Below are 72,089 nucleotides of genomic sequence, written 5' to 3'. Positions count from 1 at the left end.
TCTGCCTGGCACATACCCTATCGTGGTGGTGGGTCAGACAGCGGGGGCGGCGAGCTGTGGGATAATAGCATGGCGATGGCTCCTGTGTGTCTTCCAACTCCTCTGTGCATGTTGTCCTCCTGTATTCCTTGGCGCCAATGGGAGCGTCTGTGCCTTTAGCCTGACTGGCTGAGAGGTGGTTCTGTGTTAGCAAAGCAAATATTCATTTGCTTTTCTAACACATCTGGGTGCACTGCAAACGCAATGGATTGCGCTGGCAGGTCACCTTTTTTTACGCCTATTAAAGCCTATGTCTCTAATCGGGTGCTTCAAAAACAACCTCCGCCGCTATAATTCAGATGCCTGGCGCTCAAAAAGGGGCCAAACACCTGAATAGGGGTTGTTTACAGTGGCCGTGGATGGATTCATGCAATGCATGAATCTATTCATAGTACACAGAGGGGGTGGCTGGAGAGAGGAGGCGGCACCCGAGCGCCCCTAATGGATGCACCGCCACTGATTTAGTGGCTGGTTTACTTTTTAAATTAGTGTTCAGAAATTTGTGTGCTCATTATATGCAGAATAAGATAAAGGAACCTTAAAAAACCATAGTAACCTCCCTCACTCTGGTTGCTGGGTTAAAAAATCTAAATCATTGTTTTCACTTATAGTATAACTAAAGGCTTTTTATTTTATTTTATTTTTTATTTTTTTTTAAATTTTGGATAGAGTGGGGAGGGATTAGAATATCTGTCAGTTTTTATTGCTGTGCCCTCGTTAGGGAGATCCACCCTTTTTATTTTTTCTGTTTACTGTCCTATCCTGTGAAAGTAAAAGAAAATTCCAAATTTTGGGTTAACATCAGAACACGAATAGCGGTGAAATCTTCCAATGGGGATAATTCTGATGACCCTGGTGGCACATTGTGATTCCCTAATTTTAGAGGTATTTCTTCTCACTTCCTGTTTGGCTATGGGGAGGAGTTGAAGAGAAATCTCTCCAATGGAACATAGATAACCCAAAAAAAAAAAAAAAAAAACTGACATGGGTTATAACCCTCTCTTCATCCATAATGAAAAAAATGAAAAGAAAATTGTATCAAATACTTACTGTAATTTTTCTTTTCTGATGCCAAATCATGACAGCATACTAGTGATAGAGCTCTGCCTCTTGACCACTCCCTCAAGACCAGTGAATAGCATAAAAAAGGAGTAGTTAGCCTCCCCCCATTCTTTGTAACAAGATACCACATACCAAAACATACAGGGTGGGCCCGTATGCTGCCATGGTTTGGTGTCAGGAAAGGAAAATTACGGTAAGTACTTGATACAATTTTCTGTTTTCCTGACGCCAACATGTCAGCATACTAGTGATAAATAACTAGCTGCTAGGGTGATTTCTGCTTGCAAAATCATTTTTTTAATTAGGATGTGAAAGAGTGTCCTTCCTTCAAAGACCACTGTTGACAAGGCACCTGGGTCTACTCTGTAATGTTTGAAAAGGTATACTGGGACGACCATAATACCTCTCTACAGATTTATTCCATAGATGCTCTTGAATGGGCTGTCCATGAGGCTGCAACCGCTCTGGTAGAGTGCGCAGCCACTGCTAACGGAGGCTCATGACCCCTCAGATGCACAACCAAGCCTGCTCCAGGCAGTAGCCTCTTATCCTTAATGATTTCTAGCTGGAACAATGAAAGGCTTATTAGATGGTCTGAAAGCAGCAGTTTGTGGACAGATACTTTAAAGTTCTGAAGACATTCAATTATTTTAGCTTTCCTGTGTGATCTTCTAGAAAGTTAGGTAATTCCCAGATGTCTATTAACCACTTTCCGCCTGCCCACCGTCAAATGACAGAGGAGCTTTGCGGCTCTCGATCTGGGTGGACGTCATATGATGTCGCCCCAGAACGGCTTCTCTTGCGGGCCGTTCCTAGGACATGGTGCGACCCCAATCTATGTAAAGAGCCAATGATGCGTCTCTTTAACCATGTGATCGGCTGTGTCCAATCACAGCCAGTCACATATAAATGCAGAAGTGCCTGTAATCGGCTCTCATTGCCTCACACTGACAGAGTGTGTGGTGAGGAGAGCCGATCAGTGGCATCTCCTCGCTGGGGGCACCCGGACAGGTAATGGGTCTGAAGTGTCTACAGTAAAGCACCCCTGTGCCACCAATCAGTGCCCATGAGTAATGCCAGTCAGTGCTGCCTTTCTGTACCCATCAATGCCTGCTCATCAGTTCTGCCCATCAATGCCGTCTATCAATGCCCCCTATCAGTGCCGCCCATCAGTGGCGCATATCAGTGCCACCTATTAGTGCCTCCTGATCAGTGCCACCTAATCAGTGCCCATCAGTGCCGCCTATCAGTGCCGCCTCATCAGCACACATCAGTGAAGGAGAAAAATTACCTATGTACAACATTTACTGACAGAAACTAAGAAGAACTTTTTTTTATTTTGTTTTGTAAAAAATTAAAAACCCAACAGTGATTAAATACCACCAAAAGAAAGTGCTATTTGTGTGAAGAAATGTATTAAAAATTTATTTGGGTGCAGTGTTGCATGACTGCGCAATTGTCATTCAAAATGCGACAGCGTTGAAAGCTGAAAAATGGCCTGGGCAGGAAGGGGGTGAAAGTGTTCTGTATTGAGGAGGGTAAATGAAGGGCTGTCGCTACCTTTCGTACAAGATGATCTACAGGACGCAACTCTACTCTTTCTGGAAAGAAAGCAATTTATTGGTCTGAAGCTCCAAGAGCTTGAATCTTGGACATCCTTCTGCCTGAAGATATTGCGATAAATACTGCTTTGTAGGTAATGTCCCAACTTGAATGCTGCTCTGTTGGAGCAAACGGTTAAACTGACAGGAAATCCAGCAACACCGATAGATCCTACTTGGGAAAGCCTCTTTTTTTTGGTGGTTTAATCCTCATGGCTGCCATCAAATATTGTGCAAACTAAAGGATCCTTGGCAATTTAAACTTTGTTATTGCCAATATAACCAACACTTGCAACCTCAATGAGTATAGGTTAAGGCCCATGTCCAATCCGGCCTAGAGGAATATCAGAACAGCTGCCACCAGAGGCACAATAGAATCAAAGGCTCACCCCACTGAGGAAAAACGCAAACTTGTTTCAGATTTTGGCATAGATGCTGTTAGCAGAGTGTCTTCTAGCACTCAACAAAGTAGAGATCACTCTGGAGCAACCTAGGTTCTCCAGTCTCTCCTTTCAGCCACCATGCTTGCAGCCCCAGTCTGTGTATGTTTGGAGAGGGGAATTGGCTTCTGTATCCTGAAGTGAATGTCCAGGGAAAACCAAGGCCTTCGTGGCCAAAATGGAGGAAGCGATATGACTGCCATGTTCTCTTTCGACAGCCTCAAGAGGAATCTCATTATGGGAGGTCTTGGAGGAAACACATAGGCTAGTATTGCAGTTCCAGGGAGAGACCAGAGCATCTGTCTCCTCTGCCTTGGGCTGCGGAAATCAGGTTAGATATTTCCCAAGTTTGTGATTGCTGTGGGAAGTGAAGAGGTCTGTCTGTGAAAGGCCCCACATGTGGACCATCACAGATAAAATTTGGGGTGTAAAGAAAACTCATGATCTGGGAAGCTTGCATGATAGTCGGTATGCTTGTGTGTTCCAATTCTCTGGGATGTAAACTGCTCTTGGAATTTGTAGGTGACTTTCTTCCTAAGGCCGCGTACACACGGGCGGACTGTATGGCGTACTTAGTCCGTCATACAATCCGACGGACAGTCCGTCATACTTTCGACTGAACGGACTTGACCACACACGGATGCACAAACAGTCCGTCGAAAGCTTACGCAATGACGTGTACAGCACGTACGACGGGACTAGAAATAGGAAGTCCAATACACAGCAAAGCACCCTTCCGCCGTGTAAATCCTTTCTGAGCATGCGCCATTTTTAGTCCGTCGAACTAGCCTACTGACGAGCGGATTGTCCGCTGAAACCAAAGTACGACGGACAGAATTTCGAAAAATCCGAAATACTTAGTACGCCAGACTGCACGCTGAAAAAGTCTGCTGAAGCCCACACACGAGCGGACTGTCCGCTGAAATGTGTTTCGACGGACTAAGTACGCCATACAGTCCGCCCGTGTGTACGCGGCATCAGACATTATGGGTTTCACCTCTCTCAATAGCATATTGCTGCAAGTTCCTCCCTGGTGTTGAATATAGGCAACCGCTGCCCTGTTGATCAACTGCACAGAGACTGGTCTTCCCTTTATTCTGTGTAGCAAGGTCAAAAAGAGCTTAAAAGGCTGCTTGAACTTCCAGCACTTTTGAGACCACCCCCCTTGGTTGGGAATCTCCACTTGCCTTGAACCAACAGTCGCTCGCAATGCGCCTTTCAGGCTGTCTTACCGACATGATTCATAACAGTGAACCAGTCTAACGGAACGTGACTTCCTCAAGGTCTGTCTGTTTGGCCACCACCATAGACTCATACTAACTGATACTGTTATTATCTTTGCTAGATTCTGTTTCCTCCACCGTCCTAAGAATCCCCCCTGAAACTGACACGGGTGTCAGTGCGCCCAAGGGATGACGACATTGTGCCCAAAAAGATTGAGGCACTGAGAAGCTGTGACCACTGTCTTTAGAATTCTCTTCCTGTCTGTCCCCGCTTCCTCTGGCGGAAGCAAAACAGAGGGATTTGGCAAAGCTGGTACAGCAGCTGTTGGGTCGGAGAAAGTTATCTTTTTTTATTTGGAGTTAATGATCCGGCCATATCTCTGCAGGATGTGTATGAGGCTCTCTTGGTGCGTCAGCAATTGTTGTAGACATCTGGTTAGAGGAAGAATGTTGTCCAGGTAGTGACAAACCCAGACACCCTGTTCTCTGAGTGGAGCTAACACAGCACTGAGAACTTTTTTGGACATTTCTTAGAGACATGCATGGACCAAAAGGTAGGCTGTTAAACTGAAGATGCATCTGACTGATCACAACACATATTTTGGAAAGAAGGAAAAAACTTGAGATGTGAAGATAGGAGATGTAATAGCATCTAGCCTTCTGGCTGCACTGTTTGAATGAACTCCGTCTCGAAAGTTCCTTAAGAGGATAAAACAGTTCAACCTCTTCAGATCTGCAACTGGACACCAGCCACCATCCTTTGCGAACCACAAATGTTCGAAAAGAAAGCTATATATTTCTCTGTGAAAGGAACTGGGACGATGCCATCCTGGGTCTGAAGTGTCTGTATGTATTGTAGCTGCCCATCTGGCTTTGTAGTGAATCTGGCAGCTTGGTGGGAGAGAACTAGTCTGGAGAAGGAGCAGTGAGGAATCTCCCGAAATGACCATGAATCACTGATACCTTCACCCAAGAATCTGCACAACTTGCTGTCTGGATACCCATGAAGCGTGCCAATCTGGCTCCTACCACAAGAGACTGGGTGTGCACTCATCAAAAGGGCTTAGTGGGTTCTTGCAGCATATTCAAGGTTTTTGACTGAGAAAGTTTGTCTGTGTTCCCTTCCATCCACTACCTGGGACCCTGGCCTGACAACAGGCTCTAGGCTCGCTAGACCTAGAGGAGCGGAACCTGCTGGGAGAAAATTTTTGATCCCTCTTGCTTCCTATCTTGAGGGAGCAGACCGGATTTGCCACCTGTCACTCCTGAGATGGCTGTCTCCAATTTACTACCAAACAGAGATTTTCTGTCATATCTAACACAAATTTTTCTTTGAAGAAGCAAACACAGTCCAAGGTTTTAACCATAGGGACCTCTTAGCCATGACCAAGTATAGCATTGCACTGGCTTTAGGGATTCCCTCTTTTTCTGCTGCCTCTAAGTCCAGAAACCTCAAGCACTAGCCACCGAGGTAAGGCCCCCCTAGCCACCTCTTTACTAGACTACTGCCGCATCTGCTGTAGGTAGGGATTCAAGTGATGCTATATCTGATTCCTGACAAGGATAAGACTTGAATAGATGATTGAAGGAAAATCTCTTTTTGGTCTTTTGCCACTTCTGCTTTATTACCTATTATAAAAAAAAAAATTCATGAACGGAAAAAGAATTGCCATTTTGAAGAAAGGGGAAATAGGACCTTGTATTTTACCCCTGTAATGGCTTGCTTGATTGCCTGGGTATAAGGTTCCCCCAAAGGAACAACTGGAACCAAGCAACTTCAGGTCTTCCTCTGATGAAGAGGAGTTACTACTGTTTGCAGGTGGCCCACTCGCCAGTGTAGCTGAACTAAGTGGTTAAGCCCTATCTGCTTAGGTACCAGGTTGGTTTTCCGGTGGCCTGACTGGCAACTAGGGGGCTGTCTGGTCGGATTATTGAGTGAGCCTGAAATAGAATCTTGTGCTGTCCTCTTTAATAATGATGATATTTGGGCATTGCATGTCTACTGTGAACTCCGGCAGGCAGCCTTTACACACCAATCTATTGGACATAGGTACTGCGCCACAGGCCCTGCAGGACTTTTGCAGGATTCAGACTCGCATTTGCTTGAAAGATGCATTTTCCCACTCAGCCATGGCCAGTGCTGCTTCTACTGGGAAGGTAAGAGGTCTTCCTGGGAATTTTTACCTTGAGTAAGAGCGGCATCTATGACTATGCTCCACTGAAGAACATCTGTCCTCTCTGGCTCTTGATCTTTTAGAGCGTAAGCATGCGGGGTTGAAATAAATCAAAGCAATTTGCATGAGGAGGCACTCTTTTTCCTGAAAACCTACCAACATGGTGGCCCCTACCTTTGAATTTGAGGGCCTTTTTGAGGTTAACTACTCCTTTTAAGTTTCAATGAGTTTTTATTACAATTTTTAGAAAGGTACAATGGACTTGGAAAATAGCAGAATATTGTAGCTTCTATTGTTTATTACAACATACATTAGAGAATTACTCATATGAATATGTTGGCAGACATAGGTCATTTTAGGACTTCAACAGTGGATGCTATGCTATCGGTGACTGTAATGTTAATGGTGGAGACCACCCTTCCCAGACACCCCATCTGTGTGCAAACTGCGTTGTGGAACGGGTGGTCAACTCCCATCCCCATATGCAATATTGCACTGTTACTATTGTTAGATGATGTTATGCAACATAAGCTTCAAATTCAGAACGTAAGGAAATAACAAAACAATTCAATTAATGTTAACAACAATACCTATACCTAGATTTACAGTCGAGTGTCATGGTTGAATAAAACGGTTATGTTAAAGATAAGGGTCGAAGAACTCTGAATATCACCTCTGCCATAGATGCCAATGCTTGACTATGATTGGGTAGGTAAAGTATGAATTAAGCTGTGGCGCTAAAACCTTTTCTAACAAATATCCTGGTGTCAAAAAGGTGTGTAGAGATCTAATCCGTGTAATAAATAGATGGCCCTGTTTATTGCCCCGGAAAATAATATAAATAAATACTGTGAATTGATGTGAAATGTGTGGTCTCCTGAGGACCACCTTATAGGTGGTACCTACCAAATATTATATATATACTTCTTATAAATGCGTGTTGTGTAGAAAAGACAATTTTTTCCTATTGGCATGCAACTCAAAAAGTACACATGTGTTATAACCAAAGAATAGTGAAAATATTTCATAAAAATGTAAATAAATAAACCATATATGCTAAGTGAGAGAGATCATATGCAAACCACAAGCCACTATATTAGTGGTCTGTAAACTGTGCTCTATATTATGAGTCCCAAGAGTGACAGTCCAAGAACAGCAAAAACAAAAAGAATTCTTTCAATGCCCAAACAAATTTTTTCAAATCGCATCACACAGTTGCTCGAAAAAACGCATAAAGTCTCTTCAAGTAAAAAGGGTAGACCAAAGTGACTAGTGCAGAAAGGTTAGGAACAATCTTCTCCGGTGCGCCACTCAGTGTCAGAGAAATAATTGCGCTCACCAGACAGAGAACCCTGAAAGGGTTAGCCGAGCAGTCACAGTATAAGCCACTGTGCAGCTTTCCTTGGGCTCTGCTCCTGCTGTGCTGGGGGAATGTTCGCCCTTTTACTTCCGCAAATAGTCCGTTTTAGCAAGTGCTATGGTGCAAGTGCTATGGTTGTACTTCTGTTTCCTCCCTCATGCACTTGCTAAACGGACTATTTGCGGAAGTAAAAGGGCGAACATTCCCCCAGCACAGCAGGAGCAGAGCCCAAGGAAAGCTGCACAGTGGCTTATACTGTGACTGCTCGGCTAACCCTTTCAGGGTTCTCTGTCTGGTGAGCGCAATTATTTCTCTGACACTGAGTGGCGCACCGGAGAAGATTGTTCCTAACCTTTCTGCACTAGTCACTTTGGTCTACCCTTTTTACTTGAAGAGACTTTATGCGTTTTTTCGAGCAACTGTGTGATGCGATTTGAAAAAATTTGTTTGGGCATTGAAAGAATTCTTTTTGTTTTTGCTGTTCTTGGACTGTCACTCTTGGGACTCATAATATAGAGCACAGTTTACAGACCACTAATATAGTGGCTTGTGGTTTGCATATGATCTCTCTCACTTAGCATATATGGTTTATTTATTTACATTTTTATGAAATATTTTCACTATTCTTTGGTTATAACACATGTGTACTTTTTGAGTTGCATGCCAATAGGAAAAAATTGTCTTTTCTACACAACACGCATTTATAAGAAGTATATATATAATATTTGGTAGGTACCACCTATAAGGTGGTCCTCAGGAGACCACACATTTCACATCAATTCACAGTATTTATTTATATTATTTTCCGGGGCAATAAACAGGGCCATCTATTTATTACACGGATTAGATCTCTACACACCTTTTTGACACCAGGATATTTGTTAGAAAAGGTTTTAGCGCCACAGCTTAATTCATACTTTATCTCTGACCTACTCCTTTATTTTAAGGGGTAGATTCTAAGCACAGGCAGCTTCAACCTCTCGAGTTTACTTTTTATCTCATTTTTATTTTCACCTGTTTTTCTTTCAGTTTTGCAGTGTATAGGCATTATATCTGTCCATAGCGCAATCTTATTTACTTATTTTCATGATTGGGTAGGTACCTGTACTATACGCAAAGAGTATATCATATGTACAGCGTAAGTTTATTGTTTGTAAGATTTTTTTCATACCTGGGGTAAAGTTTTTTTTTCCAGTGTTGGATTAAACACAGTCTAGCTGCTAGTAAGATATGGGATGCCGCTGTCCTCGCATTAGAGGGGATAGTGTCTTTTCCCAGTGACAACAATGCCATACCAGGTGATGGTGAAATATAGATTCCTAGAATCTGCCCTATCAATGTCCCTGAACCCACACACTGTCTCCAACATTCATGGGAAACTCCAGAAGCAAAATTGGATATGCGGTAAGGAGTGAGATACCAGTGTAGCATAATCTTTTGGAATAGCTCCCACAGGTTGGCACTAGTGGATGCGTATGGTGTACCTAAAGCTTTCTGCCATTGTTCCTCTGAGTATTCTTTCCCAAAGTCCCTTTCCCAGGCCTTTATGTGGGGGAATTTAAAGAACTCCTGTTTGTTGCATAGATACTTGTAAATGAGTGAAGTACCCTTGGTATTTGTGTGGTTGGTTAAGTAGTATTGAGCAATTTGCCAGGGTAGGTAAGTGCTTAAATTATCAGTGAGTTAGCAGATGGGATATCTGGATATACCTATAATACTCCACCTGAGGAATAGTATATTCTAACTGGAGTGTCCTAAATGTTTTAAGTGGTGGTCCCACATATAGATCTTCTAAGGTAAGAGCTCTGTTGGGACTCCAGTTAGTGAGGGATATTCCAGGGATTAAAAGTGAGATAGCGGAGATTGGGAACTTTAACAGGGTTGTGGTGTAATTAGAGGGCGAGTTTTATACGAAGGCCACGCCATGCTTCTATAGATGCTAATATAGTATGGGCAGTGGTAGCTTGTGAATGTGGGGTGTAAAGGGGCTGGTAATGATATAGTTATAAATGTTGCCACCCATAACCTGGGATTGTTCAAGTACGACTCAGAATGTTGTGGGCTCCAGGGCAAACCACGCCTTTAGTTGTGCTAGAATATAAGCAGTTATAGTAGTCCCGTAGATGAGTGTGTCCTATCCCCCCTGCCTTTCTGAGTTTAACAAGTCTACTGAAGGCACATCGTGCCTTCTTCCCCTGCCATAAGTATTTATTTAAAGTGGATTGCGCCTGCGAGAAGAGAGACTGAGGTACAGCAATGGGTAGTGTTCTAAATATAGCATTTGTGGGAGTATTTGCATCTTGAAGGCTGCCAATCTGCCTGACCAAGATAGTTCACACGATCATGTGCCACATACACACAATCAGAAATTTCACCAGCAAAAGTCCGATGTGAGCTTTTTGTTGGAAATTCTGACCGTGTGTATGCTCCATCTGACTTTTGCTGGCAGAATTTCTGCCAGCAAAAGATTGAGAGCAGGTTTTTATTTTTCAGACGGAAAAAGTTCCGATCAGAAATTCCAATCGTCTGTACCAATTCTGAGCCAGATATTTCAGGAGTGAGGGTAATGCCCAGGTATGAGATACCTTTTTCTTTCCATGTGTATGGAAACATATTGCTGATGTCTTGTCTAATTTTGCTGGATATTCCTAATCCCAGAAGATACAATTTAGACTCATTAACCTTGTAGTAGAATATCGTGTTAAAAAGCTGAAGGGTTTGATGTACCGAAAGCCAGGGAAGTGTTAACATCTGTGAGTATGAAGATTATATCATCTGAAAACAGCTTGATAGTGTGTAGTGCATAATTACCTCCAACATGGAATCCTTTAATATTGGAGTAGGCGCCATTAGTAGATTACAGATAAGCGGGGACAGTGGGCAGCCCTGGTGCGTCCCATTCGTAATATTGAAAGGTGTTGAGAGCATTCCGGATATATAGACTTGGGCTAAAGGGATAGTGTGTATTGCCATAATTGCCTGATAGATTTGGCCTATGAAGCCGAACTTAGTTAGAACCTGCGCCAAGTAATCCCAATGGATTCTATCAAATGCCTTCTCTGCATCCAAAGTCAGGAGCAGAAAAGGCGTTCTTGTTTTGTTAACTAGATGTATGACATTGATTAGACGTCTGAAGTTTGACATCCTTTTGTAAATCCAGATTGATCTTGGTGGATGAGGGAGGGCAATAAGTCAGCCAACCTATTTGCAAGTATTTTGATGTAAATTTTAGATCGTTGTGGAGTAAAGAGATATAGGACGAAAATTTTCTGGCAAGTTTGGGACCTTCCCCGACTTCGGTAGCGCTACTGTCAGAGCTTTGAGCATTTCCGAGGGGAAAGAAGCGGAGGAGCCGGCATGATTGTAAATCTCCACTAGATATGGAGCCAGTACATTTTTAAATGATTTGAAGTATTCCCCTTTGTAGCTGTCTGGCCTCGGGGGTTTGTTGTTGGATAGGGATTCAATGTTTTGTGTGACTTCGGTCTTAATAAAAGGGGAATTAAGTCTACTCCATTGTTCTTCCGTGAGTTGGGGAAGTTTGATTTTGTCAAGGAAGTTTGTGATCATAGTCGGTGTGGGTTGAATTGTTAAGAGTTTTAACTACTCCTTTTTTTAGGGTATTCACTGGTCCTGAGGGAGTGGTGAAGAGGCAGAGCTCTATCACTAGTATGCTGCAATGTTGGTGTCAGGAATAAAGTTTTGCCTTTAGTTACACTTTAACTCAGCCTTTCTCAACCTTTTCAACACAGAAGAACCCTTGAAATAGTTCTCAAGTCTCGGGGAACCCCTGCTAAAAATGAAAAATCTACTTATGATACTTCCTTACAGATAGCTAAAAAGGTCAGTGGTATCAGTGAGAACTTATCTGAGAGGCAGAAATGGCCCAATACTGAAGGAGCCCCTAGCAATCTCTGGAGGAACCCTAGGGTTCCACGGAACCCTGGTTGAGAATCACTGCTTTAACTTAAACCACAGTCACATGATCTGTCAGTGCTAGTTCCTTCCCCTCTGTTTACTTGCTGGGTGGGACCTTTTTCCAGGTTTCCATGTTGCTGCCTGTGTGGCATGGAAAATTCTTATTAATTGGCCAGAGGGGTCTTTCAGGATCCAGAAGAGAACAGATGTCATAGCAAGGGGAGTGACTGGTGAAGATTAACATGTGGCGCTGGTCACCACTCTCATTAGGGGTGGAAACAATGGGAAACAAAACTTTCTCAGGGACACAACAGAAAGAGAGACATAGATGGGAATTTACTAACCTGACCGGAGCAGACAGAATCTGGAGCAGCTGTCCATGGCAACCAATCCGTTTCTAGCTTTCGTTTTCAAAGGTCAAGGCAAGGTTCACACTGCTGTGATCAGATTTTGATCTGACTTTCAGTGTGATTATGTAGTGCTACTTGGATGTGGTTTGCTCATTCTATGGGGTCAAAATCTCACTGGAATTGCACCAAAGTAGTACAGTAACTTTTTACAAAATCTCACTGAGCTAAGTTGTATTTATGTGAACTAGAGCTGCATGATTCCGGCTAAAATGAGAATCACAATTTTTTCATTCTAAATCTAAATATAAGCTTTGATCAAATTATCAAGCTGTGCACAATATAACAATTTTTGTTTGTGCATTTAAGAGTGTAATGAGGCGTACACACGACCGGACTTTTCGACGGACTAGGTCTGACGGTCTTCCTGATGGATTTTCGGCAGAGGTCCAATGGACTTTCTGAACGAACGGACTTGGCCATACACTAAGTCTGTTCGAAAAGTCCGGTCGTTTTGAACGTGATGACATAAACAGGACTAAACAAGGAAGTTCAGTAGCCAATAGCTGCCCTTGCGTTTGTATTTGGTCCGTCGGACTGACACACAGACGAACGGTTTTCCCAATTTTTAGTCCGTCGGATAGATTTGAAACATGTTTTATTTCTAGGTCCATCTGACTTTTGGGGAAAAAGAATTCGCTAAAGCCCACACAGGATCGAATTGGCCAACAGATTCCGGTCCGCCGGACCAAGTCTGCCGGAAAATCTGATAGTTTGTACGCGCCGTTAGTGAGAAAATCTGTTTGTTTTGAGAAGGAAACACTGTTTAAGGTAAACAAGATTGTTTATAGAAGTTCACGAAGGCACGGGAAGCTATTCACTAAGGCCCCTTTCACACATGCGGACGATATGTCCGTATTTCATCCATCCGTTTGCGGATGAAATACGGACATACATTCATCCCTATGGGATAGCGGGTGTCTGCGGATGAGCATCCGCAGACACCCGATTTCGTCCGCCTCCGCAACAGTCCGATTCTGCAGACGGAGGAAAATCCTATTTTTCTATCCGTCTGCAGAGCGGATCGGACGAACACGGACAGACAGTCCGTGCTCGTCCGATCCCCATAGAGGAGAGTGGAGAGCTGACAGGGCGGTCCCCGCACAGTGTACGGAGACCGCCCTGTCCGCAGCCAGCTCAGCGGGGACAACGGAGCGATCCCCGCTGAGCGAGCGGATCATCACGGGGCGGATCATTACTGATCCGCCCCGTGTGAAAGAGGCCTAAGAGTTACCAAGTCTTAAATGTACAAGTATCATTCTAGTATTGAAATGTGATATTTTGTAATAAGAGCTTAACTGTGAATATTATCTGAATCATCATTTATCTTTGATATGTAGAAGTATATCCATTTATTTGTTTTATCACAAAATATACCTGATATTATTTTGCACTGTATTTTTAGTTAATATATATTTTTAAGCAACATCATTTGTACCACTTGTCTTCAAAATAGCACAGATAAAAACAAACTTGAATTTCTTGTTTGTATTGTTGGAAAATTGTAAATCTCCCAAATCAAAGATTTGCATATTTTCATAGTTACAATACTGTTTTATTATTTCAGTATAAACATTCTGACAAAAAGAATATGCAAAGTGGTTGGAGGGAAGCTTCAGAATGGCAAAGATGTTTTAATTACAATTTATGTGAGCAGACTGCAGTTCCTCTTTAAGTAGTTAAACTGACCTAATTTACAGACCAAAGTTCATCCCTTGGATCTAAAAGAATGAAATGTTACAATGGTTCTCTTTATCTCTGCCTAAGTGATGTTGTTATAAACTTGGCAGGCTGCCTGTGAGCAGAGAACGGCTCTGCACTGAATCAAGGAGATACCGTTTTAAGATTGTGAGGGGGATTGAATCGCGATCTTGATCCTTTTACGATTAATTGTGCAGCTCTAATGTGAACAGGCACCACTGAAAACAATGCGATTTCCATTGTCATGGGATTCTGTGCAGCACAAGTCACATCTGAAATTGCACTAGTGTGAATGGAGCCTAACTGAGCAAGCTGAAGCTAGAAGCTGGTTAGTGACGATGCACATCTGCTTCAGATTCTGTCTGGTCTAGTTTTAAAAATTCCCTCATAATTTCTGCAAAGCAAGACTTCTCCTCGCAGTAGTCATCAGCTCAGAGGCCCTGATTAGAAGATTTTTCCTCATTGCTCCTTCTTCAAAACGGGGAAAAAAAAAACTATTGGTGGACTTTAAAGGCACGTACAATGGTCAAATAAAGTAAGAAAATTTTCTTACTTTATTTTACCATTGTACGTGCCTTTAAAGTTCACCAATAGGGTTTTTTTTCCCTTTTTGTTGTCTATATAGGATGTGGCACAACATATTTGCACAGCAATGCCGAGCTAGACCCTTGTTTTCATTGCTCCTTCTTCTGACAAATCTAAAATGTTGGATTTTTATCACTTTCTGTCTCAGTGATAATGGTCATCTAGATAATTTAACCACTAGGGATCCGCGCTATAGCCGAATGACTGCTACACCGCGGACCTGCTTTGCCGGGACTACGTCTATTGACGTCGTCCCGTGCACGAGCGGCCTGCGTGCCCCCGGAGGGGGGCGCGCGGCGCGCACTCTGATCAGCGAGTCTATGAGACTCGACTGATCACGGATCGAAGCAAGGGGTCAATCCCGACCCCTTACCACGTGATCAGCTGTTCATGTGATCACAACAGAGCCGGTAATCGGCTATTTCGCGAGGAGAAAAAAAAAAAACCAATCACCGGCGGCCGTGAGAGGGACTTTAGTCCCAATCACGGCCAAGTCATCAGTGCAACATACATATGGTAAAAGTGCCACCCATCAGTACCACCCCTTAGTGCCCACAGTGCCACCTATCAGTGCCCACAATCTGCCTCAACAACAGTGCTGCACCTCATATGCCACATATCCGTGCCCATCAGTGTCATCTACCAGTGCCCATCAGTGCCGCCCATCAGAGCCACCTATCAGTGCCCATCAGTCCCATCTATCAGTGGTACCTATTCGTGCCCATCCATGCCACCCATCCGTGCCATCTTATCTGTGCCTATCGGTGCCACCTTAACAATGCCTACCAGTGCCCACCAGTGCAGCCTATCAGTGCCCACCAGTTCCGCCTCATCAGCGCATTTCAATGAAGGAGAAAAATTACCTGTTTGCAAAATTTTATAACAAACTATTAAACATGATTTTTTATTTTGTGTCTTTTTTTGTTTGTTTAGCAAAAAATAAAACTCCCAGCTGTAATTAAATACCACCAAAAGAAAGCTCTATTTGTGGGAAAAAAATGATAAAAATTTCATTTGGGTACAGTGTTGTATGGCCGCGCAATTGTCATTCAAAGTGCATCAGCGCTGAAAGCTAAAAATTGGTCTGGGCGGGGGGTTTAAGTGGCCAGTAAGCAAGTGGTTAAGGAGAAGTGTGGGAAATTTAAATTACAAACAAACATACTAAACTAGGTGGATGTAACATTGGACTGCTGCTGCATCTGTAACCCCCCCCCCCCCCCCTTCGCTTCTAAGACAGAGCAATGAGTGATCAAAGCCCACTAATCGCTCAGTTCTCAGTCTTGAGTGAGCACAGAGCCTGTCAGTCAGTCACCAGATTTGTGCTCTGCCCCTCGAGTGCACTGGAGTGCTGGGCTGTACAGGAGGTGGAAGCAGCCGTCTCAGCCACTCAGCAGGGCACTGAGAGGCAGAGCCAGCTGCTGCTCAGGCATCTGCATGGATCCTAACATTAATTTGGGATCCCTCCAGAGTCTGGACCAGCTGAGTGGTGTCAGCTGACAATGGACTTTAGGCCACTGAATACGGTCACAGGAGTGCAGAACCAAATGCACTCATGTGATCCCCAGGTGAAGCAGGACCAAAAGAGCTTTGGAGCTACATCGCCTTTAAATAAGGGGCTTCTCAATGGGGCCCACAGTCATACACACAAGACAGGGGTTCTATCCATTGCCTATTATATCCAAAACGAAAAAGCTTGCCAAAAAAATACACTTTAAAGGTTTGACGCTTTAATTTCGAAAGGAAACATGCAAGCTTAATAATATAAATATCATTTTAAGGTGCAATCACAAAAAAAATTTAGACGTTATAACAAGGGCATTTAAGGGAAGTCCATGAGGACACACAGTTTGCATCTGGAACAAGCTTTCCATACTGGAAAAGCTTTAACCAGTAGTGACTGGGGGATGTGTCTGTGTCCTATTGGGGAGATTTAAAGTGGTTGTAAACCCTTACAAACCACTTTGACCTACAGGTAAGTCTAGATTAAGGCTTACCTGTAGGTCCAAGAAATATCTCCTAAACCTATACGGTTTAGGAGATATTTACCTGAAGACAGCCACCGCTGTCTACGGCGCATGCGCCGTAGACAGCGGTGCGCAGGCGCACTGGGTAAGCTGCAGATCGTGGCTATATGCCGCGAGTGTCGGCTCCCGTGTGCATGCGCGGTAGTGACTTCATCGCTGCTCCGGCGAATCACAGCGCCGGAGCAGCGAGACCCACCAAGAAGATGGACGCTCGGAACTACAGGGGACAGCGGTGACTTCGCTGGCTCCTGTGTCAGGTAAGTGACACATAATGGACTACTATGCGATGCATAGTAATCCATTATGCTTTTGCAGGGAATCATCAGAGGAAGTAAACCCATCAGGGTTTACTTCCTCTTTAATTTCATGTTACAGACACAACAGGAAGTAAATGGAGAAAGGAGTTCACCTCCTGTTCCTGGGACATCGCAAATATTTTGGATTTCCCATCACTTTCTGTATCAGACACTATGCTCAACATGATCAATAGTGATGGTGAATCTCTCCAGCAGAGAAACAGACTTTAACAACATTGCAGGGGTGCTAACCCTTTCACATGCTATCTCAAAACTGCAACCAGTAACTGGCACCTTGCTTTGTGTTATGCCAGCTTATTACTTTGCATCACATATAACATTTCTGCCATTTTAAATCTTGCCTTTCTTAGAAAGCCAGATTTTGTTTTTGCAGTGCTAATCATTCATGAAGGTCCCTATCAAAGTGATTACTTGATTCTCTACAGTGACCATTGTAACCAACTATCCAATTACTAAGTATTCGGGGTGAAAATAGTATTTCCCTTTTGCTCCCAGAGGATTTCCAACATTTCCGAAAAGCCAACCTAGGCCAGGAACTGTTGGTCTGAGTGCTGTACACCAAGTAATGGATGGAAGAAAGGTTCAAACTGCTTGCTTTGCTATTGAATAACACATAGTAGAAGACCAACCTTATTGACTGAACAATGGCCTTATCTATTGACAGCATTATTAGGAGCACTAAAGTGGACCTAGCATTATACACATTTTCATTTTAAAGAGCATATATGCCAAAGAATTTGTAAGTGTAATGCACTGTACACACGATCGGAAATTTGGCCAGCAAAAGATCGATGAGAGCTTTTGGTTGGAAAATGCAACCGTGTGTATGCTCCATCATACTTTTGCTGGCCGAATTCCCGCCAGCAAAGGATTGAGAGCAGGTTCTCAATTTTTCAGTCGGAAAAAGTTCTGATCGCCTGTACAAATTACGAAGCACAAAATTCCTACGCATGCTCGGAAACAATTCGACACATGCTCGGAAGTATTGAACTTCATTCTCTTGACTCGTCGTAGTGTTGTATGTCTTCTGTTCTTGACGATTGAAAGTTCAGAGAACTTGTGTGACCGTGTGTATGCAAGCCAAGCTTGAGCGGAATTCCGTCAGAAAAACCATCCAAGTTTTTTCTGATGGAATTTCCGATCGTGTGTACGGGGCATAACACTTAAATGAGTTACAGAGATCACAGTACGTCTTCATCTGTTATCTCCAGACTGACAAAACCATTTTGGTATAGACATCATCCAGAACTAGAACTGCGTTTCACCTTGTGATTTGTTACAATGATGCAGTATAATCACTGGGGGAAAAGGAGACTGATGAGATGTTTCTTCTGCCTACAGCATGCAAATTACATGATCTCAGCCTAGACAAAGTCACTGACTGGTGCACAGAACTGCCTTTTATGATAAAAAGTAAAATTTTTCTGAAAATTTTTACCGTTGCTGTGACATTTCAGAAACGTATTTTACAGACTTGTAAATTAATTAAAGAGTATACACACAGAGGCCGTTCTTGTTTTACATAACCTTTATTTCTTGTACTTAAATACTTTCATTTATCTTCCTTTTCTAGTTATTATTTGACCACCATCTGCAACCAAGTGTACCAATAAATGATGGCTGGGCGTAAAACGGGAATACGAATATTAACTTTTCTATTATTCCTTGTAATAATCTTGTTGGTTTATATTGCTTCTCCCCTCCTCTCAATTCCTTTCTATTCATATTTTTTATATTACAATTTCCTAGCACTCCTATTGCCTCTTTTTCAACATACTGTATATTTCTGCCTATATTTACTATTTCCTTTAAACTGTATTTCTCTCACCAATATTCCCATATTGCAGCAACCCCCGTTCATCACTAACTAAAGTTCATTGTGCTCCACCCATAAATAGAAGTGATAAAGTGCTGCGTAAATGGTATGTTTTGGCATGTTTGTGTCTTCATCAGGAAACAAAGTGCATTGGGAAGTGTGCTTGGTGCAAAATTTAGAAGTGAAATGTCCGCACTCTATTAGGGCCTCTTCTATGTATGCAAGCTTTTAAAAGCCACACTCCAACTCTTGTATCTCCATCAACCTTTCTTATATAGTATACTGGAAGAACTAGCAAAACCAATTTTTAGGCATGGGAAGGGAGGCATTTGCACCATGTCCAACCCTAAATACAGGAGTAACATGGTGCAAAAGGTGAACGTAGCCCTTAATTTGGAACTGAAGGAGGTTGGCAATTCATGAGACATGCACTAGGACATCGCAGTGCAGATGTGGCGCCATGTAGCAGCAAGACTATAAATAGAAGGGAACAGTTGTGACATAACGTAGTCTAATGCCCCGTACACACAATAGGATTTTCCGATAGAAAATGTTTGATAGGAGCTTGTCGGAAATTCCGACCGTGTGTAGGCTTCACTGGACATTTTCCATTGAAATTTCCATCGCACAAAATTTGAGAGCTGGCTCTCAAATTTTCTGATAACAAAATCCGTTTGCGTAAATTTTGATCATGTGTACACAATTCTGATGCACAAAGTGCCTAGCATTGCTCGGAATCAAGCAGAAGAGCCTCACTGGCTATTGAACTTAAAGCGGGAGTCCGCCTTTTTTTTTTTTTTTTTTTTTAAAGCCAGCAGCTACAAATACTGCAGCTGCTGACTTTTAAAATAGTGACACTTACCCGCCCAGCGCGCCCGCGATGTCGTCACCCGAAGCCGATCTCTCGATCGTCTCTCGGGTGCTGCCGCCGCCATCTTGGGTATGGGAATCAGGAAGTGGAGCCTTTCGGCTTCATTTCCCGGTTCCCTACTGCGCACGTGCGAGTCGCGCTGCGCAATAAGGATGGTCCCCGCTGTCTCTGGGATCCGTGTGTTTCCCAGCAGGCAGCGGGGGACTTTCGGAAAGGGGCATAGATTCTGTGGAAAGGGGCGTACCTTCTGCAGAATCTACGCCGGAAGTGGGTGCAGATACCTGTACCCCCCCTCCCCCCTGAAAGGTGCCAATTGTGGCGCCGGAGGGGGGGGGAGGATTCCAATGAGCGGAAGGTCCACTTTAGGGTGGACCTCCGCTTTAAATTTTTCTTGACTCAGCGTAGGTGTTGTATATCACCACGTTCTTGACATTCGGAATTTCCAACCAACTTTGTGTGCCCGTGTGTATACAACACAAGTTTGAGCCAGGAAAAAAAGCATGGATTTTGTTGTCAGAAAATCCTATCGTGTGTACAGGGCATTAGAAAACAAAAGCACTACTTAATTATATCACAACTGTTCAAAGAGTGCATCAAATAAGCAATAGTAAGAATTTAAATGTATAGTATTGTAGGTTTGTTGTACAGTGAAAAATAGCTTTGCTAACTCTATAGGTTCTGTCTTTATAAGACCTAATGATTTTTTTTTTTACTTCTACATTGACTGTGCATAGGGATACAAAATCTTGCTGACCTATCGTGCAATGTAGGAGACTGTTGCGCAGGATTGTATATAGCTTGTCCAGGTTTATGGAATATCACTCTTTGCAGTGGCTATATATGTTAACAGAGGGGTATGTCTCATAGCTCCAAGAGGTATTACTGTCAGTTAGAATAATATTCAAATGTGTTTTAAGTTCCCATAAATAATACATTGGGGGTAGATTTGTTATGTCATGTGAAAAAGGCAACAAAAATGTGTTATTATATCAATACTCCTGTTATCCAACAAAGTGGTGGTGGGAAGGGCGCAGTCAAAGCATAGAGAAGGACTGTATGAGTGATGATGAAGCCTCTGTAACATATGTATTTACAAATTGGAACTTCACCTTTTGCCACCCCCAGCCAGTTTTCTCTTTAAACTCCCTAAATGTACCTTCATTCATGTGATTGTCAGCTGTAACACCATGCATTCTTCTTTTTCAGAATCTATCTCCTGGACTGAGTATTACTTCCATAATGAAAAGTGAGTCGCTCAGTCAAGCAGCATTGTATATAGCAGTGATGGTGAACATTTGCACCCCAGATGTTTTGGAACTACATTTCCCATGATGCTCCGCCACTCTGTAGTGAAGATGAGCATCATGGGAAATGTAGTTCCAAAACATCTGGAGTGCCAAGGTTCGCCATCACTGGTATATAGGGTGTCCAAAAATACACCTCTCTGGGGTTGCGTCATCACACAGACTGGGCTCATAGGAATTTGATTGAATGGCAATGGCCATCATTCAAAATAAAAATAAAAAAAAAAGGTTACCTCCAGTGTAACCCACTCAAACAGGTGCATATTTTCTGTATGTATGTGAATGTAATGTTATTTAAAGCATATTTTTATTGCTGAAGGAGATTGGCTTTAAATTGAAAGTGGTTGATTTGCCATGCACTGCAAGAATGGAAAAGAACTCCACAGAAGAGTTTATTAAAATGCAGTGATAGCATTAGAATACAGTAAGTTCTTGCCCATTACATTAGAGTAATGCAGGGGTAAGTGGGGGAAAAAAAAAAGAAAAAAAAAAAAAAGGAGGATACCTACTAAAGTACTAGAATGTTCTAGAAGTAGGACTCGAACAAAGACAACACTAAGTGATAGTAGAACTAGTATTTTTCTTAAAGCGGAGTTCCACCCAAAAGTGGAACTTCCCCTTGTTGTACTCCCCCCCCCTCAGGTGCCACGTTTGGCACCTTTCACCGCCTGGGCCTCCTCCTCCTTCCCCAGCCGCTGGGCCAGTAGGACAGCGGAGCGGAGCCTCGAGCATGCGCAGTAGGGTTCCCGGCGTGAAGCGGTAAGGCTTCACTGCTGGGTTTCCTTACTCGCAATGGAGGCGGCATGCACCCGACAGCTGATGGAAACATCAGCTGCAGTGCCGACATCCCTGGAGACTCCAGGACAGGTAAGTGTCCAATTACGAAAAGTCAGCAGCTGCAGTATGTACAGCTGCTGGCTTTTAATTTTTGTAGCAGTGGGCAGACCTCGACTTTAAATAGATTCTTGCACAGTATAGTTAAATGGCATTGCATTAAAAAAACATTTGGTTTATCAGTGCAAAACAGAATATATTGCAAGACCCACTCAGGTTAGGATGCCTTTTTATTAAACTCCACTTAAAGGCCTTACTTAACATAATGCTATAAAAAAGGAGGTAGACTTGAAGAATAAGCAAATTGATTTTTAAATCCGGTTTGATTCACCTAAACAAATTCATGAAACAGATCTACGTGGAAATATTAAATGGGAATCAAAAATTTGTGATTCACTAGTTGGACAAAAATCAGCATTTATATATATTTTCACTGAATTGTCATTGACATTGTCTGATCCCTAACACACTGTACTTTATTACTTTAATTTTAAAGAATGTATTTCAATCTTAATCAAATCCAGTAAACGTCTGATTTAGGTCTAACAGTCATTCAGACAGAAAATCAGCATATCAATGTAACCGTACATTTGTTCACAATCTCACCTTGCACCATATAGAAGAAAGCTCATCGGTAAAAGCTAAAACTAGTATGACATTTTAGAGCTTATCTTGCTTCCTCTAAAAACAATAACTGAAAAATCCCACAAGGCAAAGCCCACTTTTCCTACAGGTACACTTTAAACTGGGTCTTTAAGGTGAACGAAGGTTCACCAGGTTAGTGCAAAGCATTACAGTAGTCTTAGTAAATCACCCTGATTAGATTGATAAAAAGTCTGCAGTATACAGTTTTGTTTAGTGCACACAAAACTGAAGAGAAGCATCTTATACAAAAATATAAAAACGGATTACGAGAGCCTGGTATACATTCTGATAGCAGCATGTTACTTGTACAGTGTGTGTACTAAACATACAATTATATCAAATCTCTACAAAAACAAAATATTAGCATTTTATTTACATTTCCCTGCATTTGTCACAATACAGTAAACCATTTAAAAGGCTATTGCTGTTTTGTTAAGTTATTCTGGAACACTTGTTCAGTAATAAGTAAGCATTAAAGTGGAACTAATCCCATAAAAATAAGCTGGCATTGATGAAATATATTAGTAATCTATGGCAACTTTTTTTGGGTTTCAGTTTAGGGATAGAACAGCTATCTGCTCTGCTTGTAAACGTTGCTCATGGCATGCCACCATATGCAGAACATGCCCATCCTGTAGAAAGGAAATAGATAGCATATGCTAATTTAGATTTACATTGTAAGACTCTGGTTTGGACATATGATTGGTTAAAATGGCTTCCAAGACTTAGAAAAGATAAAGCTCAACATTAAAATAAATACATATTTTAAAGGAGTGCAATCTGTTAGAGTCGCATGAGAAGAGTACACACTGGCTTGTTATTGCAGTCCCTTTGGGAAGAGAGTAAAATGTTTACAAGTCAAGGGAGCTTCAATTTTCTATGGGCTGCAGAGTTCCAGCATTTGCCCTCTCACCAAGGCATACAGGGGTCTGGACAGTCCCTAAGGTAGGTCTCAAACTTGTTCTCAGAAATTGACATCATGGTTGTGTATGTGGTAAGCTGCAGGAAATAAAACAAAAAACATCAAGACACAGAATCATATAACATATATATATATATATATACATATATATATATATATATATATATATATATATATATATATATATATATATATAATCCTAAAACAGCAGCACACTTGTGGCAGCCAATCCAGCAAATTGGATGCCTGATTTTACTTTCTAACAAAGACTTCAGAAATACAATTGGTCATTGATTATTCTGGATTTCCTCTATGTTGTCAGGTTTTTATTAGCCCAGCCCATGAACCCCTGAAAAAGAAAGCTATGTGGACTGTACTACTAATATAATCACCCAGGTGCTTTATTATTTTTATCTTACAATTGTACACTGCATGCATGCTTTGGATTTAAAACCAAAGAAAATTGCCAGCCAGCCTGAAACCAACCGAATTATCCTAACAGTTTGCGTTAAAAACAGGGGTTTAGTTTGTACGGTTGTCATTTGTTTGTACGATTAGGATTTAAAACACCTGCCAGTTCACATCCCAAGAAGCCTTATATAATGCACTGCAGGTTCACCATCTACATTATTCTTAACTTCACTTTCTTATTACTCATCTTCTTGTAGATTGTAAAATGTGATGAAAATTTTAAAACAAGTATTCCAGAAACATAGATAACTGGAGCATCAGTAGAGGAATACTGAAAAAAAATGTTATCTGTTTTTTGATATTTTGTGGCATACAGTCAATAAATAAAAAAAAAGTACTCTTACATTGCTTAAAGCTGAACTTTGGGGACCAAAAAAAAAAAAATAAATAAAAAAAACTTACAGTGGTTCTCCATTTCCATTGCAAGTTAACTGCTTCTTTTGCTTAGGGGATGATGAATAAGGTTATATACTTACTTACCTTGGATGTGTGTGAACACCACTCTAGGTTAGTCTCCAATCTTCACCTCCATTAAAAACACACAGACCAGGTGCTAGCCACGTCCATCTCGGATTGCAATGAGCAAAAAAGAATTCTGGTTGGCTGCATGTCCAGTAAAAATCACCTTTATTTCAGCAAACCCATAAAAAAAAAAAAAAAGGCACAAAAACACAAATTGGAGGGGAACAGCATCGCCAGCCAACACGTTTGACGCTCCCTTAGGCCTGATTCGCACCTATGCATTTTTAGTGCTTTTTGCAGATTTGAACTATAGTCCATTTAATATGGTTTCCTATGTAACATATTCTGTAGTACAAATCTGCAAAAGGCACTAAAAATGTATAGGTGTGAATCGGGCCTTAGTACTTAGTCATAGCTCACATACAAATGCCCTCTACAGAGATATAGAACAATTACTTGTGATTGGAACAATCTGTGTGAACCAATTGGTTTGTGGCTGCCAATAATTGGCAGATAACCGCCCGTGTTTAGGGATGCAAATGCAGAAACTAACATATATAAAACATCATAAGAATCATAAAGAACAGACTGAATACGAAATAAAAAACAGAACCATTTTTTTTTTTTTTTAAAGTTAGGAAAAAATTAAAAAATTAAAAATTTCTAATTGGGGTCACCAGTAGCAAAAACCTAGGATGCACTTTATTCATTCATAAAAATAAAACACATCCCATTGATGGTTGAGGTTTCCGTGTACCCAGACGGAAGATCCAGAAAACTTCTTTTACACAGGAGTCTGAACTTCTCACCACCTCTCCTGGGGAATATGATCTTTTCTACACCTTGTATAGATACAGCTGAGGGATCATCTACATGTCAACCATTAAAGTCATTAGCTACATTATTTGAATGTGCCTTGGGTCATGTCATAAAATATGTCATAAGGATGGTCGTGCAGGCAATCCCTCAACCTGTAGGTAGTACGGCCATAGTCACATTTTTATGAATGAATAAAGTGCATCCAAGGTTTTTGCTACTGGTGACCCTGAAAGACTTTCTAAATTTTCCTAATTTTTCCTAACTTTCTCGAAAAATTTGTTCTATTTTGCATTCAGTCTGTTCTTTATAGGATTCTAATGTTTTATATCGGATATAGAGAGATATATATAGAGATCTCTCTCTGTCTCTATATATATTATATTATATATGTTCGCTTCTGCATTTACATCCCTAAACAGGGGCCATTGTCAGCCAATTACTGCCAATAAAGCTATTGTTTCACACAGATTGTTCCAATCACAAGTAATTGTTGCATATACAGTTAGGTCCATATATATTTGGAAACAGGCGCAATTTTCATACTTTTGGTTCTGTATGCCACCATAATAAAATGAAAATGAAACAATCCAAATTAATTTGTAGACTTTTAGCTTTAATTCAAGGGGTTGAACATAAATATAAAGTACACATTTTAGGAACTACAAGCATTTTTATACACAGTCACCCCATTTTCTAGGGCTCAAATGTAATTGGACAAATAATATCATAAATAAACATTAAAATGTTTTAATATTTTGTTCTTTTCCTTTACTGGCAATGACTGCCAGAAGTCTGGAACCCATGGACATTACCAAAGACTCCTTTCTAATGTTTGCCAGACTCTAACTGCAGCAGTCTTTAGCTGTTCTTTGTTTGTGGGTGTTTTTGCTTTTAGTTTTGCCTTCAGCAAGTGAAATGCATGCTCAATTGGGTTGATATCAGGTGATTGACTGTTATTGCAGAATATTCCACTTCTTTTCCTTCAAAAGCTCCTGGGTTGCTTTTGCAGTGTGTATTGGATCATTGTCCATCTGTACTATGAAGCGCTGTCCAATCAACTTTGCTGCATTTTGCTGAATATGGGCTGACAGTATATCTCTAAACACCGCAGAATTCACCCGGCTGCTTTTGTCTTCTGTCGTATCATCAACAAACAGCAATGACCCAGTGCCACTGGAAGCCATGCATGCTAATGCCATCACACTGCCTCCACCATGTTTTACAGATGACATTGGGGCTGATTTACTAAGATGAATGCGCTGCGCTGGTTCATACCTCCATTTGTGCGCTAGATAAATTATCAAGTGAGTGTATGAACCGGTGCACGCATAAGTCCATTCACACAGGGGCAACACGACTTCCAGCCCAACTTTGGGGGGCAACTTGGACGTGACTTGAGTGTGAATCACAGCGTGACTTGGGGCAACTTACAACACGACTAAGTCGCCCCCAGGCCAAGCGACTTTCATTTAAAAAACAAAACAAAAAAACAGCATGGTTTACCCTCCAAGAGCATACTAGGCCCTTCAGGTCTGGTATGGATATTAAGGGGAACCCCACGCCAAAATAAAAAAAAGTGTGGGGATCCCCCCTCAAAATCCATACCAGACCCTTATCCGAGCACGCAACCTGGCACCCCCCCTGAACCGTACCAGGCCACATGCCCTCAACATTGGGAGGAAGCTTTGGGGGGACCTCAAAGCATCCTCCCAATGTTGAGGGCATGTGGCCTGGTACAGTTCAGGGGGGGGCTCTCTCGCCCCACCTCTTTTCCTGTGGCCTGCCAGGTTACATGCTCGGATAAGGGTCTGGTATGGATTTTGAGGGGGACCCCCACGCCATTTTTTTTTTTTTTTTGGCGTGGGGTTCCCCTTAATATCCATACTAGACCCGAAGGGCCTGGTATGGAATTTCGGAGGACCCCCATGCATTTTTTTTTTCTTAATGCTAACATGACCTGTGCGCAAATAGCTTTATAAAGAAAAAAAAAAAAACATAAGTGAACCAGCGCAAAAAACAAACAAAAGTTGAGAGGTGCGCCTGTTCAACTTATGCAAATTAATCTACGTGGCTTGATGTTTACTAAGATTTTGCTGGCGCAGTGAACCAGAGCACTTGAACGGGCGCAAATGCCGCTTGCGCATGCGCAGTGCATAAGTTTACCTAGCGCAGTTCCGAGTGTATTTGCAGGCGCAGCAAGCTTGCTCAGAGAGTTACTTTTCCATTCTATTTTGGGCATATTTGTTACCTGGACAATCATATCTATAGTTCCTCACATCACCCCCATAATATTGGCACTTCCAGCTTCTTTTAATTCTGAGTTGAAGATGCTGTGCGCCAGGCCTATAGCAGTGCACAGATCGCAGCCGCCCGTGCGCCAGCATGCTCATAGTAAATGGGGAATTGCGCTGTGTTACAGGCGCAAATGCTTTGTGAATACAAAAACGGCTGTTGCGCATTGACGTGCGCCGCAACTCATGGTGCAAACCGTTCGTAAATCAGCCACATTGTGTGCTTTGGATCATGAGCTGTTCCAAGCATTCTCCCCACCATTCAGGTACAGCTTAATCTTAGTTTCATCCGTCCAAAGAATGCTTTTCCAGAACTGGTCTGGCTTTTTTTAGATGCTTTTTTGGCAAAGTCTAATCTGGCTTTTCTATTCTTCAGGCTTATGAATGCACCTTGTGGTAAACCCTCTGTATTTGCCCTTGTGAAGTCTTCTCTTGATTGTAGACTTTGACAATGATACACCCACCTCCTGTTGTCTTCAGTGGATGTCCAGCCCTTTTTATGTTGCTGAGCTCACCAGTGCGTTCTTCTTTCCTCAGAATGTACCCAACTGTTGATTTGGCCATGCCTAATGTTGCTGCCATCTCTCTGATGGATTGTTTTTTTTTTTTTGAAGCCTTACATTGGCCTGTTTCACTTGCATGGACAGCTCCTTTGAATGCATAATGTAGGTTCACAGCAATAGATTCCAAATGCAAATACCACACTTAGAATCAACTCCAGACCTTTTACCTGCTTAATTGATGAAGAAATAACAGAGAAGCCCACACCTGGACCTAAAACAGCTTTTGATTCAATTCTCCGATTACTTTTGGTCCCTTGGAAAAGGGGATGGCTATTCTTAAGGGCTGTAATTCCTAAACCCTTCCTCCGATTTTGGATGTACATACCCTCAAATTAAACCTGTGAGAGTGTGCACATTTGTATGCGAGGTATGACTAAGCGCCAAGGGAGCATAAAACGCATTCGCTGGTGATGCTGTTTCCCTCCATTTAGGTTTTTGGACATGTTTGTATGGATTTGCTGAAATAAAAGGTGATTATACTGGACGTGTGGCCAACCAGAATTCTTTTTTGCTCATTGGAATCCATGATGGATGGGGCCAGCACCTTGTTTTTTTCTTCTGGGTGGAGATGGGATACTAACCTAGAACGGTGTTCACACACACACACAGTATATGGTAAGTATGTAACCTTATTAGTCATCCCCTAGGCAAAACAAGCAGTTAACTCCTGCAATGGAGAAGGAGAGCCGCTGCAAGGGTAAACTTTTTTTTTGTCCCCAAAGTTAACATTTTTTGCTCATTATATGTTTATAAATTCTTTGTTGCTGCAGGCCTCCTGTTTGTGCTACCCATCCCCTGAAGCCTCTTCCTTTTTTTTACTGGTCTGCAGCAGTCCTGCTGGAAGACTCATCCCCTAGGTCAGTGATGGCGAACCTTGGCACCCCAGATGTTTTGGAACTACATTTCCCATGATGCTCAAGCACTCTGCAGTGTAGCTAAGCATCATGGGAAATGTAGTTCCAAAACATCTGGGGTGCCAAGGTTCGCCATCACTGCCCTAGGTCATACAAGCTGTTAATCCGTGAAGTGATGAGGAGAACCTATTGCAAGGATAAAGATTTTCCATCCCAGGAGTTTCACCTTAAACACCTATTAAATTGCTATTAGAAATAAAATGGTTTACCTCTAAATAACTTTAAATGCCCTGGGAGCTCCAAAAGATCATTTATGCAAGTTCGGTATTTAGATAAGAAAGTCACTGCTTGGCCCTCCCATCATGCTCTTTTCCATTGGTCCATCAATGAGATGGATATTCTCATGGACTAACAGAGGAAAACATGAGGGGATGAGCCAAGACTATCCATCCGAAGTCACCGTTTGCATAAAATGAGCTTCTGTGCTTCCTGGGCACATGAAAGTGGCAGCAGTGAGTTTCTAATAGTAGATACAATGTTGTGCTATATTGCACACAAGCTGCAGTGGTAGGGACCACAATATAATTCCTCCAGGTTCACTGAACATTAAAGGACGTTACAGAAAAAGCTGACTAACCCCACCGACTTTCACCCAAGATGGATTACATAGTTTAGGTGGATTTGTACGTTTTTAAGTACGTATATCCTGATAGATTGGTGTAAAGTTTACCTTGTTAAGAACAGGCTTAGTAGAAAGCACATCATAGATTGTTGAAAATGAAATGCCCTGGAAAGATCAGCAGAAAATAAGTTAGTTACAGCATTATCATAATGGAAAATTCAAATACAAATCTGCTCCATTAAAATGTTTAACCACTTCAGCCCCTTTATGACCAGGCCATTTTTTGCAATACGGCACTGCGTTGCTTTAACCGACAATTGGGCGCTCGTGTAACGATGTACCCAAACAAAACGTATGTCGTTTTTTTCTCACAAATAGAGCTTTCTTTTGTTGGTATTTGATCACTCTGTAATTTTTATTTTTTTTAAATATAAAAAAAAAAAAAAACATTTAAAATAAAAAAATATATATTTTTTACTTTCTGCTATAAAACCTATCCAAGTAAAAAAAAAAAAAAAAAAAAAAAAAAAAAAAAAAAAAAAAAAAAAAAAAAATCGCATTTCTTCATCAGTTTAGGCCAATATGTATTCTGCTACATGTGTTTTTTTTTTTTTAAATAACAAAATCCCAATAAGCGTATATTGATTGGTTTGCGTAAAAGTTATCGCGTCTACAAACTATGGGATATTTTTTGGCATTTTTATTAGTAATGGCAGCGATCAGAGATTTTTAGTGGGACTGCGACATTGCGGCGGACAAATTGGACACCAAGTGACCCTTTTTAGGGACCAGTGACCCTAATATACACTGGCAGGGAAGGGGTTAACATCAGGGGCGATCAAAGGGTTAAGTGTTCTCCTAGGTAGCAATTTCTAACAGTGTGAAGGGATAGCTTAACTGGAGGAAAACAGAGATCAGTTTTTCCGCTCAGCAGAAACACATCTCCATTTTCCTCTCCAACAGAATGGCTGTCTGCCTTTTTTTTTTTTTTTTTTTACATAGGCAGACTGCTGTTCTGCCTCGCCTGTCAACAAACGACAGGTCCCAGTGGACATTGCATCCCTTGTCCCACTGATTGGCTTCTGCACACACGCGCCCCAGACCCGGAAGAAGAGACAACGTACAGGTACCTTGTTTTGCGCAGCTGGGTCACCCTGCCGCAGTAAATGTGCGGTGGGCGGTCCGGAAGCGGTTAAATTTGTAAAAAGGTGAACTTTGTTTAAAACTAGGCCTTTTAAACAACACTAAGTTATTTCTGAATGAAGCAAGGGGGCTAGGACAGGACAATGTTTTACCCCCCCCCCCCCCCTTTAAATCGGAAAAACATTAAAATGAGTCAGTGTTAGGCTTATTTATTATTATATAAGATTTATGTAGGGCCAACAGTTTGCACAGTGCTTTACAAAGTGAGGGCAGACAGTACAGTTACAAAACAATTTAATACAATGGAAGAGGAATCATCAGAGTTTACAATCCAAGAGGAAGGGTCAAGTGATACAAGAAGGTATTAATTGTGAGGTTTGGAATATTTTATATTTGCCCCCTTTTGGGTCAAACTACCATTTAAAGCATTCTATATCTGTCCAGTAAGAGCAAAAAAAAAAAAAAAAAAAAGAGAAGAAAGAAGACACACAAAAACAACACACACACACACACACACACACACACACACACACACACACACACACACACGTGTTACATCAAGAAATATATATGACTTTTACATTGCTGCCATCTATGTCTGAAGAGCTTATCATTCTCATCCCCAAGCTAAAGACCCTCTTGATTCAACACTCAAATAGACCCCCCATCTTCACTACAAACAGATGTTAAAAATTGCGTAAAAATCCTTTCCCTCAGGCTTAATCAAGTTGTCCAAAATCATTATACACCCAGTTCAAATTTGTTTTATGTGTAGTAAAAACACTTCACTTACACAGGACATTTATTCATGAATTTACAAGCCTCCTGTGACCAAGCACAGGCATTGGTTTCTGTGGAATGGGGCTACTCATAGCCTTGGGTTTGGCCCTTAAATGTACTAAATGACTACAACTTCTAAGCCTCTCCCATAGGCAGAATGTGTGTGTGTGTGTGTGTGTGTGTGTGTGTGTGTGTGTGTGTGTGTGTGTGTGTGTGTGTGTGTGTGTGTGTGTGTGTGTGTGTGTGGACATCTGCGGTTTTTCCACTCCCCAGGAGGACCAGACAGAGATGTCCCTTTTCTCCCCTCCTGTACACACTTGCAGTAGAACCGCTAGCTGCTTGACTTAGGAAGCAGCCTGATACTATGGGTCTACAGGTGGCAGCACATGTTCAAAACAAAAAAAAATAAAAATGTATTGTATACAGATTATATGATTTTATAGCTAGAGGACTCAGACCTTTCGCTTTATACGGATGTCATGGATTTGGGCGTGTGCTTACGTTGATACATGTGTGTGCAACTTTCACTTTTTGTTTTAGTAAAATGTTGACATTTGTTGGTGACAGGTTCTCTTTAATCAATCTTGCTGGCATGTGTGGAAGCAATCTGGCAGTTGTACAGTCGCTGGATCGCTTCCATTTGACAGCCAACAGCCGGCTTGTCAGATTTACACACATTGCTAGCTGCCATAGCATCTGGTGGGAGTGTGTGTAAAACCCCCAGCTGCTGCAGACGTATGGCATACATCGGTGGCAGAGCAAGGGTGAAACGTTGAACCCTTGCTTACTACTGTTCAAAACTAAGGCTGCCATGTGGTCTAAGCTCTGGATTGGTATTATTATTATTAGACATATTAACCCAATGAAAATGATTCTTCTCCCCAAAATATTTTATATTCTTTAGCACTCTGGGGCTCCAGTAACCACAAACTTAACTGTTCACTCTGAAACAGACTAAGGATTTGGGAGGCCTGACCCTGCCAGACTTGGCATCAGAGATTTCTCATATTTTCCACTGGCACACTGCTGAAGCCCCCAGGTGTATGCACCTTATGGCCCCTGGAAGTACTACTCCTCCCTTAGACCTTACTGCCATCAAAATGTGGATTCATAGATTACACAGCATAGGCCTACAGTCTACCAACCTGATACTGACTAAATGTCTCAAACAATGGGGCATAGCTACTTTATGTCCAAACTAGGTAATCCAAGAGTTATTAGTCATACTCCACTTTGGCAGAATCAATCTTTGCTTGAGCCCTATAAAGGTGCCACATCACAAGCTCTGGTGTAGACATTGTAACACTTGTTTATCTTAGATTAGAACTGGTGGACAACTCAAAACCTTTTTGGATCTAAATGAGGGATTATTTTGCTAAATTCTATGCTTTTCCGATACCTTCAGCTTAGACATGCAGTCACAAGACAATTTGGATCAGTATTACCTGTGCTTGCAGAGAATAGTTGGGCTGCCACTATGGTTAGAACATAGACCCAAAAACATGATCTCAGAATTTTATGCAGCCTTCCACAGCACCAGCCCAGGCTTGATATTGTGGGAGGTTGATTTGGATCCTATTGATGAGACAGGGGAAGACATTCTAACTAGCCTTACCAAGGTATAAACCCACTTTATAACCCATTTTGCCATAAGTGTCAAGGGGCTCCGGCTCCTTTTTTCACCTGCTCTGGCCCTGCCCACAGATACAGGCTTACTTGGACCAAATAGCAACCTTTTTTTGCATGATGTCATGGGTTCCTTAGACAAACTAGACTCTCAGCTATGCCTACTGGTCCCCCCCCCGAGTCTTCAGAATTAAACATTTATCTGTGCACCTTTTTGCATGGGGTATGGTTTACGGCTAAGAAGCCGATAGCCAAGGTCCATGTCGGGATACCTGCTTAACTAAAAATGAAAGTGGAGGTTATTAAAACATTGCTGAATATGAAACTGAACTACGACCACAGAGGCTTCAAGAAATAAAACAAAATTTTAAAAATATTGTGTATGTGGCAGATAGAATGGCCTACTTGCTGTCCAATAGACACAATAGACCTTGTATTTATTCTTTTGACTGAATATGTATAAAAACATAGGCGCATGTCTTTGTCAACATGAATGTTGTTAATTTATGACCATTTCAATACTAGCAGAAACTTTTTTTTTTATTATTCAAAAAAAGTTTTATAGCCCTAACACACTACCTGTTCAAAGGAGACAACATTGCTCCTCAATAATACAGTTCAGCGAGTGAGCATTGTCATCCTTGGACAGGAGAGGTGTTACTTACAGTTCACCAGGTGAAAATAAAAAGGAAAAAAAAAAAAATCCTTAAAAAATTAAAATATAGCTATAATTTTTAAGGCGACAGTAATACACTAAAATATTTTACATTTGTGTTCTTGGAGTTAGGAAATGCTTTAAGTTACCTTTTGTCCTGTTTGGTTCAGGCATTTCATGGCTGGATCTCTTCTGTTATCAATGACTAGCGGAGGCTTCCAGTGGTCATAGTTGGTTTCCAGGACATACCATTCACCCTTCTGAGTATCCAGTCTGAAATATAGCCACATAAATTAATAATTATATGGTTCTGGATTATAGAATAATCTAATATAGCGCAGCATTCTACTACTATTACAACAAATGTTTTTGCACAGAGCAGCCCAGAAGCTCCTCTTCTTGGGTCCCCCACCAGCACTCCTCCCTTTTCTATTAGGGGCACTTATGCAGGCTAGCTCCTGAGCCTCACTGTCTGCTTGTGTAGACACAGACAGCAGGACTCAGCATCCACGAGACCAGGAATAGAAGAGCTGCAGAAGGGCACAGCGCTGGATTGAATGAGGGCTCAGGAAAGTAAAAGGGGAGGTGTTGGGGGCGCGATACTGATACCTAAATATTCTATGCATTAAGGTAAAAAATATTTGGGCTTTAGAACCACTTTCATTTTCAGGTCTAACATTTTATAGACAAAACGCAAGTACTCACTCCCAGAAATTGATGGAGAGCTTCCTGCTGCGTGTGATCACACAGGCCTGTCCAGGCTTGTTACCTCCCAGGATAAAATATGCTGGGGCCAGCATCTCCGTTTTTGATAGAACTTCTTTAGCGTCATCATAACTGCATATATAGATGGGGAGGGGGAAAAAAACATTTTTTTTTTTTACAATAAGTTTAGGAGTTATCATTAATTTGTTAATAAATTCTAATCTCAGAATATCTTTTGAATGCACTCTCAACCCAATATTGTAAATACAGATCAAATCAAGCCAATTCAAGTAAATAGAAAATCCTAGTTGCCAATTATACTGGCCTTACATAAAGAAATGTATAAACAAAATATACCAGGGTGCAGTGAGGGATCAGAGAAAGGAAAGACTGATGGAAAGTCTATAACAGACTAGACGGTATAAAAATAAATAAATAGCTTGAAGGATAGTTAAAAAAATAAAATAAAAATGATGTTCAATAATATATTAGTTATATAATTAACAAGATTGCATGTAGAGGTCCAGCAGTAGTACAAAGAGCAGACAGATCCAGGTAATATTGCATATCTCCTTTATTATAAGTTGCAGAAGCAAAAATTGTCTTTACCTGGTTGCATTTTCCAGCACACTTCTGGTTAGAAAGCCCATCCACACCCCTTGCCTTTTTCCAAGTATCCACTCCAGGATTCCTATACATACACAGAGAATGAGAGCAAAGCTGGGTATACACTAGTAGAATTTAACAAAAATTCTAAGAAAATTCTTAGTACATTTGAATGTCGTTCAGCAATCAATCCAGATTTAGTTTGCTTTTAACATTTGATTTTGGAGTGAATGAAAATACATTCCATGATAATTTATATTACCTTAAAAAATAGTTTAATTATTAGCAACAGAGTTTCTGAACTGGGTTGCATGGATTACCTAATTTTTGGCAGTGATCTTATATAACAAATGCTTTACTAAAATGATTGGATTAGGTTATGTGGTCATTGCACATGTGAAGATGGCCAATACTACATGAGTTGAAAAACAAAGTAATAGAAGCACTCAAGGGCCCTTGAGCAGCAGTGCATGTCCAAAACAACAGGAGTTTATTCTGATCAACAATGTGATGGATTGTAGTCCATACGTTGACAAGAGAGACTGTAATCCCTCGAAACATTGAGCTGAATAAACTCCTCTTGTTTGGTCAACTACCTTCTGTTCATCTACTAATGTTATTTACCTGGAGTGTACGCAATCAGAATTCAGTGATTTCCAATGGAGTTTATATGACATTAGATGTGTATTAAACAAATTTCTGTACTTTAGATATTGATAGCAGAAGAAAAATAATACTTTGTTGATTATACAGGTAGTGAGGGTTTTTTTTTGTTTTGTTTTTTAAACCACTTCAAAACCAGGCCAATTTTGATATTTCTCACATGCATGTGAAAATCTGCATTTGTTTTTTGCTAGAAGATTGCTTACCCCAAACCTTGAATATTTTTTAAAGCAAAGACCCTGGAGAATAAAATAGTGGGTGTTGAAATAGTTATGTCGCACAATATTTGCGCAGTCATTTTTAAAACACAGAAGGTTTAGGGGAAAAATAAATAAATAAAAAATACACTCTACAGGCATAATTCGTGTTACGTACCCTTGCAAGTACGGACACATTGGCATATATGGGAAATCTTGGTCAGCTTGACATGGCACTGCTCTGGAACCATAAGTCACAGGGACACCAAACATTGGGAGCACAGATAGGGAACCCAGGACTACAATGTATCCGATTTTGGGGTGGGCTAGCTTGCCTAAGTAATCAATTATGTCTGTAAATGACTACTGCATTGCCGTACATGCATTGAGACGTGAAAAAGAACGTATTGCTTCACTTTAAGTACAATTGCATTTTACATACAGTTGTGCTCATAAGTTTACATTGCCTGGTAGAGTTTACGATTTCTTAGCCGTTTTTCAGAGAATATGAATGATAACACAAAAACTTTTCTTTCACTCATGGTTAGTGTTTGGCTGAAGCCATTTATTATCGATTAAGTGTGTTTACTTTTTTTAAATCATAATGGCAACATTAAACTACCCAAATGACCCTGATCAAAAGTTTACATACCCCAGTTCTTAATATCGTGCATTGCCCCCTTTAACATCAATGACAGCTCAAAGTATTTTGTGGTATTTGTGGATGAGGCTCTTTACCTTCTCAGATGGTAAAGCTGCCCATTCCTCTTGGCAAAAAGCCTCCAGTTCCTGTAAATTCTTACAAATTAACTGCATGTTTGAGATCTCTCCAGAGTGGCTCAATGTTATTGAGGTCAGGAGACTGAGATGCCACTCCAGATCCTTCACTTTATTCTGCTGTAGCCAATGACAAGTCGACTTGGCCTTGTGTTTTGGATCATTGTCATGTTGGAATGTCCAAGTTCGTCCCATGTGCAGCTTCCTGGCTCATGAATGCAAATGTTCCTCCAGTATTTTTTGATAACATACTGCATTCATCTTGCCATCAATTTTAACCAAATTTCCTATGCCTTTGTAGCTCACACATCCCCAAAACATCAGCGAATCCACCTCCGTACCTTTCATCATAAGCCTTGTTGACTCCTCTCCAAATGTAGCGTTTATGGTTGTGGCCAAAGAGCTCAATTTTGGTCTCATCACTCCAAATGACTTTGTGCCAGAAGGTTTGAGTCTTGTCTCTGTGCTGTTTGGCGTATTGCAAGTGGGATACTTTGTAGCATTTGCATAGTAATGGCTTTCTTCTGGCGACTCGACCATGCAGCCCATCTTTCTTCAAGTGCCTCCTTATTGTGCATCTTGAAACAGCCATGCCACATGTTTTTAGAGAGTCCTGTATTTCACTTGAAGTTTTTATTTTTTATTTTCCAGGCAGTTTGGCTGAAATTTTAGTTGGTCTACCGGTCTGTGGTTTGGTTTCAACAGAACCCCTAATTTTCCACTTTTTTTCCATGAATTCTTTATTTTTAATCATAAACAGAACAGTGATATGGTCATATCGTAAAACAATTCCTATTCCACAACATACACGAATTTTACTTAACTGATTCCTAAATAATACTAATTGTTACAATACCATTTTCCACTTCTTGATTAGAGTTTGAATACTGCTGATTGGCATTCTCAATTCCTTGGTTATCTTTTTATATCCCTTTCCCGTTTTATACAGTTCAACTACATTTTCCCGCAGATCCTTTGACAATTCTTTTGCTTTCCCCATGACTCAGAATCCAGAAATGTCAGTGCAGCACTGGATGCAAGATGAAAGGGTCTGTCAGGAGTCCAGAAACGCATAAACCTTTTATACACATGTAGTGGCCACCACCTTCACTGTGCGGCCTTGACTTGTTGGGCTTACCAGTTACCTTCTCTCGGCCTGCTCTTCCACGTCTAGGGGTTCCTAAGTTTGATGCCCAACGACTTGAACACTGACACAGATGAAGCCCTCTTTGGAAGTTATTATCGCAAAATAAAACCTTTTAAACAACACATTCTCTTAGGGAACAGAGGGCACGGGTGAAGAACTCAGGTACACTGAACTGCAGGTCTAACAAAGTCCCTAATTCCACCCAGAGAGTAGCCACTTGCAGCTGGGTACCTCAAGGCCGAACAGATCTCTAGCCAGAGATCATGGCAGCCAGCACGTTGACGCAAAACTTGAAACAGTCCCATGAGTGTGGACAAGTTGTAACTAAAAAGGTGAACAGGAACCTTTTCCCCAGTACCTGGAACGTTTCCCGTCTCCTCAATGGTACTAGAAAAGCGTGAATTTGTCAATGTCCTTCCCAACTCAGTAACCAGGCACTTCCCAGGATGCCCCTTGCTGGCCCTCCTCCGAAGAGTCCTCCCCCAGTCACTTCCACAAGCTGTGGTTCCTCTCCAAGCCAAGAGCACACCCGGACACCTTGAATCCTCCCTCAGTTACTGCGCCTCGGACCAGCCGGGTCCAAGACTCAGGGACAGACGGATCCCTACCCCAAAGCAGATGGGTCTATCAGGGGCCTTCTACAGAAACACGTTGCAGGGTATTGAACACCCCGTGACTGGGACCCCTCGCGGGGCTACCCCGGTCCTGGAACCAGACCAGACCCCACGGGTCTCACAAACTCCTCTCCCAAACACGTGACCCACACCCCTTAAGTACCCCTTTCCAGACTCCTCAGCGGGCCCCGGCACTCCCACTGATTGGTTCAGAGAAGGCTGATACTTAAACATCCAACCAGACCTGGTTCTGACCTGCCATGTGCACCTCGCCGTTCACATGACCTGGCAGAACTTCAAACACAGCCTGGCCAGACTGGTGTTAAGGCCTAACCTACACAATCAACCCTCAGAACCCCTACTGTTCTGAGGCAAAACCTAAATTTACATGCGTATGACATTTGATCCAAAATGTCATCCGCCACACACACACACACACACACACACTCTACAAGCAAACAGATCACAGGTGAGGATGATTACCTTTAATAGCCATTCAAACACCTTTGTGTCAACTTGTGTGCATGTTATCAGGGCAAAATCACCAGGGAATGTAAACTTTTGATCATGGTCATTTGGGTAGTTTCTGTTGCCATTATGATTTAAAAAGAGCAAACACAGTTGATTGATAATAAATGGCTTCAGCCAAACACTAACCATGGAGTGAAAGAAATGTTTTTGTTTTATCATTCATATTCTCTGAAAAACGACCAAGAAATCAAATTCTGCCAGGGTATGTAAACTTATGAGCACAACTGTACATGCTTTGGTCCCATTGTGTACTTAAAAATGGGATATGATTTAGAATTGCGCACGCCTGGGGAATGGCGACAAAAAACAGTATTGCCCCCGCCCCCCAGTCAGTCCGTAGCACTTACCCAATCATCGGTGACTTTCCCCTGCTCGACGGAGGCCTCAGATTCTCCTGCTCTCCATCACCGATGGCGTGCCGCTCTCCTTGGCGGCAGGTTCCGTTTCCTCCCTCCTCCGTGGCCAATCGGGAGTTTTCTCTTTTTTGGGCTATCGGAAAACCGGTCTCACACCCACTTCTGATTGGCATTATAGAGGATCAGTGTTTCAACAGTGAATATTAAATTCGCTGTTGTAACACACCTGGGTGGGCTCCAGGTCACATGCTCTGCGATCCAAGCCCAACCTAATTTAAAGCTTATGGCTCTAATCGGGTGCTTCAAAAAAATCCCCTGCTGGCCACGGCAGCCATGGATAGATTAATGCATAGCATGAATCTATCCATTACCATATAGGGGTGGCCTGGAGAGAAGGGGTGGCTCCCGGGCTCCGCTAATGGATGGGCCGCCACTGCTTTATAGGTTACCAGTTTAACTGAGTTAAACAGGAGGTATGGTCATAGAATTCTTGCTCAGACGTTAGTGGTGTGGCGCAATCACCGTTTACATGTGCGTGTGGGACCTACATATGTGTTTGCATTTTCATGTAAACACAAGGGTGCCTTTTTTTTTTACATTGTCATTTTTACATTTTTTTTATTTTTTTATCAACTTTATTGCCAAAAGTGAAAAGCTGCCTCCCTTGTGATAGCATGAGCAGTGACAGGTATTCTTTACTGAGAGATCTGGGCTCTGTTATACCCCAGATGTCCCCTGTGCTTTCAAAAGCATGCAAATAAACCGAGATTGGTTTTATCAGATGCTTTACAAGCCAGTAACGGCTTATACACAACAAACCCAAAGTGTCAAAATACTTGTCACTTCTTGTTTCATACATCACAGCAGGAGTGGGTTCAGATGTAACCTCCTCCCCTCTCCGTTTACCAGTCACAATAAGTTACAGCGGTCCCGGGCTCCTCAATCGCACCGAAGAGCCTGGGAACAGTGGCAGGCATCAGCGGGGGTACAGAAGACATCTATACACCTTCAGCTTGCTCAATGGACAATTAATTTAGTAAACCATCACCCTTTCCCAAACAACAAGTAGATGACCCAGCTCTGTAGCAGAAGTGTAAAATACATATTGTGCAGATTTGCCAGGTAAAATAAACAAGTTCATGTAGCAAGTATCTTACCTAGGTATCCTCCATCTAAAGCATAACGTTCATTCATAGTGAGAGTAAGGATGCCCTGTAAGAAAAGCAGAAACATTCAGAAATTTACCTTTCCACCCTGCTCACATCCTGCCTGCATTCTTGAGTTCTTAAAAAAAAAAATTGTTACTTTATATTACCTCTAAATGCTATTGTATGACAGCCTAAACAAGCACCAATTATAGATACTACGTGATGTACAAGCCCCATAATATAAAACAAAAACTCTCTTTACCTCCCCTGATTGAGACAGAAATGAAGGAGGATTGTGCCCAATCTCAGCCACTCCCAGACATTGCAGCTTACAGTGGGGGGTTTTTAGCAGCAGAAGCAGCACTGTCAATCTAGAAAGCAGTGGTCATGACTAATGCTGATCATACACGCACAGTCAAGATAAGTCCGAAACTGGCCATTTTCGGAAAGATCGTTCGACACTCGTGCCGTTAGTGGACCCAACTTTACCGACGATTTTGACGGGGGGCCCAGCTAATGTCCATGGATAAGAAGCAAAAACTTTTACAGTTTCAACTAAAGTGTATATTGTAATCGAAACAATAAGACTATTCTGTCTTGTATAATTTATATGTTGTAATTGTTATCCAACGGTCACTACGATCATGGAAATTAAATGATCATGTAAACGAGTTAGTTATGGCCAATTCGCTTTCAACTCACAAATAATCATTTAGTCAGCAAACGGCTGAAATTCTGTGTGTGTATGACCAGCATAAGTGTGGCCGGGTGCTGACTGACAAGCTACAGGCTTGAGAATCAGCAGTGACATTACTGATATCTACACTTCCTGCAACATCATCTCATGGTAGGGTGAACAGGCACATCCTACAGTGCATCCAGAAAGTATTCACAGCGCTTCACTTTTTCCTATATTTACAAACTTATTCCAAAATGGATTAAATTCATTAATTTCCTCAAAATTCTACAAACAATACCTCATAATGACAACGTAAAAGAAGTTGTTTTGAAATCTTTTCAAAATGTATATATATATATATATATATATATATATATATATATATATATATATATATATATATATATATATATATATATATATATATATATATATATATATATATATATATATATATATATATATAAAAAATAATAATAATAATATTATTATTATTAATCTCATGAACATAAGTATTCACAATCTTTGCCATGACACACAAAATTGAACTCGGATGCAATAATCATCCTTGAGATGTTTCTACAACTTGATTGGAGTCCATCGGTGGTAAATTCAGTTGATTGGACATGATTTGGAAAGGCACACACCTGTCTTTACAACGTCTCACAGTTAACAGTGCATATCAGAGCACAAACCAAACCATGAAGTCCAAGGAATTGTCTGTAGACCTCTAAGATAGGATTGTATCGAGGAACTAATCTGGGGAAGGGTACAGAAACATTTCTGCAGCACTGGAGGTCCCAAAGAACACAGTGGCCTCCATCATCCATAAATGGAAGCAGTTTGGAACCACCAGGACTCTTCCCAACGTGAGCCGCCCGCCCAAACTGAGCAATCCAGCGGATCCGGGGAGAGGGGCCTTAGTCAAGGAGGTGACCAAGTACACGATGATCACTCTGACACTGCTCCAGCGTTTCTCTGAAGAGAGATGAACCTTTAAGAAGAACAACCATCTCTGCAGCACTCCAACCAATCAGGCCTGTATGGTAGAGTGGCCAGACGGAAGCCACTCAGTAAAAAGACACATGACAGCCTGCCTGGAGTTTGCCAAAAGGCACCCGAAGGACACTCAGACCATGAGAAACAGAATTCTCTGGTCTGATGAAACAAAAATTGAATCCTTTAGCCAAGTGTCATGTCTGGAGGAAAACAGGCACTGCTCATCACCTGGCCAATACCATCCCTACAGTGAAGCATGGTGGTGGCAGCATCATTCTGTGGGGATGTTTTTCAGCAGGAGGAACTGGGAGTCTAGTCAGGATTGAGGGAAAGATGAATGCAGCAATGTGCAGAGACATCCTTGATGAAAACCTGCTCTGGACCTCAGACTGGGTTCATCTTCCAACAGGACAATGACCCAAAGCACACAGCCAAGATAGCAAAAGGAGTGAATACAGGACAACCCTGTGAATGTTCTTGAGTGGCCCAGCCAGAGCCCAGACTAGAACTCAATTGAACATCTCTGGAGAGATCTAAAAATGGCTGTGCCTCAACGCTTCCCATTTAACCTGATGGAACTTGAGAGGTCCCGCAAAGAAGAATGGGAGAAACTGCACAAAAATAGGCGTGCCAAGCTTGTAGTATTATACTCAAAATTACTTGAGGCTGTAATTGGTGCCAAAAGGTGCTTTAACAAAGTATTGAGAAAAGACTGAATACTTATGTACATGTAATTTTTTTTATTTTTAATAAATTCGCAAAGATTTCAAACAAACTTCTTTCACGTTGTCATTATGGGGTATTGTTTGTAGAATTTTTTGAGGAAAATAATGAATTTAATCCATTTTGGAATAAGGCTGTAACATAACAAAATGCGAAAAAAGTGAAGCGTTGTGAATACTTTCCGGATGCACTGTACGAGAGTGGCAACTAGGCTCTGTATTCAGGGGCAGCACAGCATTGTTGCCACACCATCATAGAAAGTTGCATTAATTGGCAGGCCCAACAGGTATTTGGGGGCCTTTGCAGGGGGATCAAGAGGGAAGAAAAAAAAAAAAAAAAAGTACAGAGATGAATTTAAAAGTTAAAGGAGAACTACAGGCAACCCCCCCCCCCCCCCTACAATAACATTGGTATAGTGCCACTCGGCTAATCTCCCGCTGCTCTCCTCTTCTCCCAGCTATCAGTGGGGGATCTCAAGGCCCCCCTCCCTCAGCTCAGGCGGGTCATGGCGCTATAAGAAGGTATTTGACACAATTAGATTACAGAAACACACACCTTTTACATTATATACTACTGTTAGATAGTAAATATCAATACAACACACCAGATAATTATAAAAAAAACAAAAAACAAAAACAAAAAGCCACACACAAAACACACACTTTATTAAACAATACATCCAAAAAAAATAAATAAAAAAATAAATAAATAAAAAGCCATTAAAATCTTGGCCAAGATTGGCAGCTCTAGGTGCCTTTTTAACGCTGCTTTTCTCTTGTCTGGAGAAAGTCATTCAGAAGAGCACGAGGCCTTAAAGTGGATGTAAACGCACCACTCACCCAGTATACACTAATGGCACAGTGTATATTAATGTATATATACATGCAAGCCTCCTGCAGGAGCCCCGCAAAACTCTGGAATAGGTGGGTGGGTCTCTTTGCTGGAGTTTGTGATGCCATCAGACTCCCCGCCCACATCTACACTCTCCTATTTCTGGGTTTTGAGCAACATCCAGTCAAAACTCAGGAAAGGCACCACATGACTTCAGAATGCCCAATCATGGGGGGGGGGGGTGTTGAAGCTGGAATCGTAACACTCTCATGCCATTCATGAGCTAAAGAAATCAGATGTCAGTCACAGCAGTGTTTTGTTGTTTTGCTGTGCATACGCAAACCCCAAGATTACTTTAAACTACTTTTAACTGCTTCCCGCCAGCCGTACGCATATATGCGGCCTCTCAGCGGGTGGGCATTAAAACCAAGAGGCCAAATATATGCAGCCCTATGTAAACATCTTTCTGTTCTGAGAGCACACGTCCTGCACGCTCCCAGCGGGTACGGGAAAGCTCCCAATGCATACTTGAGATCGGGAGCATTCCGATCATGTGACTGCTGTGATTGGCTGTCACATGATGGGAAAGCCTGCTTCTGCTTAGAATCGCTTAAAGCAGTGGTCATCAACCCTATCCTCTGGGCCCACTAACAGGCCAGGTATTATGTATTACCTTGAGGAGATGCAGACTAGAATACTGCAATCACTGAGCAGCAAATTATATCACCTGTGATGGATTTCAGTTATCTTGCAAACCTGGCCTGTTAGTGGGCCCTGAGAATGGGGTTGATGACCACTATCTTAAAGGGTCGGGAGGCGGCAGCAGTAAGGAGTTAATTTCCTCTTCAACAAGTAACAAGACTAGGCCAATAGTAAACACTTGCATAGGATTAAAGCTTACCGGTTTCATTCCAGTTAGTATTCCGATGTATCCAGCAAAACTTGTAGACATGAAAACTGTTTTATTATTCCTTTGGAAATTCACATTGACAACCAGTGGTTTAAGGAGCTCAGAGACCATCCATGAATTGTTCTTCACATCCCATCTAATAAAAAAAAAAAATATTTTTTTAAATGACCACCGGACACTTTCACCCTCTTCCTGCCCACGTTAATTTTCAGATTTCAGCTTTGTCACACTTTAAATGACAATTACTCAGTCATACAACACGGTCCCCTGAGTTTTTTTATTTTCTGCTAAATAAACTAAAAAATACTAACATTTAAAAAAATAAAGATAATAAAGAAATTACATTTATTCATTTTTCAATTATTTTTTTTTTTAACATACGGTTACCAGAGAAGTACAGCGTCACCATATGGACTGGTGTGGCGGTGATCAGGGACACTAACTGGTGACAGTATGTGTGGGAAAAAAGTCCCCCCCCCCCCCACATTATGATTGCTTAGAACAGGGATGATAAATGTTATAAATAATAATTTTTCTTATGAATGCCTTCCAGTGTATACTATTGTGAAGCGGTGATTGGCCACAGCTATCACATGGTACAGATTGCTCTGCGATTGGCCCCGTCACCAACACAACAGTACACAATGAATGGCTATGAATGAAAGCCATTCATGGTGTACAACTGTCATGTGATCTGCTGTGATTTGTCACAGCAATCACCTGTTACAATGATTCGTCATCTGCTGTGTTCGGTAGACACAGCTGGTGATAGATTGCGCCACATCGTGGCCCCCAGGGCGCACGCAAAACATGATCCTGGGAGGGCATCCACATAGGATGGGAAAGCTCTCGCTAGGCTGGGAGCAGTTAAAAATGTATGTATACTGTACATTAAAAAAATTATATATATATATATATATATATATACACACACATATACATACACACACACACACACACACACACACACACAGATCAGCCTTAACTTTATAAAACAGCACCTTAATGTTGAGTCCTGCTTTTGCCACCTAAACAGCTCTGATCTCTCAAGGTACGAGCTCCAAAGTAACGTCCACATGACTATGTGAATGGCAGGATCCAAGATTTCCTAGCAGAACTTTTCCCAAAGCATCACACAGCCTCCAGCTAGGTAAGTGACACACACACACACACACACACACACACACACACACACAGCCATCAACATGATGTAAAAGAAAATGGGATTCATCAGACCAGGCCGCCTTCTTCTATTGCTCCATGGTCTAGTTCTGATGCTCACGTGCCCAATGTAGGTGCTTTTGGTTGTGGACATAGATCAACATGGGCAGCCTGACCGGTCTGCAGTGATTTCTGACCCCTTTCTAGCCAGAAATAACTTTCAGCAATCATATCTACTGTAGCTCTTCTACTGAATCAGATTACATGGACAAGCCTTTGCTCCTGAAGTGCATCAATGAGCTACAGTTTTGGAGTTGCATTGACAAAGTCATCTAACCATTGCAATTTGGCTCTTGTCAAACTCGTTCAAATCCTAACGCTTACCCAATAGTTTTTGCTTTCAACACATCAACTTAAGGGACATGTTTACTTGCTGCCTAATACAGGCATACTCCACTTTTAAGTACACAATGGGTTTATTTACTAAAGCTGGAAAGTGCAAAATCAGGCTCACTTCTGCATAGAAACCAATGAGCTTCCAGGTTTTATTACCAAAGCTTAATTGAACAAGCTGGGGCTAGAAGCTCATTGGTTTCTATGCAGAAGTGAGCTTGATTTTGCACTTTCCAGTTTTAATAAATAAACCCCATTGTGTACTTAAAAGTGGGGTATGTCTGTATTTTTAATTTACTTTCAGAAGCCATTGTAACAAGATAATAAATGGTATTCAGTTTACCAGGGTGTCATAAAGTTATGGCTGATAGGCGTATACACATATACTGTGCAGCCAGATCACTTCCTAGGAAAATGAACAACTGCTTTGATTATTGCCCATTAGATACTTCTCTTTCATGAAATGTGTCTAGTGGAGAAGATAGATCTTAGTGGGCTCGTCAACATGTAATCATTATTTTACAAGTATCTAAAATCTGAGATATATGTGTATCCAAGCGCAAGCTGATAGAAATGTGTTTACTCACCCCAGAAATAATCCAAAATCCAGGTTCCTTGCATGAATTAACTTGCCTGTATATGAACAAAGACACTTTAGATGCTAAAACAGTTCTCAACAAATTATGCTAAGCTAGACCGAGCAAGAATAGAATGTTACCCGAGGTATCTTGTGCCACTACTGATGTGCAAACAGAAAAGACTTCATAAAAGATGTTGAACAACATAATTTCCCCTGGAAAGAAATGTAAACAGAACAGGGTTATACTCTGACGCTGGAGGCCAATATACAAGATGTACGGTAAGTCTTGCCTCTGCCCTACATTACAAGGCTTTAGTGTGGTGGGCCCCAATGGTTCATACTGAGCCCTGTGTGGTTTGTACCACTCTTTACACAAAAATGTCGCAAAAACTTGTAGCAACTTCCCTACCCAATAGGTACTGACAAACTAGTTTAAAACTATGTGCATTTTCTGGATAAAATTATAATATTATACCGGCAAACTCCAAACTAGGCCACAGATACCAAACCTGTCCATAAGAAGAAAAAAAAAAAAAAAAAAAGTACCCATCTACCCTATAGCAACTCGATTCCTTTCATAATCTAACCTGTTCTGGAAAAAGGACAGCCAACATCTGATGTGCAGCTGAAAGTTGGACCAACTGCATGGGATATCTACCCTCCTAAAATCATACACTGTGGTTGGGTGGGATTAACATGAAAGGTGCCATGATTCCCTGTTGAATTGATTAACTTTAAACACAGTTTATAATCCCTGCAGGACTTTGGTCTTACATTAGCAGCAGACAGCCACAGATCACCCTAATTTAAAATCTCTTTTCTTTATCTGAGAAAATTCAGGGATGGCTTACTTACACATCCCTAGAAATAACTATAGTAACCAAGCACAGGATGGATCTTTTACTTAAAAGGAGTTCAGAAACTTTACACAAGAAATGTAATATTAAAGGGGTTCTAAACGGCAGAAGTATTTATTTAAAGACAAACATTCTGTGTGCAGCAGTCCCTCCCCCTAATACTTACCTGAGCCCGATCATTCCCAGAGATGTGCACAAGAGCCTCGGCTGTCCGGGACTCTCCCACCTCATTGTCTGAGACAGGAGAGAGAGAGAGAGAGACAGGAGAGAGAGAGACAGGAGAGAGAGAGAGAGACAGGAGAGAGAGAGAGAGACAGGAGAGAGGGAGAGAGACAGGAGAGAGAGAGAGAGAGAGAGAGAGAGAGAGACAGAGAGAGAGAGACAGAGAGAGAGAGACAGAGAGAGAGAGAGACAGAGAGAGAGAGAGACAGAGAGAGACAGAGACAGAGAGAGACAGAGACAGAGACAGAGACAGAGACAGAGACAGAGAGAGACAGAGAGACAGAGAGACACAGAGACAGAGACAGAGACAGAGACAGAGACAGAGACAGAGAGAGACAGAGAGACAGAGAGACAGAGAGAGAGAGAGAGAGAGAGAGAGAGAGAGAGAGAGAGAGAGAGAGAGAGAGAGAGAGAGAGAGAGAGAGAGAGAGAGACCGCTCCATGTCTGAATGGACACGCAGAGCAGTCGCTCTGGAACGAGCCTGCTTGGGTGCCCCCATAACAAGCTGCTTGCTGTGGGGGCACTTGGCAGGGAGGAGAAGAGCTGCTCTGTGCAAAACCACTGCATAGAGCAGGTAAGTATACCCTGCTTTTTTTTTTTTTTTTTCAAAATAACAAGGGAAGAAGACGACTTTAATATCATCACTTTAAATTTCAAATATCCAATCATGTGCAGATGAAATAAGAGAACACGAATTTGCTTTTTACATGATTGAATAATTGAAGTCATTATTCACACATTCTTAACTTCTAGTAAATCAGCCAGATTATGGCAACATAATGAATTGTATTGTATGTACTGACTGTCAGTTAACAGTTATTGCTGCTCTTAGTAAATAAAGCTCTGTGTGCATCATGTAAAAGTCTAAAGGGTGTACCCCAATGTCTCCCTAGGCAGAAACAGTACAGGTATTCTAGACTGCTTGAAGCGGTGGAAGTCATTACCTTTTGTACCACCATATTAGATGGTAAGAGCTTATGAGCAGGATCCTCTTAACCCTTTTGTATTTTTTTTTATATTTTAACTGCCGCTTTTAAATTGTGAAGTGTTGTGCAAACTGCTGGTGCTATATAATTCCTGAATATTATTATTATTATTATTATTATTTTCTACGCTTTTGTCCACATTTTTTCTAGTGGTGATAATGATATGACTAGTGATGTAAACAGATGAAAACCTAGAATGGTAAAATTATACCTAGTGGTGCACCAGCTGCATCTGCAACGCCTTTTATTTCTTCACCAAACGGATATGGAAGATTTCCAATAAGCAAAGGCTGTAACACAAACATGTTAGATGTTAAAGCATTAACAATTTCTTACTATAGCTCACATGGGTTTATTTAAAAGGGCAAGTCCACTACTAACTAAAGGAAAAAATACATAAAAATAAATAAATAAAAAGGGGGAGGTGGAAATAATAAAATAAAGATTTTATACAATTGAAGCGTTTTTTTCTTCTATACTGCTATCCACGGCTTATGGGGAGACTTGTTGGGAAGAGAACCAATGGTGCATTCCCCATAGAGCTGATCAATACGAACATCTGATGGATCCCTTTGATGCCTCTGATCATTGCCCAAATTACCTTTCTAGAGATGGAAGGTCTATAAATATCCGGTAAGCGCTCCCTATAATAGAAGTGGAGGCAGCAGCGGATCCTGGGGAGAGGGGGCAACGAGGCAATTCCCCCCCCCCAGAGAAATTAGTGATGGGCCAGCGGGTGAATGAGTGGGAGGGTGGGCCAGCCCAGTCAGCGGGTGAGTGAGCGGGCAGGTGCGTGAGTGGGCAGGCCGGACAGCAGGCGAGTGAGCGGGCCAGTCAGCAGGTGAGCTGGCGAACAGGACAGTCGGCAGGTGAGTAGGCGGAATGGCCATTCAGCGGGCGGGGGAGCAGTGAGATGACATCTCTCACTGCCCGTCCTGCATCACTGCAGTTCCGCCCTCACTGAGCAGCTGCGGGCAGAGGAGAGTTTACATCATCTCTCTGCTGCCGGACTTCACTCTGGGACACAGCAAGTGACAATCTGCACCATAGCAGGCAAGTAACACAGCAAGTGACAATTGTAGCAGACAAGTGACAATCCAAAACGTGTAGCAGGTGACATGGCAAGTGACAATCCGCATCTGGTGGCAGACAAATAGCAATCCACATCTGGTGACAGATGACGTGCCAAGTGACAATTTGCAACTTGTGGCAGGGACGTGACAATCCGCATCTGAAGACAGGTGACGTGGCAAGTGACAATTCGCATCTGAAGGCAGGCAAACGACAATCCACATCTGGATTGTTGTTGAAGCTATACGTGAGCAACGTAGACAATACTTATTTCAGGTATCTCATACATGGCAAAGAGCACAATTATTACAAAATGATCCTTCCTACAAGACCCCATACACACTTTTAGATTTTCTGCAGATTTTTTTTTTGTCTTAAGATTTACCAAAACCATGTAGTGCAATGGCCTGCCTGATTGCATACAAATTGAAACTCCTAAGGTTTGATCTCATATTATATGGTTTTGGTAAATCTGAAGACAAAAATTTGCAGAAAATCTAATAGTGTGTATGGGATCTTAGTTCCTGCTCCCAAAACACGCTCAGACATGCACACATACTGTAGTATTTAGGGATGCGCCCATATTTTTTAAAAAAAATGTTTCAATGAGTACAAGTAGCAATACGTTTTTTGTTTTTTTTTGTACTCGCCGATACCAATTAGCGATACCTACTGTAACTGCTTTGTTTTAACTTCAGCTGTCAGCAATGGTACAAAGCATTGAAAAGATTTTTAAAATGAAATAAATAGATTTTTCTTTTAATTTAGCGCTTTAATGTGAAATGTGTAAATATTTATATGTGTAAAAAAATATTCAAAAATGGTCTAGGGTGGCATAGCTGGTGCTGGGCATCCCTGGTGGTCTGGCGGCATCCCTAGTGGTCCTGTGTGGACATGCTTGGGGGGGGGGGGGGATAATTGATCAGCACAGACCCCCCCGTCAGAGGTGCAGCCATCTGACAGATGCGAGTGAGGAAAAGCCGATCACCGACTCTTCCTATTTACACTGTGATCAACCATGATTGGATACGGCCAAATACGTGGTAAAGAGTCTCCGGAGACTCTTTACAGAGATCGTAGTTGCAGTGTGTGGGACACCACACAACCGATTGTCGCGATGTGAGCCCCTAGGAGCATGCAGCAGCTTAATATCCTGAGGATGTCATATGACGTCCAGTCAGGGTATTGAAACCACTTTGATGCCGTCATTCTGCTATATGGCGGGCGGCAAGTGGTTAAATAGAGAAACAGTTGTTCATCCCTTCCATGAAGAAACAGAAATGTACAAAAAGAAACAATGTTTCTTTTTATTTTAGTGTTTCAGGGCTGAGCAATGTTACTAATAAACTAATGGCTGCTTTTTTTTCCTGACAGCTCCAATTAGTATACTTCTTTAACACTGGGAAACCCTTCCAACAGCTCAAAGACCCGAGCCTGAAAGTACCGGTTCCAGGTATCAGTGGATTTGTACGAGTACCGATACTTGTGCAAATACTCGGTATCGGCCCTGATAATAGTATCAGTGCAACCCTAGTAGTACTGCAGCACAGGGTTGTGTAAACCTAGCAGCAGAGGGTTAATGCACACATTTATAGCAAGCTGGTACTTTAATGCCTGGACTTGTTCATATTAGCACAGATGATCAGAATGATGGCTGTTTGCCTAAAGTATTATAAAGAAGCATCTAGTATGTTCTAAAAGACTAATGTATCCATAGGCTATCACCAGTAGCCATTGGATTACAGAAATGTCTATTATGTACAGAGGGCCAGGTGAATTTCATATTTTTTAATTGATCAGTTTATAAAATATTAATTTATTATGAGTATCAGTCTATGTTACTATATAATAAAGTTTTTAATGTGTCACATGATGCTGGTGCTCCATTTGTTTATCCGTTTCTAAAGATTTCCAATGAGGACACTGGAAAACCTTGGGCACTGTGGGGGAGATTTACCAAAACTGGAGCACTCTGGCGCAGCTGTGCATGGTAGCTAATCAGCTTCTAATTTCAGCTTGGAAGCGGATTGGTTTCTATGCAGAGCTGCACCAGATTTTGCATTCTACAGTTTTAGTAAATACACCCCCCCCCCCCCCCCCCCACACACACACACACACACACACACACACACACAAATTCAAATCAATGACAGGTGGGCGTCTGCACGGATCTCCAAAGGCATCCTGGAACGCACATCTATGCAAGTCCGAGGCACAGCTCAGAATTCAGACAGACCAATTCCTGATCTGTACATTGGACCTGCCCAGATATACACTCTGGCGTAAGCAGCCCTTTGCACTGGTGTATGGATGGGTAGTCTGTGTGAATGAGGCCTAAGAGTTTGCAGCAGGATTGTATCCTTTTTCCAATTAAGTGCTGACTGTTTCTATCTAGCTATGGCAAGGTTACTGCTATGAGATTCTCAGAAGAACAATTCTAGTGTAAACAGACTATCTAGGAGGCCATATTTATTACACTGTGAAATCAACAAAATTTAAGTCACAGCCACTTACCAATTTGTTATCCACTATTTCGATAAGTTTTGGAGAAATGGATTTTGCCAGGTTCTTGATATGCTGAACTAGATCTTTTAGCTGCAGACAAAGACAAAAATAGACAAATGATGCCATCAGCATAACGTTTCAGGTTTACTACAATGATGACCACAATAACAAAAAGCATTTCTAAATTTTAACACATCAGTTTAAAGTTGGCCATACACAGATCCAGATGGTTTAAGAGGGACTGGCCAAATTCTAGTCAGTGTGTGGCTTTCCCCACCTGATAGAAGTTGATCAGTTAGTCAACTTCTGTTGAAGGAACATGTTGGAAAAAAAAAATTCTTGATCGGCACTTGCAGCCAATGGTATTGCAATGACCCTGACCTTTGACCCTTACCCGACACTGAAAAACGTTTTAATATTAGTTTTATTTCTCTTTCTCCCTGCAAAGAAAGAGAGATACAATGTACAGTATCTCACAAAAGTGAGTACACCCCTCACATTTTTATTATATCTTTTCATGTGACAACACTGAAGAAATGACACTTTGCTACAATGTAGTAGTAGTGAGTGTACAGCTTGTATAACAGTGTAAATTTGCTGTCCCCTCAAAATACCTCAACACACAGCTATTAATGTCTAAACTGCTGGCAACAAAAGTGAGTACACCCCTAAGGTGATAATGTCCAAATTGGGCCCAATTAGCTGTTTTTCCTCCCTGGCGTCTTGTGACTTATTAGTGTTGGAAGGTCTCGGATGTGAGTGGGGAACAAGTGTGTTAAATTTGGCGTTATCGCTCTCACTCTCTCATACTGGACACTGGAAGTTCAACATGTCACCTCACGGCAAAGAACTCTCTGAGAATCTGAAGAAAAAAAAAAAGAACTGTTGCTCTACATAAAGATGGCCTAGGCTATAAGAAGATTGCCAAGACCCTGAAACTGAGCTGCAGCACGGCGGCCAAGACCATACATTGGTTTAACAGGACAGGTTTCACTCAGAACAGGCCTCGTCATGGTTGGCCCAAAGGAATTGAGTGCACGTGCTCAGCGTCATTATTGGTTGTATAAATGTATGAGAGGTGCCAGCATTGTTGCAGAGGTTAAAAGGGTGGGGGGGGTCAGCCTGTCAGTGCTCAGACCATATGCCTCTCACTGTATCAAACTGTTCTGCATGGCTGTCGTCCCAAAAGGAGGCCTCTTCTAAAGATGATGCAAAAGAAAGCCTGCAAACAGTTTGCTGAAGACAAGCAGACTAAGGACATGGATTACTAGAACCATGTCCTGTGGTCTGATGAGACCAAGATAAACTTATTTGGTTCAGATGGTGTCAAGCGTGTTTGGTGGCAATGAAGTGAGGAGTACAAAGACAAGTGTGTCTTGTCTACAGTCAAGCATGGTGGTGGGAGTGTCATGGTCTGGGGCTGCATGAGTGCTGCCAGCACTGGAGAGCTACAGTTCATTGAGGGAACCGTGAATGCCAACATGTACTGTGACATACTAAAGCAGAGCATGATCCCCTCCCTTCGGAGACTGGGCTAAAGGGCAGTATTCCAACAGGATAATGACTCTAAACACACCTCCAAGACGACCACTGCCTTGCTAAAGAAGCTGAGGGTAAAGGTGATGGACTGCCCAAGCATGTCTCCAGACCTAAACCCTGTTGAGCATCTGTAGGGCATCCTCAAAATGGAAGGTGGAGGGGCACAAGGTCTCTAACATCCACCAGATCTGTGATGTCATCATGGAGGAGTGGAAGAGGATTCCAGTGGCAACCTGTGAAACTCTGGTGAACTCCATGCCCAAAAGGGTTAAGGCAGTGCTGAAAAATATTGGTGGCCACACAAAATATTGACACTTTTGACCCAATTTGGACCTTTTCTCTTAGGGGTGTACTCACTTTTGTTGCTGTGGTTTAGACAAGAATGGCTGTGTGTTGAGTTATTTTGAGGGGACAGCAAATTTACACTGTTATACAAGCTGGACACTCACTACTTTACATTGTAGCCAAGTGTCATTTCTTCAGTATTGTCACATGAAAACATATAATAAAATATTTACAAAAATGTGAGGGGTGTACTCCCTTTTGTGAGATACTGTATCTCTCTCTACTCCATTCAGAGAGAAAGAAAAAACACAAGGACAGGCTTTACAGTGACTGATTACTGTGATAGCAAATCAGAGGCTATCACAGAGATCAGCTGACACAGAAGCCATGAGAAAAAAAAAAAAAAAAAAAAAAAAACACACATTCCAGTGTGGCCTCATATTGCATATTGTCCATTTTAACAGAATGGATTGTTTTACGAAGTAAGTGTGCACTCGTACGTCATAGCAAATGAATAAACAAGATCTACTAAATTGTTGACTAAAAGGGCTAATAAGCAGCATATCCAAATAAAATCAAACAAATTCAAAATTCATGACTCAAATGTGAACTGGTTCCTATGTGATCACCACACCATAGAAGAAATCAGCATCACACAACTATTATAACACGCAAAAACTGCAGTCTCCCAAAATTAGCTGTATAATCAGTGCAAAGAAAGTCCATTTCAGATTGTGCTCTTTAAGTGCTGTAAAATTCTCCAACTTCAAAAACCATATATGTGTTATTGAACACTCTATTATTCCCATGTGTCATACGTATTGCTCCAAATTAGTAATCCCCAGGTGACCCCAGCTCCCTGGACACTGAGCAGATGTCACAGACCACCTAATAGGCAAGTAGGTCAGAATGCGCTTCCTTAGGTATATTATATTTCGGAGGGTGCTACATCAGAGGGGTATCAAAGGGGGTGTCACATGATATAGATATATCTCACAATATATATTTATTATACACACACACACACACAAAATGGGGCAGCCACATCTGCGCATTACTTACTCAGGCTCTGCTTCCTTCTGCGCAGTGCTACACCATGGGGACTATTTACGAAAGCAAAATCCACTTTGCACTGCAAGTACACTTGGAAGTGCAGTCGCTCTGAATCTGAGGGGAAGCTCTGCGGATTTTATCATCCAATCATGTGCAAGCTAAAATGCTGTTTTTTTATTTTCCTTGCATGTCCCCCTCGGATCTACAACGACTTTACTTTGAAGTGCACTTGCAGTGCAAAGTGGATTTTCCTTTAGTAAATAATGTTTTTTTTTTCTTTACCGCTTCTTAAAATGCAAGTGAGCTATGTCATCAGCACGCTAATATATCTTTTGTTCAATAGAGTTTTATTTTAAAGTCACTATATAAAAATTACAACAGTTTTTGGGGTCTTGCTGGATTCCTTTTATCATGCCACCACTGAATAAAGATTAGTTATGTGCTGGGAGCAAAGCTCTCTTGATTGTTCCATATTAAGGGCATGCGTTTGGTTCCTCCTGCACATTATATTATGTTGGAGGTTCACGTAACATTTGGAGTACAGCTGGGACACTACACGTTTGTTTACACAATGCAAGTATATAAGCTGATCAATTAATTGAAAAACGTACTCTATTTCCCTTACCCAAATGCCTTCCATCCCCTCTACATGACACATTCTTTACTTACAGTATTATCTTGGTGCAGGGTCAAGGTAGCCTTTTAATTCTGGTCCCTTATTTCAAAGTAAGGGCTGTTTCACACGGGACGGATCCGTGATGATCTGCCCCGTGGACATCCACTTGCTCAGCGGGGAATCACTCAGTCGATCCCTGCTGAGCAGGCAGATGACAGGTCCGTCTCTGCACACTGAGCAGGGATGGACTCCCCCTATGGGAGATCGGATGACAATGGACCGCAGAGTCTGCCGTCACCCGATCCGATGACGGATAGAAAATTAGGTTTTCCTCCGTCACACTTTTTTGGATCGGAACGGGTTGGATGTCAGCGGATATGTCACCCCTGACATCCGACACTCCATAGACCTCTATGGAGCATCCGTTCAGATCTGCCTAAAAAACTGACAGGCGGACCCGAACGGATCGGTCATGTGAAAGAGCCCTAGATCTTTCTCTTTCTTAATAAGTATGTTACATGGTTGCAAGCAGATAGGCCTAAGAGGAAGATCAACAGAAATACTCAGGAACCATCTACAGAAATAGTGGTCTGATTATTTACAACTACAAAAGAGTTAGACGAATGAATGCTGTTCTGTATGGGTGCTATAACAATATAAAATTACAATCGTTCTTTATTTTATGAACACTTTGCAACTTCAATCATCTCTTGTTACCTTTGAAAATTATTTTCTTCATGACTCCCTACTACCCTTGCTGTTATGACATAAAATTATACTAATACTCCATGTGTGATTAATACGTTATTTCAGCAATATTATCAGAGCAGTTTCCTGGTGGTTAAGAAACTGCAAAGTCATTCTAGTAGCCAACCTTCTCTTCCTGTAGTGGCCAAGCTAAAATTCCCACAAATAAAGAGGAAGTCTGTAAAAATGCAGAACTGAAATAAAATAATGACTTTAAAAGGTTTAAGTCCAATGAGAACTCAAAATAAATGCTCTCTGAAAATACAAAATACTTTTAGATGTAGAACGATGTCACCTGGATGCCCCTTAACTAATATGTCCTTATATACCCGACAGGCTCTTCTATAAAATCTCTGAACATTGTGCAATGACACTGCATATTTGTTCTACAGAAGTATGTAGTCACATGTCATTTTGCAATCAGTCAAATTCCGAGGCCATGTGACACTTTAAATCAAGATGCTCAGGCTCAGCTTAGTATGGATGTATAGTAAGGGCTCTTTCACACGGGTGGTCAGTCCAGCGGTGGAAATCGAGTCGCTGATCCCCACTGAGCCGGCAGATGACAGATCTGTCTCCGCTCACTGTGCAGAGACGGACCTGTCAGAGCCCAGCTCTCCTCTATGGGGAGGTCAGATGAAAATGGACCGCCTATCTGTTTTTATCCGATCCTCCAGACGGATGTAAAATAGGGTCTCCATCCGCCTGGATTTCACAGACAGGATCGGATCAGATATCAGTGCGTGTCAGCGGACATGTCACCGCTGACATTCGCCGCTCCACAAGAGTGATAGGAGGCTCCAATCAGGTGCGCCTGAAAAACTGACAGGTGGGCCTGATCAGAAAGTCCATGTGAAAGGGGCCTATCATGGAACAATGAGCGGGCCGCCACTTTATTCACTTACCGGGGCCTTCTTATCACTAATCAGCTTCTGCCATCTTTCATAGGGAGGCTGGTCCAGATTTATGGTATACCATTGGACATTTCCTTTAAACCTGTAAGTAATACATCAAGATACAGTGTTCAGGAGTGGTCTGTAGTAACTAAAACACCACAATTATTATGTATATCTGTATATGTGGGATAAAATGTATTTTAACAAGCTTTAAAGCCCACTAAACATGAGGTCACACTGTGATGTCCAAACAAACAGAACAATAAAGTGCCCTCTTGGTCCGAGTCGCTAAAGTGGCACTTGTATACATGCTAAATTCACTCGGGATACACACTATGAGAAAAAAAAAAAAAAACGAAAGAAAAATTCCGTAGGAGGCAAGATCATTACATTTTCATATAGTGTGTAGACAACTTTTGACATTTGATTCAGACAAAGAAAATTTCCGACAAACTCCAAAAGGTTTCTTGTACGTAAACAGAACTAACAGTTTTCATTTAATGTGTACCGTTTTCGTACAAGAAAAATTGGATGTGAAAGACTACGCATGATCAGAAACCACAAAAAAAGGGAACCAATTCCCCCATGCACACAATGTGGCTGGAGGAATACTTCCTGCTACGTTATTGTATTCTAATGGCGGAGAGACTTCCCCGCTGTCAGAATACACCGATTAGTGCTTTAGTGCTGCTGGCTATAGCCAGTGGCATTGATAATCCAGGAAAAACCCAACACACTACTCATACAGATGTCGATCGGTAGATTGCCTTATATATAAATCAGCCTATCCATATATAGATCAAAATTCGAACTGGACAAATTTCAATATATGGCCTCCTTTACTGAACACCCCTGGAGTCCTGAAATCCAAGGCTCTCTATTGATCAGATCCTGATCAGCTCCTGTATTCAAAAGATCTAGAGTGTCCAGCGTTATGTCATTTTTTTTTTTTTTTTTTTTTTTTGGAGAAGGGGGTAAGGTAAACTTACACTTGAAGTAGAAAAAAAAACAATATTCAAATATTTACCAATTTATTATTACAGGTATTTATATAAAACACCAACAATGTATTCATTACTTTACATACGCTATATTACCAAAAGTTTTGGTATGTCTTTACACACACACGCTTTAATGGTATCCCAGTCTCAATATTGAGTTAGCCCACCCTTTGTAGCTATAACAGCTTCAACTCTTCTGGGAAAGCTGTCCACAAGGTTTAGGAGTGTGTCTATGGGAATATTTGACCATTCCTCCAGAAGCACATTTGGAAAGGTCAGGCACTGATGTGGATGAGAAGGCCTGGCTCGCAGTCCCCGCTCTAACTTATCCTAAAGGTGTTCTATCGGCTTGAGGTCAGGACTGCGTGCAGGCCAGTCAAGTTCCTCCACCCCAAACTCGCTCATCCATGTCTTTATGGACCTTGCTTTGTGCACTGGTCCAAACCATTTGGTGGTGGGGGTTGTTTTTCAGGGGTTGGGTCCCTTAGTTCCAGTGAAGGGAACTCTTAAGGCGTCAGCACACCAAGGCATTTCAGACAATTGTATGCTCCCAACTTTGTGGGAACAGTTTGGGGACAGTCTCTTCCTGTTCCAATGTGACTGCCCCCCAGAGCACAAAGCAAGGTCCATAAAGACATGGATGAGTGAGTTTGGGGTGGAGAAACCTGAATGGCATGCTCAGAGTCCTCAACCAAACTGTCAAACTATCCAATGACTAGTGTCAGAACGAATCACATGTGTAGCATCATGGCAGTTGTAGATTAACCCCTTCCCGCCAAGCGTACGCAGATGTGCGTACTCGGCTTCCGGGGGGTATACCGGGATGATGCCCGCACCTGCAGGCATCATCCCGGTACCGTTTTTTTTCAGCAGGCGATTGGCTATCCAGGCATAACAACCGATGCGGCTAAAAGCCGCTCGGCTGTTATGCCGGAGGAGCGAGAGGGGACGTCCCCCCTCCTGCCGCTGTTACCGTTGCTCCCGCTCGATCGGGAGCACCGATTCAAATTCCGCTGCCTCCGGCTGCTGGGGAGGAACTGGGACGAGGCCGTAATCGGCTTTTTTCCAGTCTCCTCATAGTAAACACAGAAGCGACGTCATGACGTCACTTCCCGTTTACTTGGCTGCCAATGGCGCCGGTTTTAAAAAGATATACGGTATTCAGAATTGCCGTTTTCGGCGATCTGAATACATTGAAGTGTAAAGGAGGGGTGGGGGGGGTCTTTTAGACCCCTGATCCCTCCATAAAGAGTACCTGTCACCACCTATTACTGTCACAAGGGATGTTTACATTCCTTGTGACAGCAATAAAAGTGATCAAATTATTATTATTATTTTTTTAAAACAATTTAGTCATTTTAAAATAAATAAAATATAAAAAAAATATTTATTTTTTATTAAGCGCCCGCCGTCCCTGCGAGCTCGCGAAGCAAAGAAAACGCATACGGAAGTCGCGCCCGCGTATGTAAACGGTGTTCAAATCACACATGTGAGGTATCGCCGCGATCGTCAGAGCTTGTGGCGGCAAAGTGGTGTAGTGGTTAGCACTCTCACCTAGCAGTAAGAAGGGTCGCTGGTTCAAATTCCAACCACGACACTACCTTCCTGGAGTTTGCATGTTCTCCCTGTGCCTGCGTGGGTTTCCTCCGGGTACTCCGGTTTCCTCCCACAATCCAAAGACATGCAGGTAGGCTAATTGGCTTCTGTCCAAAAAATTGGCCCTAGTATATGAATGGGGTCCTTGGATTGTGGGCTCCTTGAGGGTAGGGACTGATGTGAGTGTGCAATGTACAGGGACAATTGTAGACACTCACTCAGGTTGAACTGGATGGACTGGTGTCTTTATTCAACCTTACTAACTATGAAACTAACTATGAAACTATGAGAGCAATAATTCTAGCACTAGACCTCCTCTGTAACGCTAACCTGGTAACCGTAAAAAAAATTTAAAGCGTTGCCTATTGAGATTTTTAGGGACCGTACTTTGTCATCAATCCACAAGTGCGCGCAATTATAAAGTGTGACATGTTTGGTATCTATTTACTCGGCGTAACATTATCTTTCACATTACGCAAAAAATTGGGCTAATTTTACTGTTTTTTTTTTTTTAATTCATGAAAGTGTCCCTTTTACCAAAAAGTTGCGTTTAAAACACCGCTGCACAAATACCGTGTGACATAAAATATTGCAACAATCGCCATTTTATTCTCTAGAGTCTCTGTTAAAAAAAAAATTATATATATATATATATATATATATATATATATATATATAATGTTTGGGGTTCCCAAGTAATTTTCTAGCAAAAAATATGGATTTTAACTTGTAAACACCAAATTCCAAAAATAGGCTTAGTCATGAAAGGGTTAAACAGAGACCAAGATGGCAGCTTCCTTGGCTGAAAACTATTAGGGAGGTTTACTTACACTTTAAGGCTTCAGAAACTGGATGCATTCAGGGTATATAGACAGTTTGATACCATTGTCCCTTCAAACAGGGTAGTAAACATAGTAAATACGGCCCACTGTGATCTCAGATGCCTCTTTAATACATACATAGCTACTTCCCCTTGTGAATGATTCTCTACAAAGCAGGTATAACAAGGTCATCAGTGACTGACAACAATGTTACCAATAAAAATAAACACAAAGTGGTAACTAGAAGAACAAATGTACTAAAAAATACTTTGTAACTTACGTAGGTCCTGAGGGGGGGTAAGTTCCACTTCTGCAGTTCTCTGTGTACTAAAAATAAAAGCAAGTGCAATGTCATTATTGTACTGGTTAAAAAAAAAAAAAACTACCAAAACAGAACCCTGCTGTATATGCAAGGAAGCAGATATTCCACTTTTCCAGGAAGGTCAGCTTTAAAAACCTAAATGGTCCTCACTATTCTGTACTAAATTCATAAAGTATTTATTCTATGCAACTACATCTACATTTGTTCTGTGCAAATGTCATTTCTCTCTAGGTCGAATGTTAATCTTCATACAGAATAGGGCTAATCCGGAAAATCCCACATTATGGCCACTAGATGGAGCAGATGATCTTAGGAAATAAATACTTCTATAATCATCAGCTCCTTCTAGTGGCCACAATACTGATTCATTTTTATTTTGCGAATACCATTTGGCATGGAGAGAAAATAGCCTAATAACTAAGGATGCACCGATATATTGGCCGCTGAAAACTATCAGACGAAGATAGGGTCACCAAAAAAGAAGGGTGATATTGCCGCGTTTACATCTCGTTTTTATAGAACATGGGACTCAAAAAAAAAAAAAAAAAAACACATCAAAAATGCAACAGGGTTGCGTTTTTGGCATGTTTTCAATAGAGGGGCATTTTTGAGATTTTCTTTTCCTTTTTTTTTTTTTAAAAAGCGCATTAAAAAATGGCTCAGTGTGAAAGCAGCCCAATCGTCCAAAAAGGTTTCCCATAATGGCCAAAAATAAACTAACATTCATTTAAATTCATGTTATTTAAAAAGTCAACTATTAAAAACAGTTATATATAAAAAAAAAATATATATATATATATATATATATATATATATATATATATATATATATATATATATATATATATATATATATATATATATATATATATATATATATATATATATATATATATATATATATATATATTTTTTTTTTTTTAAAACTGTCCATTTTGGTTTTCAGCTTCAGTCCAGAATTTTCTTTTTGGTGCACCACTACTAACATTTGATTTTGCTCCAACCCACACACAATGAATGTATGCTATATTGTCAAAAGTATTGGGACAACTGCCTTTACACGTACAAAAAGTACCAGTTACTTACCGGTAACTGTCTTTCTGGAAAATCTTCCAGGACGGCACACCTGAGAGATGAGAGGCTCCTCCCTACAGGAAACACAATCAATCGACAGCTGTTTTAAGTCCCCACCCTTCCCCTTGATCCTCAGTTTGTAGAGAAGTAACTCCTGAACCAGGTTCACAAGGGAAATCATTCCTCATAGGTACTCACCTTCTAGTGTTCTAGAATTTTCCCTCCTCCAACGGGCGGGAAGTAGGCCTGCCGTCCTGGAAGATTTCCCAGAAAGACAGTTACCGGTAAGTAACTGGTACTTTTCTCAAGTCATCTTCCAGGACGGCACACCTGAGAGGATAAACAAGTACCTCAGGCCTACCTTAGGGTGGGGCCACTGCAAAACCCTCTTGGCGAACCTTGGCTCTGCAGTGAGCTTTACCTCCACTCCATACGCGCATATGCTTGATGAAGGCATGTTAGCTGGATCATGCGGCTGATCTGCAGGTCTGCTCCACAGATGTTCCTGCCTTTTCCGCTTCAGATGCAGTATCTAGGTGAAATGGGCTCTTAAAAATGGAATCAGAAAACATGTTAAACTTGTAGGTTAGCAATGTTGCCTATCTCACACATCTAACAACCATGGCCTATTATGCCTGTAGGTGCTACTTAGAACCACTAAAAAGATAAATAAGAGACCTGTGTAAGACAAGGACACTACATTAATCAATAAGAGGGCCTGTCTTAACACTATCCTGTTGAGGGAAATAAAACTGCTTCCTTTTTATCTTTATGTCAGCAAAAGACTAAAGGGAAGCCTACTTAAGGGAAATAGATTAACAGAAGCTTGAACCCTGGGTTTAAGGCATGCCCAATCTATGTCCTTACTTACGCCTGAGAGCCTTCTTCAGGAGAATTAAAGTCCCTAGCAGGAGTAGACTACCCATATTGCTATGTCTAGTTTTGCTAAAAGGGCAAAATGAAGGCCATGCACCAAGCCGAAACCTATTCGATCGGGTATACATCTTTATACTTCATCCTCAGGCCCTAATACTCCTCTGAACAGAACTCTCCAAGTTCTTACTAAACAGGGCGATTCATTATCCCCTTCCTCCAGTGTCCCATAACCCTACAGGGCTTCAACCCTAGGAAATGGTTCTGGCATCCCTGAATGCAAGTGGTCAAGGTTTTCTGACATGTGGCAGCTGCAGCCCGAACTCCTGGCCCCTCCATGGAAAAGAAGGCTGAAATACAAAAGGTGATACATGCATTATTAATATCACAAATAAAATGATCATAGATTGTGGGCACGGCACAATAGATTTAGACAGAAAGGACACAAGCATAGACAACAATGTTGTGTGCCTGAGTGTGACTAGCTAAACCAATATATCAAATATGGGAAGAGACCCAAATCTGAACCTCAACGTAGACAAACAGTCCTCATAGTCTGGTTTTCTGATGTGCTGCCAAGACGTAAAAACATTAAGACTCAAGCAAACCCTAAATGCTGCGTATTTCTTTAGTGCAGCTAGCTAGGTCATAACTGATATATAAATACGGAAAGGACAGGAACCCCCTTTACTGTTGTGCTTTACCTATGTACAGCAAAACAAGGCTATAAAGACAGAAAGACCCAAACTTCTATGTTGTGTATTTCTGACAAACCACCACAGTTATAAGATTAATATGAACACCAACTCCCGTGTTGTGCATTTCTGCTATGCCACAGGGAAAAATATGGAACACAAGACAATCCTTTCTGTCATGCACTTCTGTAGTGTAGTTCAGATAGAAACAACACTGAGAAAGGACACGAGCAACCTGCAGCATTGTGTTTTTCTGAAACAGAAAGCACCAGCAAGCTTCAATCTTGAGTATTTCTGCTGTGCAACAACATAAAAGCAGACACTGAGGAAAAAGACAGACAGCCTTTACAGCTGCAATCTTTCTGGTCTGCTGCAAAATAAAACAATAACGCCATGATGAGTATTCCTGCTGTGTAGCAAAACCTCAATCAGAAGGGACAGATAAGTTTAGGGTTCCCACACCCGTGCGACCCAACCTGCGACTTGGGACTGCAAGACGCATGAGAAGTCATATACTATGGCTTCCAATGGGTACCATTTGTGTCTGTGCGACACCAGCAGTCCCTGATTCCTGGATCCACAGACCTCAAGATTACACAGGTCGCAGGGAAAAAAAAAAAAAACAAATAGCAATTTTCAGGTCGAACCAGTAAGGGGTCCCCAATGCTGTGACTCCCTGGAGGATTGCAGCCAACAAACCCCTGCTGTGTATCCCTAAGATGCAGAAAGGTAGATCCATGAGAAACACTGCTTAGCCTGATATACAAACGATAAGGCAGTAAATATAGGACATACAGGACACAAACATTCAATCTTTGTGTATGTCTGATGTGTAGTAATATACCAATACTGAGCAGAGAGGCCACCATCCTCAATGTGTCTCTCAGCTGAGCAGCAAAAACAAAATCAGAAAAAGACAAGCAACCTTCACTGCTGTGTCCTTTCTGATATGCAGCCAATAAGGCAGAATATGCAAGACAAAGGACAGACAACCTTCAATCTTGTATATGTCTGATGTGCAACAATATAACAATTCTGAATAGAGATAGCACATGCATATTGAAGCGATTTGGCCTTGCGACTCAACATGTCAAATCGCATGGCTAAAATCAGCACAACACCACTTTGTGGTGCTACATGGATTACCAAAGGCAGTATATGTACTACACCTGGCAGGGGTTCAATTTGTATTTCTACTATGTAGCCCAACAAATTCGAACCATCAATTTTCACTGCTGCCTTTCTGATAAGGCAGTAATACAGGACACAAAACCTCACAGACCTTAATGCTGTACAAATCTGATGTGCAACAATAAAACACTATGAATAGAGATAGCACATCCATATTGAAATGATTTGTCATGCGACTCAACATGTCAAATCGCATGTTTAAACTCGGCAGCCATTGCTGTTAATAGCACTGTCTGAATCAGCACAGCGCCCTGCAAATCAGGACCATCAGACTTCACTGCTGCCTTTCTGATAAGTAACCAACAAGGCAGTAAAACAGGACACAAAGCCCCACAGACAGACCTCAATCTTGTGTATGTCTGATGTGCAGCAATATAACCATTATGAGCAGAGATGTCACCAGACACAATGATGTGCATTTCTGCTGTGCAACACAAAACCAGAAAGTACAGACCACCTTCACTGTTGTATTTTTCTGATCTGTAGCCAAACAAAGCAGTACCTTTAGTATATAAAGGACAGCAAACAAGCTTCAGTGCAGTGCATTTCTGATGTACAGCAATATAGCCCTTATAAGCAGAGATGTCACAAATCTCAATGTGTATTTCTGCTGTGCCACAAAAACATCCCAGCAAGCACAAACCTTCACTACTGAGGTCTACTGGTGTGCAGCCAATGAGGAGTCATGGTCTATCCCTTTATGAAATAACCAACAGGCAATTTATTTCATAGGCATAGCCTGGGCTGTAGATACTAAACCTTCACCACCAGAGAAGGAACAGATCCTAAAATGGTTGGACACCCTACTATTAGTAGTAGTTGTTGTCCTACCTTACCTCCATAGACTGAGCAAACGCTAGCCAGCACATATCCAGGTGGTGCTGATTAGCAACTAAAGTCTCAATGAGCCCAGCCCTAGAGACCAATTTAAGACCTCTCTAGAAGAGGTGGTTACCAGTTTAGCCTGGGAGGTAAATAGCTATTTGCAGGCTTCAAACAATTAATTATGTAGCTCTTGCATAGGTTTGGACAGAAAATCCTCAATTAAAAGGATGTAGGGAGCGATCTATGGTGAATCGCCTTTAGATCTGCCACTGCGTGGATTGTAGCCCAAACCAATAAAAAATAAGTTTCTTCTTACCTCCTACACTATAATATAAACACAGTGTAAAGGTGGAGTGGGAGGTTGGAGCTTATGAAAGTTAACTATAGCAGGCAACCCCCAAAAGGAGGATCTGTGACAAGGGAACCCCTACTGTGCCACACAGTAGCTTGGTCTCTGCCCATCCTTGAATGTTAGGTCAGCTTTTAAACATTGTGAAGCAACTTCAGATTCCTAGCAGCTGGGCTAATAGGGCCGGTAACCTAGTGCACCTGCTGACCAGGGGAGCTTCTGAATCCACCAACCACTGCCCAATTAATAACCTGTTCAGTGGTATACCTGGCCTGTAAGTAACTTTGTATCTACCAGGTCCCCTCTGTACGCTATATTCATCCCTACTAAATGTACCACAACTGGGCATGTAGGGAGAGGCTGGCAACCTACTGCTGCGATAACCAGTGTCTCTGCTGTAAGAGGGAGCTGTGGCTGGTGGTTTTAGCAGTGGCGTCTGCGCTATTTGTATCCCGACCCCAGGTTCTGCACTGCACCAGTCAGTATATACACGGGGAAGGGGGAGCAATGGCCTACCTACCTCTTTCTCATCTGAAGTGGTTTAGGCACACTCGTTCCTCTGCACCACCTGTCCACCATACAGCTTCTCTGATGTAAGAGGGAGCTGCGGCTGGTGTTTTTAGCAGAAGCTTAAGGGCTATTTGAATCCAGACCCCAGGTGAGATCTCAAATGCCCAGGAACCCTCTGGCTGGAATTGGGGATTTTGCAGCTAAATTCCCACGGCAAAAGGAAAGTAAAGTACTCACCGTTGTCGTCTTCCTCTTTTTGCCACAGCCAGCGGGCTTGCTTTTCCATCCTTATGGTCCACACGCAAGGAGGATAGCCGCCAAAGTGCTCCCCCCCCCAACTGCTGTCCCCATAGGGAAGTCAGTCTATATACATGGGGGGGGGGGGGGGCAATGCCTTCCATTCCTCATTCCCATCTTCATATCTGAGGTGGTTAAGGCAGACATCCACCGTAGTAAACTGGTGCCTCCTCGCTCTAGAGAAAGGAGGATGTGGGCGCCTGCTCCTACTGACTCTCAGCCTTCCCTCCTGGGTAAGAACGCCGCTGCCATTTTCCCGAAGTTTGAAAATGACGCGGGTGCTTGTTGCCACGCCCTCTCCGGCAGCCCACGCGAGCTACCGGGGACCCAGGAGTCGGGGACAAGCCCCCTGGAAAGAACCGATGGCCAGCACCCCCGTCTGAACAGCCACCTGTACAGGTAAGGAGGGGGGAGACAGGATAATGGCCCCTGAAGTTCTGGGTACACCACTGTACCCAGGGTCCTTCAGCTCTCAGGGGGGCTCTTCCAATTTCTGCTGCCCGCCCTGAGGAAAAGATAGGGGAACCCCCCAGGAAGGACAAGAATATCCTACCAGACCCAGAGGCTTCCCAGGCTTGTGGTCCGGCTCCCAGGGGGAGACCACCAGCCCCAGGCTTCGGGTCATTTGGAAAAAAACAAACAGTTTCGCTGTGTAGGGAGAAACACAATCAAAAACTGAGGATCAAGGGGAAGGGTGGGGACTTAAAACAGCTGTCGATTGATTGTGTTTCCTGTAGGGAGGAGCCTCTCATCTCTCAGGTGTGCCGTCCTGGAAGATGACTTGAGAAAACTTTAATGGCATCTCAGTATTAGTCCGTAGGGTTCAATATGGAGTTGGCCCACCCTTTGCAGCTATAACAGCTTCAACTCTTCTGGGAAGGCTGTCCACAAGGTTTAGGAGTGTGTCCATGGGAATGTTTAATCATTCCATCAGCCTGGCTCGCGGTCTCCGCTGTTATTCATCCCAAAGGTGTTCTATCGGGTTGAGGTCAGGATTCTGTACAGGCCAGTCAAGTTCCTCCACCCCAAACTCACTCATCCATGTCTTTATGGACCTTGCTTTGTGCACTGGTCCAAACCATTTGGTGGAGGGGGGATTATGGTGTGGGGTTTTTTTTTTTTTAGAGGTTGGGTATGAATCCTCAGTTCCAGTGAAGGAACTCTTATGTTGTCAGCATACCAAGACATTTTGGACAAATTCATGCTCCCAACTTTGTGGGAACAGTTTGGGGATGGCCCTTTCCTGTTCCAACATGACTGTCCACCAATGCACAAAGCAAGGTCCATAAAGACATGAATGAGCGAGTGTGGGTGGAGGAACTTAACTGGCCTGCACAACCCAATAGAACATCTTTGGGATGAATTAGAGCGGAGACTGTGAACCAGGCCTTCTCGCCCAACATCAGCGTCTGACCTCACAAATACACTTCTGGAAGAATGGTCAACCATTCCCATAGACACTCCTAAGCCTTGTGGACAGCCTTCCCAGAGTTGAAGCTCTTGAAGGGTGGTCCAACTCAATATTAAACCCTTCAGACTAAGATCAGGATGCCATTAAAGTTCAGGTGTCTCAATACTTTTGACAATATAGCGTTTATAGAATCTAAAGAGGATGCAATTTTCTTGAGCTTCAAAAACTGCTCCGTGTAAAAATCAGCCTATTGTCTAAACAAGGTGGAGGTAATAACCGAAAATAATCTCATATTCATTTAAACGTTATTAATTAAAACGTTGAATTTAATATAATTATATATATTAAAAAAAAATGTATTTACTTTTTTTTTTAAATTGTCCATTTTGGTTTCGGTCTGGAATTTTAATTTTGGTGCACCACTAACACTTGATTTTGCTCCAACCCACACATAACAAATGTATGTGCAGTTTCAGAGGGTGAATAGCGCTACTATTTTTTACCATAAATATACCCCATTCATTGGATTTTTGACAAAAGATTTCAGCTCTCTCTTTCCCCTACCAAAAACTTAAAACACAAAAAAATTAAATATAACAATGGCTGGAAAAAAAAAAAACACACATAACTTGATCAGTAGATCCCTAACCTTAATCTAAACACATAGGTTGTTATCAGCGTTTTCTGGCTGGGAAAAAACACAGAACTAGTGGATTTTAAGAGGAGTTTTTCAGCTGTAAAAACACTCCAAGCCCTGGTTCACATTGGAGCGATTTGGCATGCCATATCGGTGGCAATTGCACCGTTCGAATTGGTGCGAGGCCGCATTTGCGGCACCACACCGATTCCCAAAAGTAGTTTCGGTACTACGTTTGGTGACTTTGGGTGCGACTGTCAGTGTGTACCAAGACTAACTCCGATAAAAGCTGAAAACGCAGCTATTCTGCATTTATCAGCATTTTTCAGTCAAAAGCTTTTGTGGGAGTATAGTTTTTATTTTTTTTAAGCAAAAAGCTAGTTATTAAAAACACTGAAAAAAAACCTACTGCAAAAACGCTGAAATACGCATTCTACAGCCAATGCTACCAGCATATTTATAACGTCCAGTGTGCATGAGGCCTAAGGCTGGGTTCACACTATTGTGAATTGGATGAGGATTTCTCCACATCCAATTGGCATAGCAGGAGATTGTGACTGGCTCTCTATGGAGCGAATTGCACAGGAGCCCTGTGCGTCTTTTGGCCCGTTTCAGGTCCCAATTCATCCAAAAAATCTGGGCTGAAATCAGACCTGGACCTGTGAATGGAGACACACAGGACTCCTGCTGTGAGCCGCTCGCTCTAGTGTGAACACAGTCAAGCTGTAGACTGCCTACTGGTCCCTAAGCTTTCGGTCGTACCAATGCGTTTTTTTCAGGTGATTTGATGGGTTCTAAATCACATGACAAGTCACACCCTATTCGCAGCGATGAAACAATTCAAATGGTTGCAGCTCAAGTCGCAGCGACATTGAAAAAGGTTACTGTGCTACTTTTTTGAGACTTGCACTGACTTCTGTTAAATGAAGTCGCAAGCCACACTAAAAAAAATAAAAAAAATAAAAATAAAAATAAAAAAAAAATCGCACATATCTGCAGCTTTGACATGGCGCTGAAGTAGTGCAATTTCAACACCGCACTGGTGTGAACCAGGGCTTAGTGTGATGGGGGAACAGCAATACAAACGGATGTGCTCTAATCCTTCATCCAAAACGTAACCGCTTGCCGACCACCTCACGCCGATATACGTCGGCAAAAGGGCTCGTACAGGCAGAATCACGTACCTTTACGTGGCCCTTTAAGAGGCAGCCAGGGGGCACGTGCGCAGAAAGCTACGTGAGCCGGGTCACATGTCCCCCAGACTCTATCGCCGTGGGGATACCCGCGATCGCCTCACAGTGAGGAAGAACGGGGATATGCTAATGTAAACAAGCATCTCCCCCCGTTCTGCCTAATGACAGTGTCCTGTGATCGGGAGCGGTGATCAGTGACGTGTCACACGTAGCCACCTCCCCAGTTAGAAACACACCCAGGACACACTTAACCTCTACACTGCCCCCTAGTGGTTAACCCCTTCACTGCCATTTACACATGAATCAGTGCATTTGTATAGCACTGATTGGTATAAATGACAATGGTCCCAAAAGTGTGTCAAAAATGTCCGATGTGTGCACCATAATGTCGCAACGATAGAAATAAATAAATAAATCGCTGATCGCCACCATTACTTGAAAAAAAAAGTTAATAAAGAGTTAATAAAATGAATAAAAATGCCATAAAACTATCCCCAATTTTGTAAACGCTATAACTTTTGCGCAAACCAATCAATAAACGCTTATTCCGATTTTTTATTTATTTATTTTTTTACCAAAAATATGTAGAAGAATACGTATCGGCCTAAACTGAGGAAAATAAATAGTTTTTTAATATATTTTGAGGGGCTATTATAGCAAAATGTAAAAAAAAAAAAAAAAAAAAAAAAAATGTGTTTTTTTTTTTTTTAAAAATTGGCGCTTTTTTTGTTTATAGCGCAAAAAATAAAAACCACAGGAGGGGATCAAATACCACCAAAAGAAAGCTCTATTTGTGGGAAAAAAAGAATGCCAATTTTGTTTGGAAAGCACGTCACATGACCGCGCAATTGCCAGTTAAGGAAGGGCTGAAGTGGTAAAAAAAAAAAAAAAAAAAAGTTTAGCCATTAGTTCTTCTTGAAGTGTCATTATTCATGTGAGTGATCAGTACACTGCACCCCATTACTGAGCACAGGAAGAATACACACAGCTCAGGGTACACTACACCCGGACATACCGCATGGATCAGAGGGAAGATTGTATGATCAGGGGGGATCTCACTGCTGGGACTTGTATCGCCCTCCTATACCGGCAATCAGCTGACACTCACCGGAGGGACATCCTGAGCCAGCCCCGGTCCGCAGACCGCCAGGACCGCACACACCAACACCGATCCCCACATCTTCTCTTCCCGGTCTACACTCACTGACAGCTCCGTCACATGACAGCTCCAGGAGCGTACCACTCCACACCACCAGGGGAGGCACAGGGGGAGCCCTGCTATGTACAGTGCTCAGTGAACTACTGCCCTCCCCTCTCCTCCACAATGGGATCTCCCAGTCACAGGACAGTAGTCATGCTGTCAGTACAAACAGGAAGACAATGTGGGCTGAAGAGGAATGAGCCCTGGAGATGGAAGTCACAGTGTGTGTCAGTAGAATGTGTGTCACCCCCTACACCAGGCAGGGGAACACCTGCTACCATACCTCCCAACTGTCCCTGATTTGGAGCAATGTCCCTCATTCCTCCTCATTTGTCCCTCATTTTACCTCTCCTGGTTAGCCCCCCCATATCAAAATTTTTGAAAAAATCTTATGCAGTTTGTTAGATTAGGTTAGATCAATGTTGTTTACATAAGATCTCACACAGAAGTTATTTGCTGGGGGGTGGGGCTAACGCATCATCTTTGTTAGATCAACCGTTGTTTACGATAGATCTCACACAGAAGAAGCAATATTAACAGTTATTTGCTGGGGGGGGGGGCAACACGTCATCCCCCTTATCAAAAAATTGACCAAACAGCTATTTTGGAAGCTATTTGTTAGATCCGGTAAGATTGAGTGGTTTTAATGTTAGATCTCACATAGAGACTTATTACTTGATTAATGGGGAGGTTGGCCCCTGCCCCCCCTTATCGAATCTTGTGGTGGAAAATCATTCAGGATAATAGATATTTGTTAGATCCGGTA

At 41.9% G+C, this 72,089-nt stretch overlaps 1 protein-coding gene across 1 annotated transcript; it reads right to left on the bottom strand.

The window, feature by feature from the left end:
* Positions 1-21,888: 21,888 nt before the first annotated feature.
* Positions 21,889-71,387, bottom strand: ASAH1 (N-acylsphingosine amidohydrolase 1). The gene is made up of 14 exons (XM_077477370.1): positions 71,231-71,387; positions 61,026-61,072; positions 57,337-57,427; positions 52,201-52,281; positions 48,827-48,905; positions 46,688-46,762; positions 46,557-46,602; positions 44,407-44,551; positions 40,283-40,337; positions 34,844-34,925; positions 34,235-34,366; positions 33,679-33,802; positions 29,434-29,490; positions 21,889-23,320 (listed from the first exon to the last, which is right to left on the bottom strand). Exons 1-14 carry the CDS (start codon positions 71,300-71,302, stop codon positions 23,231-23,233), a joined length of 1,176 nt encoding a protein of 391 aa, XP_077333496.1. The 5' UTR covers positions 71,303-71,387; the 3' UTR covers positions 21,889-23,230.
* Positions 71,388-72,089: the final 702 nt, after the last annotated feature.

The sequence above is a fragment of the Lithobates pipiens genome, unplaced genomic scaffold (genome assembly GCF_037356315.1).
Source record: "Lithobates pipiens isolate NorthernLeopardFrog02 unplaced genomic scaffold, aLitPip1_a1.2 Scaffold_13, whole genome shotgun sequence".
NCBI classification, from domain to species: Eukaryota; Metazoa; Chordata; class Amphibia; order Anura; family Ranidae; genus Lithobates; species Lithobates pipiens.
Note: the sequence above shows the minus strand (reverse complement) of the source record. Positions and strands in the feature narration are given on the sequence as shown.

What these genes read in the sequence shown, in the direction of transcription:
- ASAH1 (XM_077477370.1), bottom strand. Translation starts at nt 71,302, where the DNA reads ATGTGGGGATCGGTGTTGGTGTGTGCGGTCCTGGCGGTCTGCGGACCG. An exon ending in TTAGTGATAAGAAGGCCCCG is followed by an intron (nt 52,282 to 57,336) that starts GTAAGTGAATAA and finishes CTTTGTCTGCAG; the next exon opens with CTAAAAGATCTAGTTCAGCA. An exon ending in AAATAGTGGATAACAAATTG is followed by an intron (nt 48,906 to 52,200) that starts GTAAGTGGCTGT and finishes TTTGTGTTACAG; the next exon opens with CCTTTGCTTATTGGAAATCT.